Source organism: Martes martes (genome assembly GCF_963455335.1).
Source record: "Martes martes genome assembly, chromosome: 18".
Taxonomy (NCBI): Eukaryota; Metazoa; Chordata; class Mammalia; order Carnivora; family Mustelidae; genus Martes; species Martes martes.
In genome coordinates, this window is record NC_137906.1 from 15,496,853 (window position 1) to 15,550,901 (window position 54,049).

A 54,049-nucleotide genomic window follows, 5' to 3' on the forward strand; every position below is an offset into this window, starting at 1 on the left:
GGTTTTTCAGAGTCCGAGAAAGCACGACCGTGTAATTCCCAGTCGAGACAGTCAGCCTCCTTGGGTGTGTTTTTGTTGTTTATAAAATTAGCCAATCATTGTCACCTAGTGGATCAGATTAGGTGTAATCCATACTAATGTTCAAATTAAGTCATGGAAAGCAATTAACGCCGCAAAAATGGGCTGGTGAAAAATGATAAGGTTGGTCAAATAGTTTCACTGTGCATAATGGTGTTTTTTAAAATGCCCGTCTCCGCGCAGTAATTAAATCATTTACATTTCAAATGGAGTGCACCCACCTCCAACGCTGGTGATTGCACACTCCCTAATTGCACACCTCTCCGGGTAGCGGGGATCTATCAGCCGCTGCTACGGAATGTCTGCTTCCCCGGGAAGCCAGCTGGGCTCAGCGTGCCCCAATGGAAGCGTGCGCCTGGCTCAGAGGGACCAAGAAAAGTGTGCTTTGCCCCGCGTTGTCCCAAATTTGGACCCGTCCCTCCTCCCTCTCGCTCCTCCCTTCTTTCCTCTATAGATAAGTACACAGGATTTCTCAAGCAATCGAATCAAATCGAATGGAATATTCTGCCACAGCACAAGATGCACTTACACTTTCGAGCCCATCATCTGTAACAGGGCCACAGTCAAAAACCTTGGGGCGACATCCACGGGTTCAGCTGATACCCAACTTCTCTTTTAGCCCTTTTAGCTCGAGGGAGGATGCCCACCCGCTTCGCCAGCTGAATACTGACACCCTGGCTCCTTCCCGGGCGTGGCTGTCTATGCAGCAAACTCTTAGATGATGGAGGGGTGAAATGCTGCCTCGGATCTAAGTGGACGTGGCCCTGAACCCATATTCCTAGTCTTCAGAGGAGGGTTATTCAGTGAATCTAGAGCAAACGCTTCGGTCAGGCAGGACCCCATGGGTCTTCTTGCAAAGGGGACTTGGAGTGATGAAGCCAGAAGACTGACCTCCCGTCTCTGCAGCCCAGGGTGGTTTTCAGCCTGGAGCAGGAAGAGTCTGTGGAAGTTAGGAGGATGTGGCAAAACCTTGCTTCTTGGCTTGAGCCGGGGCTGAAACCCCCTGGAAGACCCCAGGCTGCTTGGGTGCCGGCCCTGCCTCATGCTGTCCAAAGGTGGAGGTTCATTTGCTGGCTCCCCGGCTGGGGGTTTCTGCCCTCCTGGGGGCCGCAGGGACATTTGAGCCCCGGAAAAGGGTCGGGCGAGGACAGGATGTAGTCAATGCTGAACTTGATGCCCCTGGGCTCCTCCTTCCCCAAGGCAGCGGGACTGGCAGGGGCCGGGGACTGGCGGCGGGGGGCCGGCTCAGGCGGCCCCGGAGGCCCCTCCGCGGCTCCTGTGCGCGCCTCCCCTGCCCCCTCGCGCTTGGGGCCGCGGCGACGGCGCCTCCGCCGGTAGTTGCCGTTCTCGAAGAGGTCCAGCAGCGACTCACAGCCGCCAGCGAACGTCCAGTAGTTGCCTTTGCCCTTCTCGTGGCCCTCGGTTCGGGGCACCTGCGGGAGAGGGAGGGGCTCCGCGAGGGTCTGGCCCCCCGTGCGCGCCACCCACCCCTCTCCGCCTCTGGGCAAGCGCTGGAGAGGTCCCTGTCCTTCCGGTGCATGGCGTTGGTCATGGAGCAAATTGGAGGCACTCCGATTTGCCGAAAACGAACTTTCCAGCAGCTGTTGCTGCAAAACCTGCCCCCACCCTGAATCAGGGATGCCTTGGTCCCGGAGCCCTCAAGGCCGGGACACTCAGGGGCCTTTCCGGGGAGCAGGGCGGCGGGCTGGGGCTGGGGCTCACCTTGACAAAACAGCTGTTCAGGGACAGGTTGTGGCGGATGGAGTTCTGCCAGGCGCGCTGGTTGGCTCGGTAGTAGGGGAACTTGCGCATGATGAAGTCGTAGATGCCGGACAGGGTGACCCTGCCCGAGGGGCTCTGCTGAATGGCCATGGCGATCAGCGCGATGTAGCTGCAAACAGGGGCGCATGGGGCCATGCGGGGCGGAGGAAGGGATGCCCCGGAGTCTGGAATCCCCTCCAGCCAGGGGCCCCTCTACAAGCGCAGGGCTCCTCCGCCCCCAGAACTCCCTGGTGTGTGGGAGGTGCAGACAGGAAGAGGCTGCTGGGGAGCGTGAACCCTGGAGTCCCCCGCTCCCTCTAGGACCCAGGAAGCTCATCTTCACACTTGGGACTTTGCTGAGGGAACAAGTCTCCTCCTCTGAATGCCCCCACCGCCCCCACCACCTTCCCCGCCACCCCCCTCCCCGAGAAGCAAGCCCTCCCTCCATCCCAGGCCGGCCCTTGAGGAGGAGGGTCGCTGGCGGGGAGGCTCCAACCACGCGCCCCGCGGTCACCTGTAGGCGGGCCGCGTGAGTCGCTTCTCCTCATCGGAGCTGCCAGCTGGGTAGTCGTCCGCGTCGTAATTGAAGCAATTGTAGGGATACTGCGAACTGTCAAACATCTTGGCGCGCCCGGCGCCTGTGGGGGCCGCCGCTGTCGTTGTCGTTGCCGCCGCCTCCGCGCCGCCCGCCAGCCCGCCAGGTCCGTGCGAGGTCCTCCCGGGCGCGGGCCGGCAGCGTCTGCACTGCGGGCTGCTCTACGCCCGAACTGGGAACTTGGGCTTCTGGGGTCCCCCCCCCGCGCCCACCCCGTTCTCTCGCATCCAATCCCAGCGCAGGGGAGGCCCCAGCCACTAGTAAAGCGGCTGAGGGGAGCCAAGCGGGGCTCTTGGTGACCCTCCGACCGCCGCGGACCGAGGGAGGAGGGAATGCCGCTCTGGGTGGTCCGACGGGCGGGACGCCACCCCTGCCTTCCGCTCCCTCCCGGGTGCGCGTTGCCGCGCTCCCTGCGCGGGCCCCAGATTTCGAGGCAGAGCCCCTGGGTATCCCTCCCACCCCCAGCCCCCGAGCCAGAGCTGGGGCTCCTCCTGGGCTCCCTGTCCTGGCGGATGTTTCCTCGGAGCTCGCGGGTCCGTGCGCCCTGGACACGCAGGGAGACACTAGCTTCTCCTGTGCCCTGGATCCCAGAGTGGACCCTAGGGTTGCCAGGCCACATGCAGGGCCAGGACTGTGGCCTCCTCTACCACCAGGCTCAGCCCCACCTCCTGCCCGGGAGCAGCAGGGGCCAGGCCAGAGAGTTTGGAAACATCAAGTGTGCTCCCAGGACAGAGAGCTTGGCGCCCCTCGCACTCAGGGGCTCCCAGAGTGAGCAGACTCCTGAGCCCCTCGTGGGATCTGGAGGAGGCACCCCTCTGTGCAGTGAGAGACAGTGTGGCTGGGTTCCAGGGCCTTGGAGGAAATGCTGGACCCTTTCCCTCTGACCCCGCTCTGGTCCAGTGCCAGAAAATTCTGCTTTCAAAGCACGACCTTTAGGTCAGAAATGAGCTCTGTTCCGCCCAGCCAGTTGGCCTCACGAGAGCTTGATGCCGCCCACTGCCGCTGGTGGAGAAGGGTGGGCGGGCCTGACCTGGTGGCTCCAGGTTCCCCCAGTACCACCTGGGAGGCCAGTTTCTGCTGACAATCCGAAGCCCACTGGGGCTCAAAGACGTTCAGAGGCTCCATGTTGTCCCCTCGGTCAGATGGAATCTACGATTATCTCAAAATGAAAAGGTTAATTAGATGACCCTGCAGCTTGGAGACTCCAGATGCCAGGCTTCAGGAATGAGATTGGAGACAGGCCGTCTGTGCCGAAGAGGGAATCCCATCCCCTCTGCTCCATGGGGGCTTTCTTTGCCAGCTCCTGTTCTTGTCCCCCTCCTTCCCTCCACATCGTTCTGTCCAGCTCCAGCTGCCTTCTCCAAGAGTCTGGGTTCTGAGGCTTGGCCTCCCTAGGAGCTGCATGGTCAGGCAGAAGTAGTGCGAGCAGGTAGGATGGGCTGGAGCCCTGTCCTGGCCAGCGAGGTCAGCTGGCATCAGGGGACCCTGTGCACCTTGAAGCCTCTGGCACACAGATGATGGACAAGCAGGAAACCACATGGCGGCTTCACTCCAACCTTCCACCCCTCGGCAAATGGCTCCGGTGGCCACCCAACCCTGAACCTCACGAGGAGGGAGCCCTGAGCTAGAGTAGCCCAGAGATGCACCTCTCAGGGGAGCCATCACCTCCAGGCCTGGGTCACACCTGACCCATTCAGCACCTTACACATCATGTGAGCTGGCCCAGCCCCTGAAAATGGTCCCTTCCCTTGGAAAGGCCACATACCGGCCCCTGGAGAAGCAGATGACAATAATCCCGGGCCCTGCGCCCCACTGGTGGTGATGATCAGAGCCCAAGACCACTTCCAATGAAGAGCTCTCCTTACCCAAAACTGTGCCCTCCCCCAGGTGTCACTTCTGGGGGCCGATGGAAAACCCTGAATGTCATAACAGCATGATAAGGAGGCGACCTTCCATCCCAACTGCAGCTGGGCTCCTTTGCTGGGGTTGGCATTTGGTCCCAAACCCTGTGATGCACTTTTTGACGCCCCAGGTGGAATCCTGCTTCTGCGTAAAGCCAGTAGACACATTCAACGGGATGGCTGGTTCTGCGGGAGTCTGTGTTTGTGGGTGCAAGCCGATCACCTTCAGAGCCCCTGGGTCTGAGACCTTGTTGGGGCACCAGGTCCCTAGTCGGGTTCTGGCTGATTCCTGGGAGCTTCCTCTGGACCCAGAACCCAGCACGAGGCACCTGCCAGCTGCTTTGAAACCCACAAAGAGGACAAGCAGCCTGTCCGGGCTGACAAGAGCTGCCTGTGGCCAGTGTGGCACGTGGCCAAGGAGGAGGAGATGCTGACGCCAGGCACGGACGGGCAGGAGAGGGCACAGCCCCTGGGAGAGGTCAGCAGGGGCCTTGGCGTCCTGGCAGGGATTGGCGGGGGGTGGCAGCAGGAGACAGTCTGGTCGGGCCACCTGGGCAGGGGAGTGCAGGCCGGGTCCCTCACCCCCTCCGAGGTTTTGGTTGATCCCATCCTGGACTCTCCCAGTGAGGTTGCAGGGTGTGGGCGGGCAAGTGTGTAAAGCATGAAAGGATGGGACCTACACATGGTTCCCTCGGTTCAGTAGGAAGTTCCGGTTGGTCGGTTCGGAAACTAGCCTAACGGATTTTAGTTTCTTAGACTTCTGGAACATTTATCTGACTTACTTTAAAATGAACTTATTAATATGGGGCCTGGCAAGTGAGAAGGAAGGCTTCTCTGATTTTTTAGCCAGAAACATCCTTGAAATACTACTAAACACAGTGGTGTCAGGAGCAAACATAGTCAGCAAGGTTCTGAGATGTTTTTACGTACACTGACTGGTTCACCTCTTGGGACGGTCCCTCGAGTTGGACACGCCTAGTGATTCCAGTGCACGGGGTCTCACCTGTGTGACACCCCCTGTGTGCGGCGGGGTAGAGGATTTGAACCCAGACCCTGCAGGAAGGTGATGGCGACTCCAGGTGTCTGAACGTGTGGCCAGGAGGGTGGGCAGAGACTTGGCACAGGCACCTGCAGGAGATCCCCGGGCCACCAGCCCTCGGGAGGGGTCTCCACACCAGCCCATCGGTGGTTCTCACCTGCCAACCCGAACTGGCCATGCGGTTTCACTCACAGATATCAAAAGGGCAGCAGTGACTCATACGGGTTGGGATGCTTTCCTAAATGGCAAAAAGAAAATTCTGGTCTTGATAAATGCTTAATCTGTTTTTATGTTTGGAGCAGCGGGAAAGAAGATTGGGACAGGGAGGGGACACGGGGGCCTTCAGATACTCTCTGTTATGCCAAGTCACGGCTTGCTCGGACCCTGCTGTGTTGCTTAATTAAAGGTTGTGTCTGTTACAGAAAGTGTATAAAACAGAGAAAGGTATGAAAATAGAAACCACCCGTAATTCAGTCGTTCAGAAGCAGCCTCCGTTCACACGCTGGATATTCAGTTTCGATTTCTGAAAGTGGGAACTGTTCGCAAAATGGCTAACATAGAACATTCTTCAAGAATTTGATTTTTAACCTTACAGAATATTGAACGTATCAGAACTCTTTTATAAGTCATCTTTTAAATGTAAATACTTTCAGGAAACTCCTTATGTGGATAATCATTTGCTAATTTGGGCATATAGATTTATTAATGCCCAGTTTCCTTAAAAATCAAATCGGAACCTTAAAGAGCAGAGGCCTCCAAGGCTTGCTTGTGCTGGGCTGGCATTGGCGGAGCGCGCTGTGTTCCAGACCTTGTGAGAAGTTCTCCAGCTGGGCGAGCATGCAGCAGCTCCCATGGAGGAAAGGTCCTAGTCTTTTCCCACAGTGATTTGGCTGGAGCTCCCTTGGAGCTAGGAGGGGAAATTTGGTTCTTTTACTCCCAAACTTTCCATGAGTGACACATGGGGAGAATAAAGAAGAAATATAAAAATCACATCCATGTCACTTTTCCAAACCAACACCATAGGCATTAGAATAAGCTTCTGATGGCTGTGGCTGAGTGTGCGCTCTTGGCAGCCAAGGTAAATGGAGGCAATTAGTATCTTGGGATTTCTTCTTGGCAAGCAATCATGGCTCTTTTAAAATCAGAAGCAAAACAGGGCATTCACAAATATTTAAACATGCCTTTCCAGAACCCTACACTTTGGTGTGATGAATGGCCAACGAAAGAACAAAGCTAATTATGTAAATCCTGTCCCCGCATGGGGTGGGGAGACTGCCCCCTTGCATTCTGTCCCTGCCTCACACTCACTCCTACCCACGGAGATCCCATGGATCAAGCCACACGACTGAGGCTCACAAGGGCTTGGGACCCTCTATAGCGGGGCCAAAAGCCTAGTAAGAGGAAAGCCTGCTTCTCGAGATGAGGCAGGCCCTGGGCAGCAGGCATATAGCCGAGTGTGCAGTCTGTCTGCACAAACAACATAGGAGAGCAAACTGTCCTGTGTTTTGCTCATTGCAAGGACCTGTGCAGTAGCTCAGTAGAAACAGGAATAGCTAGGATATAGAAATGGAGTCAGGGTGATCTTCTGCTCCTAACAAGTGAGCTTTGAGCAACTGTGAATGGATGGAGATGTTCTTGCAGTTCATTCAAAAGTCTTGACAGGTGCATTTTGTTCTGTGTGCTGCATAACAAGCCACTCCAAACTTAATGGCTTAGGCTAAGAGCAGACATTTATGGTCTGGACGGGCTTTCTGAGGTTGAATTTGGGTGTGGTCCTTGGGCCCTGTGGTGTGGCTCTTGCTTTTCTGGGGCTCTCCTCTAGGTGGTGCAAGTGGATCAATCTTGGGCAGTGTTTCTGGCATCCACCCCGCCTCAGGGGTGGGGTGGGGTGGGGTGGGGTGGGGTGGGGGCCTTTCCTGGCTGATGGTGGCCACAGGACATATCTGGCTGCAGCAGTCAGCCTGGTGAAGAGAAGTTGCCTCTTAGAGCCCTGCGACCCACAGGGATGGCCACACCAGGGGCCTCGGGTGGGCATAGCAACCTAGCCTGATCTGGGCCGAGGCCCCAGTGTGGACCCCACAGGACCCCACCCGGCAGCTGACCCCTTTCACGGCTTCACCCCACTTGACCCTTTAAAACCAGCAGGCCAGGAGCCGTCCTTACCCTGGGAGATAGAGTGGACACTGTTCCCACTTCCCAGGTGGACAGGTCCCAGCCAGCTCTGAACCCTTCCTTCCAAATGCCGAGAAGAGTAAGAAAGTTCCCTCCATGCATATGGGCAGCTCCTCCCCACATGGGGGGCTTTGGGATTCTGCTCTTTTGTCTTCCTTCACTCACCACACCCCACAAGCAGGCAGAGGTTGCTTGCGACCTCCTTTCCTCGCCCTCTTCTGTTAAGGTCCCTCTGGGTGGGGTGCGGGGAGGAGCGGAGTTTTCCTTGGAAACTGGTCAGGATTTGGGATGGATGTGTGGGGGTGGCTCTGTGATCTGGGTGACAGTGGAAGCCGCTGGGGTGAGGCTTTGTGGCTGGACCGCCTGGGAGCCTGCCGAAGGTACCCTCTGCCTGGGCACTTGGCCTCTGAGGCTCTGGCCCCCCAGGTCTGTGCATTCAGGTTCCTCCCAGCTGGCCCGGGGAGCCAGAGGGTGCACCCGGGAGGGCCTGTGGTTTGTGAGGTGCCTTTGTCATCTTTCCCTTGAGCAATGGAGGGTGTCCTTTGTCCTTCGTGCATCTCAGACTTCTGGGGAGGGGCTGGGAAATGAGGGGGTGCCCACCCACCTGCATTGCCCCACTGCACACATGATGCCCCCCGTGGCCTCAGGCAGGGTGCTACCTGCCCCCCTCCCTGCCCCTCGAGTCTCCAGAAGGAGATCCCAGGCCGCCTGAGGGGGGTTTTGTTTGAGTTCTTGCCCACACTTTCCCTAGCCACCTCTGGTGAGATGCTGTCTGGTCTGAGGGCCGGAAGGGTGGGTAAGGGTCCCGGGAGAGCTGACTTGCACCAAGAGGAGTTGCATGGAAAGCCCTCTTTTCTCCTGTTTTCGGGACCTGCTCCCTCCGCTCTGGCCTCTCTGCACCCCACGAGCTTTCACTGGAGCCCCGGGGGGAAGGGTGGTCTGAGTGTTGGGTCTGAGTTCTCTCCCACAGCCGTGGGTGCTCCGAGGAATGGTTTGGTTTGATTTGACTCCAGGTCCCAGAGACAGGTTCCGACATGAATCTGGGTGACCGCTACGTGCTTGCTTACGACACTCTTCCTGGCCAGCCCCGTCACTGGCCTCCCCGTGCTTTCCTCCTCCTACCTTTGCTCAGGCAGCTCCAAAAGACCTGGGAGTCCTGTGCTGGGACCCGAGGGAAAAGCCCAGATGTGGATGTCCCACTGTGCCACGGGCGCTGCTTCAGAGCTCCCTCATGGGGCCGCGGACACACGGGCGTCTCTTCTCTCACTGTCCGGACTGGCCGGACTCTGAAGACCAGGTGCCAGGCTGGCTCCTGGTGAGGTCTCCTGCCTGTCCCCACGTGGCCCGCCCCATGTGGCCTGCCCCTGCATGTGCCGGGGGCCATCTGCAGGGGTGCTTCCTCCTCCTACAAGGACGTCAGCTCTGGGGGACTGCCCCCCCCCGACCACATTCAACTTGAATTGCCTCCTTGAAGGTCCGTCTGCGAATGCTGGCACGTTGGAGGTCGGCCTCCACCCAGGAACTCAGGAGACCTGTCTTTGCATGTGGCCCTGCCCCGGGTTTCCATCTCCTCTGTCCCTTTGCCATCCCTGTTATTTGGAGCTGCACATGGGAGTTGGCTGTGTGTCCCCCTCACCACCCTGCAAACCTCCAGGGTCCATCGAGGTCACCAGCAAGCCCCCTGGCCTTCCTCTAGCAGCCACCCAGCGAGCACCATTGGACCCGTGGCACATGGACCGGGGGCCTGGGGGTGGGGACAGCAGCCCTGGCCTCAGAGTCCCTCTGTTCTCTAGGGGCGGCCTGGGAGGAGGCTGGGGGGTGCGCTCTCCCGGCAGCAGAACTGGCTGCTTCCGATCGATCGATCAATCATGAGACGTCGTCAGGCTCCAGACACTTACCTCCTCCCCGTGCGGCAGGGACAGGGGCCCAGCAGGAGGCTTGGGGGGTGGCGGTGGGTGAGGCCATAGGTGTGCAGGTACAGCCACAGGCAGGAAGGGGCAGGGACACCTGATCCATTGGTGTCACCAGGGGAATGCTGGGTGGGAAGCCAGTGCCAGGTGGGTTACTGATGGGGGGCTGCCTTTGGGGTTCACTTTATCATCCCCCCATTGACTTCCTCTGTAGTCTGAGGTCCTTTGTGGTTCTGCTGTGGGCTGTACCCTGAGCAGAGCCCCAGGTGGGGTCCAGGAGGGGAGGCCTCAGCCTGGCAGCCAATGGCTTGGCCATTCTGGAAACCTAAACTGACTTTTGTGCTGCATGTCAGCCCCTCCCTGAGCCTCCATGTCCCCACCTGTGAAATGAGGAGAAGAAGATCAACCTTGCTGTCTTGCCTTAGAGACCAGGAATAATTCGTGGTGGCAGCTTTGCATGCGGCCAGGTGCAGAGAAACAAGTCATCCTGGGGTACCAGAGGGGCTGGGAGCCCCGGAGGTGGCCAGGGCTCTAACACCCAGGGCTCGCCGCTCCGTGGGACTCTCTGGGGTTTATGTCAGTGCTCAGTGGTGTCCTTCCCTTGGAACCCCTGGAGCTGGCCTGTCACGGTGCCCTGTGCTCCCACTGAGCCCCTGCAGGCAACAATCTCGGGGAGCCCCCAGGCAGGGCTCCCAGGAGGGTTCAGGCCCTGTGGCCTACAGGGCCAGACTTCTCCTGGCTCCGCTGGGCACACCTGGGCTGTGTAGACGTGCTTCTGCAGTGAAGACACTGGCCCGTGTCTTCAGGGACCCCCTGCCCAGCTTGGTCAGCTACACCAGGAGTGGGACAGGGGGCTTCCCCCACCTCCTGCCTCCCAGCCACAGCCCCTTGGACCTTGGAAGGTGAGCCCGGCTCTGCCCTCTTCCAGGCCTGACCTATGTGGAGGGAGGTTGGGTGGCCGCTGAGCTCAGGGCGTGAGGGGCCCAGACTCCAGCATACATTTGCTCTATTTTTATTGCACTTTTACCACATTGCAAACTATTCCACAAAAATGTTGCAAAATTCAGCCCGTTGCCCAGGCCCTTGAAGGAGCCCGTGTGATGTCTTTGCACCAATGATCAAAGCGAAGTCAGGAGACGAGCAGCACCCTGGGCCGCCGAGGGAGGTCCCAGGCGCTGCCAGGTGGCTCTGAGAAACGGAAGACTGTGGTCACTGACGTCACTCTGAAACTGGGAGTCTGCCTGCCGACCGGCCTGTGGTGCCATCAGGAGCCCCGCCGTGCACCGGGCCGAGACCGTGAGCCGTCTGGCCGCGGGCCTCCCAGGAGGGAGGACAGGTGGGAGTCTGTTTCAAGTTAGGTCCAGAGTGGGAGCACACCTGGCAGGAGAGGCCGGCCCCAGGGGGCGAGGCCCCCACATGTGCATTTGGTGGGTGGTCTGGGGTCTGCAGGGTGTCGCTCTATTTATATACATAGACACCAAGTATAAATACAAAACAGTCAGTAAAGGCTTCCTTCCCATACAGAAGGGTGGGTGGCCCCCGCCGCCAGGCCGCCTTGTCCATGAGCACAGAGCGCCCCCTCCCCAGCCTTCTCCGGTCTCAAAGTGGACACGGTGAGTCCCATCGGGCCTGCGGTGCCTGACCCCAGGAGCGGTCCATCTGTTCCCGCAGTCACCGAATCACAGCGTGGACACGCGTGTCCCTCCTCCACGGCAGGCCGGCGGCTCTCGGTCACTACCTGCCGGGGGGCACTCTGTGCTCGGCATCCAGGTCGTCCTCCAGCACGCTGTGCGGCCCATCCTTCTCCACGCAGTCCCCAATGGCCCGCAGCACGATGCGCAGCCGCCGGTCCAGCGCCTCCAGGTGTGGCCGGTACAGGACGGGGGCCACGCGGTCCTTGCGCAGGGACTCCGCCATCAGCAGGCTCAGCCGGTACTCCTCCTTGGCCAGGAGCTGCAGCCGAAGGTAGGTGGACTTCCTGACCCTGCCGGGGAGAGACAGGTCAGGCCCCAGCCTTTGGGGCCTGGGCACAGAGGACGCGGGCACCAAGCCAGGAACAGTCCCAGGCGGGTCCCTGCCTGATCCAGCCACTGCCTCCCGGAGGCGCCGCGGTAAGGGTCCTGCCTGGCAGAGCAGGTGGCCACAGGAGGCCTGTCAGTGCCTGCAGGGACCCGACACTCCAGGCAGATGCAGGGCAGGGAAGATGACCCATGCATCCGGGAGACTGAGCCCAGCTCAACCCCACACACCTTCCCCGGGCAGGGAGCTCCTGGTTCTGCCCCATGGCCTGGTTCCCCACCCGTAAAGGGAAGAGGTGCCGGGAGGGGAGCCCCACAGAGGGTGGCAGTGAGGGGCACGGAGTGCTGGGGGGTGCAGGACGCCAGTCTGAGCCCCAGTGTCTTTATCTGTGACGGGGGCCAACATGGCTGGCCTGAGACGTGCGCCGGGAAGGGCTGGGGATGCCACAGCTCGGGCTCCGGGTGCTGGGCTGCACGCTGCTGGGCTGTGGGAGTGGGGCTTGGGGGCCTCTGCCCAATCTGTGGCTGGGCTGGGGGCTGGGGGGTGCAGAGTGGGGCGCCATACCTGCAGCACTGCTGTAAAGGCACCAGAATGGACAGCTCGTCATGGGAATACTTCCCAAACCTGCCGAGGAAGCACAGAATTGTTGGGGACACGACACGCAGGATACCCGTGTGCAGAGCCTGCAACAGGGCACTCCATGGGGGACCCCAGCCCTGCAGCGGGCAGTGCCCTGTGTACCCTACTGGAGAGCCATAGCCATGGAGACGGGGCAGTGTGTCCCCCCCAAGACACTGCTGTCCCCAAGTCCCGGCTTTGTGTCCACAGCGCCCTAGCTAACTGTCCCCATTACCCAGGACTATACCCCAGAATCCCCAGCTGTCCCCAGCCCCCTGGGTGAGTGTCCCCAGCACCCCCAGTGGACTGTCCTCAGTACTGTGTCCCCAGCACCCCCAGGTGAGTGTCCCAGCACAGCCGGCTGAGTGTCCCCAGTGCCCCCAGTTGAGTGTACCCAGTATCCCAGCACTGTGTCCCCAGCGCCCCCGGCTGTCTCCACCACCCCAGCACTGTGTCCCCAGCAACCCGGGCTGAGTGTTCCCCACACCCCCAGTTGATTGTACCCATCACCCCAGCACTATGCACCCAGCACCCCCAGCTTACTATCCCTAGCATCCCTGCTGAGTGTCCCTAGCACTGTGTCCCCAGCAGACTTTCCCATCACCCTGGCTGAGTGTCCCAGCACCCCGGCACTGTAACTAGCACCCCTGGCTGAGTGTTCCCAGCACCCGCTGGCTGTCACCAGCACTGTGTTCCCAGCTCCCACAGCTGACTGTCCCAAACACCCCCCGCACTGTATCCCTAGCACCCCGGCTAAGTGTCCCAATACCTCTGGCACTGTGCCCCAGCACTCCTGGCTGAGTGCCCCCATCACCATCTGGCAGAGTATCCCCAGCACTGTGTCCCTAGCACCCCCGGCTGACTCTCTCTAGCACCCCTGAGTGTCCCCAGCACCCCCTGCTTAGTGCCCCCAACATCCCAGCACTGTGTCCCCAGCGCCCCCAGCTGGCCGACCCCAGCACCCCTGGCTGACTCTCCCCAGTGCCCCCGGCTGTCTCTACCACCCTGGCACTGTGTCCCGCACCCCCGGCTGACTGTCCCTACTATCCCTGGATGAGTGTCCCCAGGATCCCAGCACTGCGTCCCCAGGGCCCCCGGCTGTCTCTACCACCCTGGCACTGTGTCCCACACCCCCGGCTGACTGTCCCTACTATCCCTGGATGAGTGTCCCCAGCATCCCTGGCTGAGTGTCCCCAGGATCCCAGCACTGCGTCCCCAGGGCCCCCAGCTGTCTCTACCACCCTGGCACTGTGTCCCGCACCCCCGGCTGACTGTCCCTACTATCCCTGGCTGAGTGTCCCTAGCATCCCTGGCTGACTCTCCCCAGTGACCCTGGCTGTGTGTCCCCAGCATCCCTGGCTGAGTGTCCCCAGGATCCCAGCACTGTGTCCCCAGTGCCCCCGGCTGTCTACCACCCCGCCCATGTCCCCAGCACCCACAGCTGAGTGTCCCCTGCATCCCCGGCTGACTGTCTGCATCACCCCAGCACCGTGTCCTCAGTGCCCCTGCCCAACTGTCCCCAGTGCCCCGGGCTGAGTGGCCCCAGCACCCCCAGCTGACTGTCCCTAGCACCCCTGGCTAAGTGTCCCCAGCACCCCAGAACTATATGCCCAGCACCCTTGGCTGACTGTCCCCAGCATTTTGACCCCAGTGTCCCCAGCTGACTGTCCCCAGAACCCAGCACTAGATCCCCAGCACCCCTAGCTGAGTGTCCCCAGCATCCCTGGCTGACTGTCCCCAGCGCCCCCAGCTGGGTATTCCCAGGATCCCAGCACTGTATCCCCAGCGCCCCCGGCTATCTCCACCACCCTGGCACTGTGTCCCGTGTTCCCTGCACCCCTGGCTGACTGTCCGCATCACCCCAGCACCGTGTCCTCAGTGCCCCTGGCTGAGTGGCCCCAGTACCCCAGAACTATATGCCCAGCACCCTGGGCTGACTGTCCCCAACCCACCAGCACTTTGACCCCAGTGCCTCCAGCTGACTGTCCCTAGCACCAAGTACTAGGTCCCCAGTGCCCTCAGCTGACTGTCACCAGCACTGTGTTCCCAGCGCCCACAGCTGACTCTCCCCAGCAGCCCTGGCACTGTGCCCCAGCATCCCCGGCTGAGTGTCCCCAGCATCCCTGGCTGAGTCTTCCCCCACACCCCCAGCTGACTGTCCCCAGCATCCCTGGCTGAGTCTCCCCCACACCCCCAGCTGACTGTCCCCAGCACCCCAGCACTGTGTCCCCAGTGCCCCTGGCTGACTGTCCCAAGCACCCCCTCGCAGAGTGTCCCTAGCACTATGTCCCCAGCACCCCGGCTGACTCCAGCACCCCAGCACTGTGCTCCAGCACTCTTGAATGTCCCCAGCATGCTGGCACTGTGCCCCATATCCCCCAGCTGAGTGTCCCCAGCATCCCAGCACTATGTCCCTGGTGCCACGGCTAAGTGTCCCAGCACCCCCGGCACTGTAACCTAGCACCCCGGCTGAGTGTCCCCAGCACCCAGCACTAGGTCCCCAGCACACTCACCTGTCACCAGCACTGTGTTCCCAGCACCCGCAGCTGACTGTCCCCATCACCCCTGGCTGAGTGTCCCTAGGACACTTGGCTGACTGTCCCCAGCACCCCCGGGTTAGGGTTCCAACACCCCCAGCACTGTGTCCCTAGTGCCCCCAGCTGAGTGACCCCAACACCTTGGCACTGTAACCTAGCACCCCTGGCTGAGTGTCCCTAGCATCCCGGCACTGTGTCCCCATTGCCCCAGGCTGACTATCCTCAGCACTGTGGCTAAATGCCCCAACACCCCCGGTACTGTGCCCAGCACTTCCAGCTGAGTATCCCCAGCACCCTGGCACTGTAACCTAGCACCTCTGGCTGAGTGTCCCCAGCACCCTCACCAGACTGTCACCAGCACTGTGTTCCCAGAACCCACAGATGATTGTCCCCATCACCCCTGGCACTGAGTCCCCAGCACTGTGTCCCCAGCACCCCTGCACTGTAACCTAGCACCCCCAGCTGAGTGACCCCAGCACCCCCCTGCTGTCACCAGCACTGTGTCCCCGGCACCCCTGGTGGATGTCCCCAGCACTGTGTCCCTAGTGACCCCAGTTGTCCCCAGCACTGTGTCCTGAGCACCCCTGGCTGAGTGGCCCCAGAGCCCCAGCTGACTATTCCTAGCATCCTTGAGTGTCCCCAGCACCCCAGAACTATGTCCCCAGTGCCACTGGCTGAGTGGCCCCAGACCCCTGGCTATCCCTAGCATCCCTGGCTGAGTGTCCCCAGGACACCAGCACTAGATCCCCAGTGCACCCGGCTGACTGTTCCTAGCACCCCTGCTGAGTGTCCCCAGTACCCCAGAACTATGTCCCCAGCACTGTTCAGGCTCCCACAGCTGACTGTCCCCAGCCCCCCAGCACTAGATCCCCAGCACCCCTGGATGACTGTTCCCATCACCCTGGCATTGTCTCTTCAGCACCCTAGCACTATGTCCTCAGTGCCCCTGGCTGAGTGTCCCCAGCACCCAGCCCTGTGTCTCCAGTGCCACTGGCTGACTGTCCTCAGCACCCAGCACTGTGTCCTAGGGTCCCTGGCTGACTGTCCCCAGCCCCCCTGGCACTGTGCCCTAGCACCCATGGCTTATTGCCCCCAGCACCCCCAGCTGACTCTCCCTAGCACACCTGGCTGAGTGTCCCCAACACCCCAACACTGTCCCCAGCGCCCCTGGCTGAGTATCCCCAGCAATCCAGCACCCCAGCACTGTGTCCCCAGCACCCCTGCTGTATCTACCACCCTGGCAGTGAGTCCGCAGCACCCCTGGCTGACTCTCCCCAGGGCCTCCGGTTGAGTTTCCTCAGTGTCCCAGCACTGTGTCCCCACTGCACCCAGCTGAGTGGCTCTAGCACCTCAGCACTGTAACCTAGCACCCCTGGCTGACTGTCACCAGTATGGTGTTCCCAGCACCCCTGGGTGAGTGCCCCCAGTATGCCCAGTGGAGTGTCCCCAGCACTATGTCCCCAGTGCCCCTGGCACTGTGCCCCAGCACTCTGGGTTGACTGTCCCCCAGACCCCCCCCCCACTGAGTGTCCCCTACTGAGTGTCCCTAGTACCCAGGAACTATATCCCCAGTGCCCCCTGCTGACTATCACCAGCAGTGTGTTCCCAGCTCCCACAACTGACTGTCCCCAGCACCCCAGCACTGTGTCCCCCGCACCCCTGGCTGACTGTCCCCATCACCCCAGCACTATGTCCCCAGCACCCTGGCACTGTGCCCCCAGGATCCCTGGCTGAGTGTCCCCTGTACCCCCAGCTGACTGTCCCCAGCACCCCAGCACTGTATCCCCAGTGCCCCTGGCTGATTGTCCCAAGCACCCCTGGCTTAATGTCCCCAACATCCCAGCACTGTGTCCACAGTGCCCCTGGCTGACTGTTCTCATCACCCCAGCACTGTGTTCCAGCATCCCCAGCTGAGTGTCCCAACACCCCAGAACTGTGCCCCAGTACCACTGGCTGAGTGTCCCCAGCATCCCAGCACTGTGTCCCCAGTACCCCTGGCTGACTATTCCCATCACTCCAGCACTATGCCCCAGCATCCCCAGCTGAGTGTCCCCAGCACCCCAGCATTGTGTCTCCAGCACTCCCAGCTGACTCTCCCTAGCACACCAACACTAGGTCCCCAGCACCCCGGCTGAGTGTCACCAGCATTCCGGCACTGTGTCCCTAGCACCTGGGCTGTGTGGTCTTGTCTCTGCTGTGCCCAGCACCAGACGCAGGTCCTGGGATGGGGCATGTCCCTGAAAGTACCCTAGTGTTCTGGCTGCTATACTGGGGTCTGAGGCAGGCTAAGTGGAGAAGGCGCCCCCAGGATCCGGCTACGGTACTGTCCTTGGCAGTTGGGTGTCTGCAGCCCCCACGCCCAACTGTCCAGGTGCCCGGTACCAACTTGTCCAAGCACCAGCACTAGTAACCATTTGGGAAAGGCAGGTCCCTGTACGCATATCCACCCGGCAGACGGCTCTCCTCGGTGGCCCAGGACAGCCCAGGGCCCAGCCTGTAGTGGCCACAGGTCCTCTTTGTGGGGCAGGGAGGGCCACACGTCCCGGCTAGCCAATCCCATGTGACTATGTGAGGGGCAAAGTGCACCTCACGGCCTTTCTGGGCAAGCAGACTATCTGGGCCTCAGTTTCTCCAGGGCAACATGAGAACATCGCAGGACCCAGCACACAGGGGTGACCCTGGGGACCAGGAGGAATAACACTACCGATGCTTCCTGCCGACAAGAGCTGGAGGCCCAGGGCCAGCACCCTGCATCACACACACAGCATCTGTGGGGGAAGGCCACCATCTCCCACTCAGAGCCTGGTCCTCCTGGGTCTGAAGGAGTAAGAACACGGCTCACCCTCTTCCATTGTCCAAGTGGATAATAAACGTCTCATTCCCAAACTTCTCAAAAGTCTCGTAGTGATGGCGGTCCATGTTTCCTGTGGAGAGAAGCAAGCTGAAAACTCAGGGGTGGACTCCCCACCTCTGAGCCTGGAGCCCAAGGGACAGAGCAAAGCAGGGGCTTGGCTGCTGCAGGGTCATACACAGGGTGGGTGCTCCCAGTGCAAGCCCGGGCTGCCGACTTACCCATGAGGAAGTCAAAAATGGTCATGTCCATGATGTCCAGGACACGGTGGCTGCTGTCATAGGGGGGCGTCTGCTTCACCTCCTCACAGTAGTCGGGATCCACTTCCCACCTGCAGGGGAGCCCATGTGAGAAGGTCATTTTCCTCCTCTGGGTGGGCAGGGAGGCCCAGACCAGCTCAGCACAGCGGGATTATTGCAGCGAGGACTTGGGGTGGAGAGAGGCGTCACCACAGAGCAGGGCTACCAGCTGAGGCCGCATTAACAGGAGCAGGGTGTTGGGAAGTGATCAAGCCATGTCTGGAGGCTGCCGTTCACCCCAGATGCCAGGGTTCTGGAGGGTTAGGACCTGGACACCACACCCCAGAGACCCCTTCATAGCTATCTCTTCACGGACAAGAAGGGCACGGAGCGAATGCAGAGTTCCAGTTCTGAGAGGCTGTGTTTCCAGCCTGCACTGGGCGGACCAGCACCACGTGGGGGATGCGTCTGGTTCCCAGAATTAGGCCGCCCTTCCTGCCATCTATGCATCGGGGGCGGTGTCGCCCACACTGGGGGCAGGCAGAGCTGCGCGTGCCCCCCTTTCCTGACACTCCCTCCAGCCTGAGGCCAGCAGCAGGCCCGAGGCCCGTCTGAGCACAGTGGGCAGAAGCCTCTGAGACCCCGGTGATGCCAGCAGAAGGATGGGTCCCTGCATGGCAGGGCCCGCCCCGCACTCACTCTGCCTTCTTCCGCTTGTGGTACGAGCGCCTCCAGGGGTTCCGCCACGTCTTCCTCTTGGCCAGGGACAGGTCAGGCAGGAAGGCCGCCAGTGAGCCCTCAATCTGGTCCGGCTTCCCGCACAGGGCGTGCTCCGTGGAGCAGTAGTAGGAGCACTCCCCGTAGAAGCAGATGTTGTTGGCTGGGGACACACAGGCACACAGGTGAGGGGGGCAATGCCCTATTGCCAGCCCCGTCCACGGTCTGTCCCAAGAGGCACGTTCATGCTGTCTGTCCTACAACCCCCTGTCCACACCATCTGTCCCATGGGCCATGTCCACACCGTCTGCCCCACGGGCCCTCATCCACACCATCCGTCCCATGGGCCCCCGTCCACAACGTCCGTCCAACAGGCCAGGCCCCTGTCCACACCGTCTGCCCGATGGGCCCCCCTCCACACCATCCATCCAACAGGTTGGGCCCCAGTCCACACTGTCTGTCCCACAGGTCCCCGTCCACACAGTCCATCCTGGGCTGAACCCCCATCCACACCGTCCATCCTGGGCTAGACTGCCGTCCACACCATCTGTCCCATAGGCCCCTGTCTGCCCCACAGGCCACATCCATGCCATCTGTCCCATGGGCCCCCGTCCACACCATCTGTCCCACAGGCATCTGTCCCACAGGCCCCCGTCCACACCGTCCACCCTACAGGCCATGTCCACACCATCCATCCCAAGGGCCCCCCTCCACACCATCCATCCTGGGCTGGGCCCCTGTCCACACTGTTGGTCCCACAGGCCCCCGTCCGCACCATCCATCCCGGGCCATACGCCTGTCCACACTGTCCATTCCATGGTCCCCCTCCATACCATTCATCCCACGGGCCCCTGTCTACACAGTCCATTCGGAGCCAAACTCCCATCCGTACCATCCATCCTAGGCTAGACCTCTCTCCATACCATCTGTCCCACAGGCTCCAGTCCACACTGTCTGTCCCACGGGCCACATCCACACTGTCCATCCCATGGGCCCCCGTCCACAGCATCCGTCCCATGGGCCATGTCCACACCATCTGTCCCACGGACATCCGTTCCACAGGCGTCCATCCATGGGCTCCCGTCCACACCGTCCACCCCATGGGCCACGTCCAACCATCCACCCCACAGGCCCCCCTCCACACCGTCCATCCGGGCCAGACCTCCATCCACACCGTCCGCCCAACGGGCCCCTGTCCACACCATCTGCCTGACAGACTGGGCCCGTCCACACTGTCTGCCTGACAGGCCGGGCCCCCATCCATATTGTCTACCCAACGGGCCCCCATTCACACCATCTGTGCAATGGGCCCCCGTCCACACTGTCCATCTGATGGGCCCTGGTCTACACCATCTGTCCAATGGGCCTCTATCCACACCATCCATGCTGGGCTGGGCCCCCATCCACACTGTCTGCCCAATGGCCTGGGCCCCTGTCCACACTGTCCACCCAATGGGCTGGGCCCCCGTCTACACTATCTGTCCGATAGGCCCCTGTCCACACCATCCACCCAATGGGCCAGGCCCTGTCCACACCGTCCACTGACCAGCCAGGCTCACTGACTTTCTCCCACCGGATCTCACAAATCAGTGCTGCCTATGGTACGAACGCTGAGGCCCAGAGAGGGGGGCTGACCTGCCCGAGGCCACACAGCTGGGGGAGCTGGCACTAGGATCTCGGATTGGCACCTACCAAAATTCTAGAGTCCATGCTCGTGGCTTAAAAGAGGCATTCTCCCCATGAAAAAAGTACAACGCTCCTGGCAGGAGAGAACGCTTGCCAGTCTCAGCTCTGACAAGGGTCTAGCACACAGCCCACACGAAGAACTCCTACGACCCACTAAGATAAATAGCCCCACTTGTAAATGGGCCAAGGAGTTCCGCAGATTTTCCCCCAAAGAAACTACAGAAACGGCCAACACGGACATGAGAAAGAGGCTCCCCGTCTTGGGACCACAGTGAGACCCCGTTTCCTACGCCCCCAGCCAGTTTCAGTCGGAAGAACAGACACTAAGGGGTATCACTGAGGGCGTGGGGACACGGGAGCTGCTTCAGTGCCACTGGGCTGGACACCGTGTGGATGCTGTGGAAGCCGGGCTGGTGGCCTGTCTGAAAGCTGGCGTGGAAGGACCCACGACAGAGCAATGCCGCCCTCGAGGGAAGTGAGCACGCGTGCATGCAGCACCCGGCACTGAGGGCCTGGCGGCTCTGTTCCCACGGGCCGGGGAGTGCACAGAACCCGCATGTCCCCCCGGGGCTGTCCCTCCATAGAACGGGGTGCACTGTTCACCCAGGAGGAAGCCTCCACCAGGGACAAACCATGCGAACGTGACACTCGGTGACAGAAGCCACACGCTGTCGCATTGTGTGTGTGAAACGTCCAGACAGGCAAAGGCACACAGAAACCCTGGGGGCTCAGGGATGGGGGGGCGGGAGGGGTTATGGCAAACAGGGGTGAACAGAACATTCTGGAGTGGGTGCTGACGTGGCACGTCACGAATGCACTAGAAGCCACAGAACTGCACCCTCCAAAATGATGAACTTCATAAAAAAATAAAGCAGAGCAAATGTAACTCAATTTAACCACGTGGTATGGGCACGTTACTTAAAAAAAAACAAGAATAAAATTCCTTGGTTGTTTAGTTGCTGCAAAAAGAGGGTGAACGTTACGGTACGGGACTCAGATCGCAGGGAGCGTAGGTCATTTATGAAGCGTGCATCTCTTGCCCAGTTTGCTGATTTGTTGCCAGACGCCTGGCCAGGTGTCCCCTACTGGTCCAGGACGCCATGGCACTGGTGTGCACACAGTGGTAAGGTTCACGTCCTGGTGGTCAGTGACTGTGTGTTTGCGGTGGGTGGGGGAGCCCTCAAGAGCCTGGAGTGTGTAGGGACACGGCAGTCAGAATGGCGGGCACCACACTCAGGCCCCTTCCCAGCGGTGCAAACGGCCAGCTTCCCAGATGAGGGGTCTTCTTTTTGGACCATGCAGGGTCTCTGTGTTTGGTGAGCAGCCATCTGGAGGACACGGGAAGGCAGCCCAGGGGCTCCTACCGTGTTGCCTGCGCACAGTGAGCCCCCGCCTGCATCACCGACCTCTCTGCCTCCCTGGGACCTCGCGATCCCAGAACCAGAGCAGCAGGACAACGTGGGACGGACCTGTCTACGAGCTCGCCTGTGTTGACACATTTGTTCACGTCCCACTGACGCACCATAAGCCTCAGGCCAGGCAGCGGCTCCTCATTCAGGAGGGAAACCTTTATCTGATCCCCTGGGCTGGAGCCCTGGGCTCTGCCATCTAAGGGCAGAAGCTGCTATGAGACGGGTTAACGCTTGGAGAGAAAGGCACATCGTGAGGGCACAGTGTCCTCACCGGAGAGCCAAGCCTTGTTCTAAAGGAACGGCCAGGGCAGGGGCCCCCAGGGCTTCCCAGGGGTACGACCTTGGTGTGGGGCTTCCCCTCCTCGTGCCTCAGTGTCCCCACCTGATGATCGAGGGCCCCAGCAGCACATGCTCATGGGCCGAGTGTTGAATATGGTGACCGGGTGGACGCCAGTCTAGCAAGCGAGTCAGAAGCTGGCGCAGGGGGGCGGTCATTGGCTCAGCCCTGCACTTAGGCAGAAGTGGGCAAGCAGGAGGAAGGAGTATGAGCCCCTTTTCATCTCGTGACGACAGTTGAGGCGGTCGGCTGGGAAAACCTGCCTTCCCTGCACCCCAAGGCCAGCTCCTCCAACACCTGAGACCTCGGGGGAAGACGGGCCATGGAAGGACCCAGCAAGCAGGTGACTCTGCACCAGAACCCTCCACCCGTGAGGCCTGAGGGTCAAGCCGTCTCCACCTCACACATGCCCATCTAGCTCCCGGCCGGCGCCAAGCTCCCCTGCCGGCTGCTGGCACGTCCCCCTTTCCTGACTGACCCCAGACAGAACCACTCGGGCCCCTGGAGGTGGAGGGGATGTCCACCGCCGATTAACGTCTCCAACATGCACCTGGCTCTCGAGCAAAGCTCTGTGGCAATGTGGCAATGGAGGGTTCTAGAAGGGCAGGCAAAGCACCAAGGCTACCAGTGAGTCTGAACAGACTTCGTTTTCTAGAACGGGGTCAAAGCTCGCTCCTGCCACTCTGCTGCTTTAGAGAAAACCACGCATCCCCGCGATTGCCGTGTGGCACCTGGGAACATGACAGCTACGGTGCATGGAATGGCACACCACTGGAGTGGGACAGGCCCGTGCCGTCACCTGCTCAGACTGAGAACCAGCTCCGTGGTTTATGTCTAAAAAGGAATCCACGAGCCTTCAGCCGCCCCTGTGGGACATCAGTCGTGGGGTTCTGGACGCTGCCAGGTGCACAGCCCCTTTCTGCGAGCCCCCAGCGAGGCTGCCACGTGCCCAGGCGAGCACCTCCGGACCCGAGGCAGGTCCTCAAGGGGAGCTCCCTCTGCACCAAGAAAGCAAGATAGAGAAGCTTCTTGGTTTGTTTGTCTTTCTTGACACTCAGACTCCAGCTCCTCCCCTCACTGAGTCCCCTGTGTCCGGGGCCCATCGGCAGATGACGGGATAAGCCAACACGGTGTGTCCGTCCACAACAACAGGACTCCGACGAGCACGCGGGACACCATGCAACGACAGGGGGGACTCTCAACATGGTGCCGTCGGGCACCGGGAGACAAAGTTACACCCGTGTGCCACCCCCACTTGTGCACAACTGTAGGAAAGGCCAAGTAGCCCTCAGAGACAGGGAACAGACCGCATCGTTGGGGAGACGGGGCAGGACAGGACCGGGGAGGATGGACCAGTGCACGGCTTCTCTGCTCATCGAAACTCACGGAACTCTGCCCTTGGCTACTAGTGACGGCGTGTCAGTCATGCCTCTATAGAATCACGCAGAAGTGGGGACGAGGAGACAGTCTTCCCCCGCACTCCTGCCTAGGAATCGAATGAGGAACCCTCTAGCAGGTACGTGGTAGAGCCTGGTATGCAGCCGGCGCTCACTAACGCGCGTGTCCCTTTGCTGTGGTAGCATGGCCCAGAGCCTGCCCGCCGTGGGATGACACAGTGCCCAGGGCGCCCTGTGTGTGGGACCTCCGGGTGGGTCCCATCCGTGGGGTCTGGGGGCCACCCACACGGAATGGGCTCGTTTCTGGCTGCGGGGACGCTCTCCGGCCTGAGTGGCCACAGGCACGACGTGCTCTTGGCAGCTACAAGCGGGCCCTACACCAGTCCCTCAGTGAGCCTCCGAACTGGTCCAAGATAGAGCCGGAGAGCGGCCGTCTCCTGTGGAAGGACGCCGGTGACGGGTAACCCGGGGGTGGGTGTGGGGACATGGTCACGTTTTATCTTAACTTCTGAACACTGAGCAACATCTCCAGAAAGCGTGCGCTAGAACCTGCAGAAATGGCTGACAAGGAGTGGCGACGCGGCCCGGGGTCCTGTGGCGTGGCCCAGCCCCCAGGGGGGCACCCCGCGCGGGGTCAGGACGCGGGCTGGATCTCACAAGAATTCTTCCCAGTCTCTCTCTCTCCACCTTGGAAAGGGAAGCCGGCTGGTGGTGACGTGCGTGGGAGCCTGGCGAGGGGCAGCTGACCTGGGGAGACGAAGAAGGTCCGCCACAGCTTCTTGTCCCTCGTCACATCCCGGATCTCCTTCGTCATGTTGACCATCCTGCCGGCCACGGGCGGGACCCGGCGGAAGTCCAGGATCCTGGCGGGAAAGGGACGGGAGAGAGGGTCTCACCTCCGTGCCCCGGCCAGCTCCAGGCTGGTGCGGAATGAAAAGCCCTTTCTCTGCGTTCCGAGGTGGGGTCCCCCACCCCCTTGGCTCTGGAACTGACCCTGGAGCCAGGCCCATGACCGCCCCTGGAGGGTGCACAGCCCTGGGCAGGCAGGGGGGCCGCTGAGAGGCTCATGACACGGCCACCCACCACCCCCTGCCCAGCTCCCCAGCAGTGAGAGGCGGTGTGGACACCGAAAGGGCATTCACATGCGGCCTGGGAGGGCTGTCCTAGGAGACGGGTGATGGGGGGGAGCAGGTGCGAGACTCATGTCCCCTGGTCTCACGTGGCCCCAGGGCTTACAACCCGAAACACCCTGCCTTAAAACTCCCAGCACTCGTACTCTTCCCCTCTCTCCCTGCCTGCCCAGGTCACTGGCTGCTCTGGGTCCTCCCCTGCCCAGCACTGCCTTGGTGTGGGGCGCACAGCATGACTGTCTGGGTTAGGCCATCACAGGGCAGACCCTACCTCTGTGCTGCAGGGGAATGGTTACCAGCACGGCCTGCCTCAGTTTCTACTCTGCACGATGGGGTAATGACAGCACCCTCCCAGCGGGGTGTTGGGGGGATGGCCCCCCCACATACGGCGCTCAGACCCAGGGCGCAGGCAGGAGGTCTTACCTGTCCAGGTGGAAGGCAGCGATCTCTGCGTTGTGCCTCTCATAGTCCGAGAAATAAAAGAAGTCAGGAGGTGTCTCCTGCTCCCTCGTTTGCCTAGAGAAAACGGGACGAAACAAAAGGTTGATCACTGTCAAAACCCTCCAGCAGGCGGGTTCTGGTGGCTTGTGCCGGCCAGCGAAAACAGGCTGTCATGCTTCCAAGAGTGCGGCGAGCCCCCGGTCCAAGTCATCCTTGAAGACCAACTTGTATAAATGCACAACTACGTAAGTCAGCCTAAAAAAGCAATAAACGTTGAAACGTCATCACCTCCCGCTTACTTTACGACACCCTACTGAGTGCTCTTGGGGCCGCCGACAGCTTTTGCCTCTGCAGGTGCCAACAGCATAGAGTGAGGGGACGCGTGTCCCCCACACCAGCTTGAAATCAGCCAGTGAGGAAGTGGCTGTACCCCGGGATGGGGATGGGCCAACTCTTCCGGCCAGGCTTTCCCTTAGGGAGGAACGGGCTACTGAACACTGCACAGCCCCCCACCCACCAGCTCCCCACCGCCAGCCAGACGCAGGCTCTCCAGGAAGGCGGAGGCTGAAGGTAGCCCCTGGCTCCCGAGCCCCGGGAGCAGGGGCAGCCAGGAACCACCCCACACAGAATGAGCAGACTTTCCTGGGGCGTGAGCTAGGGGCCAGGTTCAGGCTACACAGATGCTCCCTCGGCCCACCCTCAGCCATCTAGCAGCCCACCTGCCCAGACAGCGCCCCCCTGCGAGGGTGCGAGGGAGGCTCTCTTGGGGCCACTTCTGAGCCTACAGGAGGTGATCCATTTTCCAAAGTTCCATCAGGGCCCCCGCTGGTTAGGACCACAGTCAGCTCCCTCTGCCCCTTCCCCTTCCCCTGAGCTTGAGGGAGCACCATCTCTCCTGTCTCCTGCTCTCCCACACCCACTGCCTTTGCTCAACTGTTCTACCTTCCTGGAACCGTCTTCCCTGCGTGTCTCCCAGTGGCTAAGTCAGCATTCCCAACTGGGTGTCCCATCTGCCCAGGGACCTGTAGCACAAAAGGAGTCCTCAGAGAGGTTGGAGTTTGGGTAACATGCATACTGGAGCACCCTCTGGAGCCTCAACAGTGCCCAGTAGCACCGTAAAGGCCTTGACAAGGCCTGCAGCTATATACTGACTACAGTAACCCATTTTGTTCGAACCACATTATCACACTAAACTTTCGAGAACTGCTGGTTGGCCCCATTTCCGGCTCCTGCTCAAAGGCAAACTCCTTCCCACTACTTTTCCTGATGCCACAGCAAAGATGTCCAGGCTCATCCTGGACCCTCCTGGACTGGCAAGCAGACAGGAAGGCTCTGTCTAGAGCAACGCTGTGCTCCAGCCCACGATGGCCCACCACAAACCCAGAGCCCAGCCTCCGCTGCTGCCCCACACCCCTGCAGCATGTTGGGGGCGGGGGCCGTGAGCACAGCCGTGTCTCCTCAGGCTGGCTCTGTGTGCAGCCCTGGCACAGCCCACGACCTCCCCACCTCCAGGTCTCCCTCTCAGAAGACAAAGGAATTCTAGGACCCCCTTGAGTCTGACATCTATGCCCCACAGTGAGCTGCAGACAGCCCCTCCCCCAGGATTAACACGTGGCCCTCTGCCCTGGCCACCGGACAGGACTCTCTGGAAGGGGTAACATCATTCTGTAAACACAGGTACTTAGCAGACACCTGGGCAGCAGGGACCCATGGCCACAGCTAGTGCTGGACCTCAGCAATCCGGGAACGTGCAAAATCGTGTCAGGGCAAACATGCCCCCAGCACAAAATCCAGGTGTGTTCTGTGCCCCTGCCTGCACCTGTGAGGGCAATGTCCACAGGAGGCACCTTCCAGGCTGGGCCAGGGATGGAGCTCAGCCTCGACCTGGTAAGGATTTACCAAATGCCAGGGACCCTCCCCGCTCTGCAAACACAGGATGGGGACAACCAAGGGCCTCACATGGGATGCAGCCCACAAGATGGGGGCTTGAATGATGCCCACTCAGGCCCTGTGACTGGCCTTGCTGGGCAGCACAGACCTCCCCACCTTGTGGGCCAGCTGTCCTCACCCTGTCCGGGGGCTGAGCCTGCTTCTTGATGCGGCCTCTGTCCCCGGCCCCTGCCCGGCGCTGTCCAAGCATGTTCCGTGGGGACGGGCATGTTCTCCATCTCACATGCAGCCACAGGGGACTTGAAATGTGCCCAAGTGTGTGCTCCGTTCTGACTGAATGCAAAGAGGCTGGCCTGGCTCTGGCCGCTGTCCTGGGCAGGCGGCTCGAGCAGATGAGGCCTCTCTAGTGCCTCTGTCCCTCTGTATGTGTCTGTCTTCATCTGAGTAGGATGCTGGGCCCAGATCCTTCTCTGCTTGGCCTCTCCAGGGCCATGTGCATGCACCTGACCCCGGGGGTTCCCTGGCCGGATGTGGCTCTGCCTGCTCTGCAGGTAGGGCATTCCTCCCTCCACCTTCTCAGCCAGGTCAATCTGTGGCCACCGCCTCCAGGAAGGCCCTCTGGAATAGTTCTGTCCTTTCAGAGGCCTCTCCCTACCTGTGCCTGGGTGGCCCCACAGGGCACCGGGCATCCACATCCCCAGTCCCCCAGCTGCCCCACAGAAGAGGCATGTCCCCAGGCCCAGCGCTATACCCTAATGGGGGAGTGGGAACAGCTGCTTCTCGGGGCTCTGTGGGTGGAGGTCCACTGCCAGCTGTCAGCGTGGGGACACGCACACTAGTAACTGGGGTCCTCAGGCCCAGCCGGGCACACACCAGTAGGGCCCCCAGAGCCTTATCCTCATAGGTGGGCCACTGAGACCCAGGGAGCGGCGGGCTCAGTGATGACGCTGAGGATCACTGTGGGTGGGGCCTGCCGCAGGCCACATGCGCACACGTGCACACACACGTGCACACACACGTGCGGGCCCCCCTCACCTGCGCAGGCCGTTAGAAGGGTCTCAGAGAGAAGCAGGACCCCGTCCACTGCCTTTTCTCCGGCACAGCCAGCCTCCCATGAAGAAGCCTCTGGGGGCGGGAATCCATCTTTCCGTTTCCTTGTGGGGGAAGAGACTCCAGGCTCAAGCCAGAGGAACAGGACTGGCCCATCCTACCGCCCCCTGCCCCCCTCCCAGCCTAGAGGCAGGCGGGCCTTTGGGGGCAGCCCCACCGCGCACTGTGGCCGCACCTTGGCTCCTGGGTGCTCAGCCCCACGGCCTCTTGGCCAGATCAGCCTGCCAAGGGCTGCGGGCCCAAGCGAGAGCCGGGGGCCCCTGCAGGAGGGAAGCAGAGGGAGCAGCCCTGAGGTGGTGGGGGTGGGGGAAGCCGGCAGCCCCAGGGTGCTGGCCAGGCTCACCCCAACACACGCCTCATCTCCCCATCTCCTTGGTGCCTACTCCCTACGCCGACTATTGCCACCAGACACCTCCCGGCCCCCTCCTCAGCTCTGCCCTCCTCTCTCCTCACCCCTGCCGCCTCCAGCATCAACAAACCTCTCCCAGACCCAGCAGCCAGGACTTCTCCACCTCGGCACCTTTGCCTGTGCGGGGCTCTGCACCTGGACTTGCTTCCCCCATGCTCCCCAAGATCGGCCTCAGCCCCCGAGGGCTCTCCCCGGGCAGCCCGGCAGGGCTTCCCCGGCTGGGGCCTTCTGCTGAAGAACAGGGCACTGCTACCTTAGATTACTGTCTGCAGGGCCTGGGGCAGGAGTGCCCGGTCCCGTGCCTGCTTCAGCACAGGCGGACGATAAACAAAGGAACGGGCAGAGGAAGGACAGGGAATGGGCACAAATCGGTCTGCGGCCCCGAGCTCTCCCCACCCCCACGTCTTCAGTTTCTACCCTCATCACGATCATCACCACCACCAGCACCACGTGCAGTGGTGTTAGCCATGAGGCTAACGAGGGAGCACTTCTCTTTGCCAACTCGGGCTTTTGCTTCCTTCTCCCTCCCGCCAGCCCACCCCTCTGATCAGGTCACACACCTGGAAAGCAGGTGGCTCTGGGCCCTGCCGCTCTGGGAAGAGCCAAGCCCAGAGGCTCTGTGACCAGGTTCCAGAACAGTTCCTGGCGCCCTCACGTCTCCCACCTCAGGGCTTTCCAGCGACCTCTGCGCCCCAGCTGTTCACACCAGGAGCAGCTCTGTCCCCCGCCCCGAGGCCACACACAGGCCTCGGCTTGGCCCTCTTAGCTTCCCAATGCCCCTCCCCAGAACGACTTGGAAGGGTGGAGAAGTGGAGATGAAGTGCTCTTTGTGCGCTCAGTGCCCGTCTCCACTCCTGGAGGCTCCGAGGTGCTCCCGGGGCCTCTGTGTTCTCTGGGCACGCCTCCAGATGTGTGACACATCTGTGAGTGGTTTTAATGCTCCTTCAGGCTGTGAGCAACTTGGGAAGGGGCCCCGCTTAACCAGTGCTGGTAAGGGTGGAGCAGGGAGCTCAGGAGACACCTGAAGGGGAGGGTCGGCTCCCGCGTGGGCCTCCCCGCTGGCTTGTTGCAGACACGGTGCCTATGGGCCAGAGCAAAGGGCTAGGTCGGCACCATGCGGACCCGGCTCCCCAAGGCCACCGGGGGTGCTGAGGGGCTGTGCTCAGCCCCGACCCTCAGCTTCCCCAGCCTGGGAGGGGGTTCCGTACTCTGGGCGTGGCCAGCGGACCCCGCTCCTGTCCTCAGAGTGGTCAGGACTCCCACACACCGGGGAGCTTGAAGTAGGAACAATGGCCAGAAGAGGCCCGGGACGGGCAGGTGAGGCGCTCAGGGAGGACGAGGCTGGCTCCCTGCTCGTCTTCCTGCTGAGCGTCCATGCCCAGATGAACAAGGGGAGCGGAAATCCGCCAGCTCTGCACCCCCGGCGACAGAGGGAGGCGCGCGGGTTCCACCCAGCTGGTTGCCACCTGCATGGTCGGGTGCCGAGCCATCAGCAGAACTCCTGCAGGGAGCCCCTACCAGCCAGAGAGGAGACCTTGGGGGGTCTGAGAGCTGGGGGCATGGGGCAGGGGGCACGGGGACTCTTCTCAGGCCCGGGCCACGGAGCAGTGGACAGCATGGGGGCATCTGTGCGGAGCGGGGACCGGGAGGAGATGGGACATGGTGCCCTCGGTGGCGAGGTCCGCCCGCTTCCTGCCACATCCCGGGCGGTGCTGGAGAGCTGAAGGGGCTGCGGCCGACTGGCCTTTTAGGGAAAACCCTTTGGAAAAGTACTGAGCTCGCTGCACGGGGCGGGAGACTGCACTCAGCTGAACCCAGTTACCCGGCAGCCTCTCCTTCCTCCAGGTGTCGCGGAGGAAGCCAGCCGCAGTGCAGGGCAGATGAAGGGCGTGGCCTGCCTGGGGCACTGGGCTTCTTCCTGGGGTGTGGGGCATGGAAATGTGGAAAGAAGATGCTATCAGACACCCCGGGGTTGGCTGGGCACCCAGAGCGTGTGCCTGCCCTGGCGAGGGGTGGGGAGACCCGGCTGAGGACGAGTGTTTCCTAGAACACTGGGTACCTGGGAGCACAGAGCCAGCAAGTTGCCGTCCTTTCCTGCGGACTGAGAGGGCCGGGGTGGGGCGGGCGGCAGCCTCTCCAACGGGCCCAGGGGCAGGAGGAGCCTCCCCGTCTGGTCACCCTTCTGGGGGTCACTGCCCCCACACACGGAGCAGTCAGAACCTGGGAGCCATCCCCCCACCCTGATAGCTGCTGAGGTCAGAGTGAGCCCCCCCTACCCCCACTCCGCCCGAGCCTTGGGCAGGCCTGAGCAGCGGGGAAATGGAAAAGTGTACACTCACTTTCCTTGGAAAACAGCGGCTGAGGAATCAGGCACAAACCACAGCCAAGCGCACGGTTTCAGGGAAAAGCTTGGCAGCAGCGACGGAGGGTCAGGGCGGAAAGACGGGCGGAGCCTGGTGAATTCAGGAGGCCTGGATCCCAGGAAGGTTTCGGTCCTGCTCTCTAGGAAGTTCCCGAAACCTCACACCTCCAGCAGGGCAGACGAGCCGGGCAGACGAGCGCACTGGGCCCCACGGGCCGTGAGAAAGCAGGCAGTGGAGGCAGCTCCCAAGGGTACTCAGAGCACCCTACACCAGGCCTGCTAAACCTGGCAAGGGACTGCTCAGGGCCAGTTTTGAGGGCCTCCCACACTCCCACGTTCCTTCTCTCCCTGTCTCTAGAGCTGACCACACCCAAACTCCGTCCCTTTGCTGGGAAGGAAGCACCATAAAGCTGATCATGCATTTTTATACTTGAGTGAGAATGACTGCTATGTTGGACTCTCCCAGGAAATCTCTGGTCTGAATTTCCTTAAAGGGCAGAAGGAATTTTGCAGATGGAATTACGTCCAGGATCTAGAGATGGGGAGACAATCCTGTACCATCTAGGGTGGGGGCTGGGGTAATGTCATCTGGAGGGTCCTTATAAGAAGGAAGCAGAGGGAGGTCTAATGGCTGAAGAGGCCACAACAGTGGCTTCGAAGAGAGGCTCTGGGAGACACTCCGTTTCCTCCCCTCCTCCAGCTTCAAGAGGCTGCCTGCCTTCCTTTGCAAGGAAACACACAGTCTCCCAGAGCCTCCAGAAGGAACACAGCTGGCAGATCCCGTTGAGGTTTGTGACCTCCAAGCCTGCAGGAGGACCGATCACGTGGCTTCACGCCCCTGCATTTGCGGTAACCTGCCGCAGAAGCACAGGGAACTGATACGGAACCTTTGGCAGCCCCGAAGCAGCAGGAAGCACACGGGATTTAGCAACCTCGGAACGGTTATGAAATCTGGTCCGTTTCCTCAGATCTGGTCATGCCATCCCTGCGACATTTCTGAGACTTTAAGGAACTGACGCAGAACATTTGGGGAGAAGGTGCCTCTGTTTTCCCAGAAGCTAAAGAGAGGCGGAATCCAGTAAGTAGCATGCGAGTCCCCCCAGGCTCCCATTCCTGTCCCCATTTTAATGACAAGAAAGTCTGAGGTCAGCAAAGGGAAAAAGGCAGGTGCAGAATCACACAGGTAGAAATGGCCGGTGCTGGGTTCTTTCTTCAGGGACCCCCCCCGCCCCCCCCCCCCGCCGCCAAGGTCAGACACGGCTCTGGCTCCAGGTACTGGGACTGCCCCAGGGGCCCGGAGCCAGTCGGTGCCTGGCTCCCTTGGGGACTTGGGGAGGCTGTGTGCAGGCTTGGAGGTCTGGCTGCAGGAACAGTCCCCCAGGCCCCAGAAAGGTCCTGGCTCCCAAGAGCTGTGACTTCCACACCCAAGTTCGTCCTCAACACAGCAGAACCCCTCCCTTCCTCCTTTACAAGCATGCTCCCCACCCCCGCCCAGTTCCCCCGTCACTATTAACATCTCAGTGTTCTTTAAGTTGTGGGAAAACAGAAAGCTTGGGCTTGGTTAAAAATAGAGTAAATTGGCAGCTTTTTACCGAAGCCTGCGGGGGAGGCAAAGCCAACCGTATCCAGCTCCTACTATGAGCTAAGCTGTGTGTGCGGAGTCACTCCCTCCACCTTCATGACAGCCTGCAAAGTGTCCCCGTCCCCCCCCCCCCCAGATCCCAGCCAGTCAGAGAGGTCTCAGCGTGCAAGCGGGAGGCCTGGTTCAGGCTGTGCACTTGGGTCCACGGGCCTGAATCAGCCCCATGGCGCCCCAGAAAGGCTCTGACATGGGAGGCTGTGTGGGGTGTGGGCTGGACCCCATTCTCTCCACTGACGCTTGAGAACAGCTGGTGGAGAGGGGTCTGCCTGTCCTGCGTGCCCTCTCCAGGCTGGCCGGAAGCAGGTGCGCCCACAGCCCCCTCGGAGCAGCGTGGCAGGGGAGGCAGCTCAGGGGAGATGCCTCGGGGAGCAGCGAGGACCCGTGGTCCTTCCCCCCCGCTGCTGCCGCCGCCACCGCCACACCTCCGGGCTGACAGAGAGGGAAGGAGGTGTGCAGTCCCAGGAGGGGTGGGGGGCTGAACGCTGGCCCAGTCAGTGGGTGCCACACGGCAAGCACGAGGACTGAGACCAGGCAAACGTAGAGCCAGAACAGAAGCAACAGCCAACTGTCGGGTCGGAGTCTGGGGGAGGGGCCCCTGGGGGACTGCTCGGGGCACAGATAGCTGTCACACAGCTGTTTCAGGCATCTTAGGCAGAGCTAGGGGCCCCCTGAGATCCCTGCAGATGGGAAACTGAGGCCCAGACAGAGGAGGGCCACACCTAAACTTTGTGTGTATCAGGGAACAGCACTGCCCGCCAAACCCTGCAGGACAGAAGGGAACACCCTGGAGGAGCTCCCAGGAAGCCCATATGCAGGTGTCCGGGCAAGCACCCTCAACGGGAAACACGTGTGTCCGTGCTAGCGCACACGGCAGTCGGCCATGGCTTGCGTGTGCCAGGCCCCCTGCTCACCAGGGCTCCCCACCAACACCCTCCCCAGATGAGGACCTAGTGTGGCTGCTTGGGTGACCCCCAGCCCCCAGGGACCTCCTGCCTAAGGGGATCCCATCCAGAGCATGTCCACAAGCACGACCCACCAGTGTCTCCTCCCTGATCACCAGGAACAACGTGGCTCACATCACTCCTGCTCACCCTAAGGGCACCCCACGGCACCCCAACGCACCCAGGATCACGATTTCCCCCCCACCTGCTGCCATCCAAGTCCCACTTCTCACCATCTGTCCACTGTGATGAGAGTTGGCAGAACTTGAGGGAGCCTGTGTTGGTGCCCCAGGCCCTTTGCATGTAACTGTTGTCCCTGGAATGCTCTGGCCATTGACTGTCTACTCTAAGGGACAGACTCGGCCCCACTCATAGGCTGAGGCAGGAGCTGGCCAGCTGCGGGTGTTGGGACAAATCAGCCCGTCACCCAACTGTGTACGGAGCTTTATCGGGGCAGTCCCATCACCACCTCCCTGCTCCCCTCTTACAAGGACACACGAGGCTGCATTCAGGCGCCAGCTGGCTAACCCAGGTTCCCGGGACCAGGGTCCGATATCCTGGGGGCCCCAGTTCCCATTTCCAGGGATAACCTCGGGGAGGCAAAGCACCAGACAAGGTGAACGCTTTCCCTTTTCCTCCTGAACACAGCAGATCCCTGACTCACCAAATGAAGGCACAGAAGCAAAAATTAGCCTTTCCATCCTGGGTAATTTTCCCATCACTCACACAGCAGAAAACAACCACCTTGCCATCAAGGAGATATATTAAGCTGTTTAATATCAGGTTTTCGGCTGGCGGATGTTCTAGAAGGGGAGAGAGAGAGGCCTGTCCCTGGCAGCTACTTTAGCATGACCTTTCAGCCCTAAGGCCCACTGAGTATTTCCTGCTAATTCTGGCCCCGTGTGGGTGTGGGGGGTCTGTCTGTTTAGTAAAACATGCTCATCGTATTCAGATCCTCTGGCACATGTTCATCCATCCAGACTCTCTGGATCTGACCCATGTTGTTGGAGCTGCAGCAGCCTCTGTGGGGCTCTGTGGCAGCAAAGGGGGGCACGGCCACTCCCCATATCAGTGCTCACCACACCCGTGGCACATGCATGCCAGAGAAACTTTGAGAGTGAGGGCCACAGAAAGGCCTAGAAGAGTGGGGAGGCCCTGGTAGAGTCGTCACGGGGCTGGGAGACCCTGTGTAACACATGCTGAGCAGAAGACACACTCACATGCCCTCAGCCCTGGAAAGCACACCTGTTCCACAGGAATCTGGAGGTGTGAAGCTTACAGTAAGAACCTAGGCCAGTCGTGAAGACACGGGGTGCACCGGCCTCTGCAGGGCCTGTTGGAAACTGCTGCCGCCGCCCGTGAACACCATCCCTGCTGCTCTCTTGGCAGCGTTACCAGTACCGCTGGTACTGGTAGCCCACACAGGTCATCCCACTGGGGGATGTGAGCATCGAGCAACCCGGAAGCAGCCCTTCTGCCTCAGCTCCCCTGTGAGAGGCTGCAGCCTCCCAACGGTCTCCCCTCAACAGTGGGACCAAAACCACAAAGAAGCCCAAGGAAGCTGGAAAGTTCCACGAAGAGCCCATGTCCGTCCCAGGCCTCGTCTCCTTCCAGAATGTTCCACGAGGAACCCACACCCAGCCCTAGGTTGCATACCCTCCAGTTGTGTGGACCCCGCCCCAATCATCCCTCCTAAGGAGGGCTGGTTGACCACACTCCTGCATCCAGCCCTCCAAGCCCATCGCAGCTCCCTTTTCTCTACCAGTTCTCCTGGAGGAGATGGGAACCTCCTTTTCTTCATGGACAAAGGGAAGGAGGTGCCTGTGCTCACGGACCCCTGACAGCAGCAGGAATGGCTTCACCACACCCTGGCGTGGGGCATCTGCCCCAGATCCCCGCAGTCCTGGGCTTCCAACCTGTCCTGCTCTCCTTCCTCTTGCCTGTGTGAATGACATTCTCAGCCCTACCTGCTCCAGACTCCAGGCAGCCCCAATCCCAGACAGGATCCTCAGGGAAGACCCTGGCAGGACGTCTGTCCCAAGGAAAGGGAGCAAGAGTCCCAGAAACACCCTGGACCCCAAATCATACCTTCAGTCACAAGTTACACACTAGCAGTTGTATTCTGTGTGGCCTCCAAGGCATTTGGGATGCTTCTCAATTAGTTACCACCATTTTTGAAATTTGAAAGTTAAGCAGAAAAAGAGAGCCATTATTATGAAAAGAGAGCTTATCCTGAAAATTGCATATCAGGACAGATGGCCAAGATCTGGTGAACACAGGCAGCTGCCCCTTCCGGTGGAGTCCGTGCCTGGCCGATTGCCGCCCCCCACCAACCCCCGCCAGCAGACTCACACAACTTGCATGGTCCTTGTGGGCACTCGACAGTGCAACCCATACTTTAAATGCAATGAACTCCCTCTAGCCAGCGCACAAATGGCTTTGTTGGGGCTCCCAGGAGACGGTGGAGCAACCTGGGCCCCAGTGGGATACCTAAGCCCTGGCATCATCAGGATGGTCATCAAGAACATGGATGCTGGGCACCTGGGTGGCTCAGTGGGTACTCTGCCTTCGGCTCAGGTCATGATCTCAGGGTCCTGGGATCGAGCCCCGCATCGGGCTCTCTGCTCAGCAGGGAGCCTGCTTCCCTCTCTTTCTCTCTCTTTGTCTACTAGTAACCTCTCTGTCAAATAAATAAATAAAATCTTAAAAAAAAAAAAGAACATGGATGCTCCTCGTGAATTTTCTTGGGGCAGCCTGGCTTTCAAATACCCCTTCTCCACCAGGAACAGATTTTCATGTGCCACTGAGGGCCTTAATTATTTTGGTAGTATGGTCTCTATTTTATGCAACAGGAAACTACAGTTGGTGGGGGGGCGGTGGTCAATCCAGCTCCTGCTAGTTTTATTAAAAAAAGCTTTACTGACAGATAGCCATTGTTTGGCTGCTTCTGGGCTTGGATAGCAGACCCAAGGAGCTAAGACACAGACCATATGGCCTATAAGACTTAAAATACCTGTCGGCGAGCCTTTTATAGAGAAAGTCGCCTGATCCCTGAGCAATGCAGGAGAGGCCAAAGTCACCTTCTTTAGGAGCATTCTTTGGTGTCTATATTTGGGTTCCTTGTTTATAATACTAAAGCTCACCGGGGTAGGATGAAGGTGGGGATCTGATGAAGGTGGGGAGGGGGAGGACTGGGGACACCAGGGAGAGGAGGTGGGGAGGGGGAGGACTGGGGACACCAGGGAGAGGAGGGGCTGAGGGGGCCGGACCCCTGGGTTGCTCACTTGCCTGGATGGGGAGAAAGCCCAGAGCAGTCCCCCACAGTTCAGTCCACAACACCTCTGCGAGGAAGCGCCGCATTTTCCGCCAGAAACCTGGTGCCGCTCCCTCCAGCACAGACCCGTCTGGGCACCCGGCACCCCCATCCCAACTGGCCCCCAGCACTTACTTCATGGGTTTGAACAGCGCCTGCCCATAATTCTGGAATGTCATGATGAGTTTGAGCTGCGTGCCCCCCGACTTCATGGCTGCAAGGGAGAGGCAAAGAGACACGGGGTCACTTGCTACACTCAGACTCCCCCCTCTGTGGGCAAGTGAGACCAGTTCCCACTCTGGTCCCACGGCCCCACCTGGGCCTCTGGGTGTGGCTGAGGGCCCCCATGCTGCCTGGGAAGTTTGGGATTTCCTGCAATGATGCGGATACACACTCCCACCCGACATCAGGTGCTGGGGCAGAATCTCTCAGACGGTCTGAGCCACAGCCAGAGGGCGGCTTCCGGGAAGGATGGCCAAGTACATGTGCCCGCCAGCAACACCTCCCCCGCCCAGACACCTGCATGACCTACTCACCCACCTGCCCTCCCCCAACTGCTTGCCCAGTCTGAGTTTCTGGGGTTCTACAGGAAGCCTGAGCGGGGTTAGTCTGAGGAGACCGAAGACCCCACTCATCACAGGGGGCTCCACCTGGATGCTATTGGGGGGTGGACGGCTCCAGAAGCATCATGGTGGCTTCTCACCTGCCACACCAGCTCAGAGGCTAAAGAATTCCTGAAAATGCCTGCTCTTCCCCAGACTGTGGCTCTCCTTTATGCTGATGGAGCTGAAGGAAGGAGCACACTCGAGGGTTTCCATGAGCTGTGGCGTGAGAGGCTGAGCCTGGCCTGTGGCCCCCTCAGGAGCTGAGCGGCCCACCCACCCCATCTCCGCGTGGTGAGGGTCCCAGACCATGGGAAATGGGCCACACGGCCTGTGGCCTCCACGCCAGGCACCAGCTGTGCCACTGTTGCCAGAGGAACAAGGGACAGGCAAGGTATCCCCACCAGAGTCTGCGCCCGTGTGGCAGGACAGACTGTAAAGTGTACACATGGAGATGACCTCAGGCTTCCGTGCAAGAGGGCAGCAGGCTTGAGGGGCCCTCGGAAAGGCCTCTCTGGGGAGGTGACACTTACGCTGCTCTCAGCGAGGAGGGAGGCTGGCCCGAACACACAGGATTTAAAGAAGGAGGGAGCCAGGCGCATTCACAGCCTGGAGGAAGCTCGTGAGGTCCACCCGGCCCAGTGGGTAGGAAGGAAGTGGGCTAGGGGCCTGGGAGCACAGCAGCTCTCAGGGGGGTCCTTCCCACAGGGAGGGAGTGGTCGGCGCTGGGCAGCAGAACGGCCAGGAACCAGGCCCATGCCATCCCCCACCGCAGAGGCGGCTGGCTGCAAGGATGGAAGGCGGAAGCCGGGGGAAGCAGGCTAAGGCAGCCAGAGCGGACACCAGTGGCTTGGATGGCAGAGATGGGGGAAATGGAAAAATTAAAGAAATACCAGGGGGTCCAAGGAACCATGTGGGAGTAGGGGTGTGGAGGGAAGAGGGGAACCTAGGTTGACTCTGGGACTCCAGCTGGAGCAGTGATGGATGGGGAGGAACGTGCACGGAGGTAAGATCGAGGCCAGGAGAGTAGTGATGAGTGAGGGGTGCCATGCTGGGAGAGCCACACTGGGGGGATGCCTGCCCAGCCCCCTTCATGGCGCCGTGGTGAATGTCAAAACACATAAGGACAATGCATGACTTGATCTGTCAGTTCTACAGGTGGACCATATGCAGCACAAGGAGGTGGGGTTGGGGGGACAATCACATTTACCTCGAGGGGCTGCTACCGCCAGCAAGCGGGTAATGCTCGTGAAGCATCTAGAATGGGGCATGGGGCAGGGCCCATGGCCTGTTCAAGACTGTCACGGGAGTGTGAAGGAGGACCAGGCGTCCTGAGCTCCCTGAGCATCTTGGGTGGCTCTCGTGGCCTCTGGGAGGGCCAAGGCCCAGCCCTACTCCTGGGCTCCAGCCACTTGCTCATTCCTTCCTCTGCAATGTCTGTGGCCAGGACAGCCTGGCTGCCTTGGACGCGCCCTGGTCTTGGGGTCCAGCAGGTGGAGCTGAGGGCACCGTTGCCCCAGACCAGTGTGTGACTTGGGTCTGTGGGAGGCTCTTGCAGCCTCAGAAAACAACCCCTCCCCCGACAAATTCCACTTCGCTCCAGAACATTGGAAATAAGGTAAAAATGCGCAGCCCTGGGGGCAGAAGCACAATGCACGGGGAATCCCACGGAGGGAATGCTACGTAGCCCTCATAACGGTATCAGAGACTCTTGAACGATGTGGCAAACTGCTCATTATCTTATTATTAAGCAGAGCAGCTTAGGAAGCGTGTGTGCTGTGTGAGTTGCCTTTTCTGGAAGGTGTGTATGTAAGCGCGTGGGAAAATCTGGACACCCAGGTAAGAAGCCCCAGCCCAGTGCTCGCCCCCTGACAGGCAGAACCACAGAGGGTTCTAATTTCCTTTTTTCCCTTATCTGTGCTTTCTAAATTTCAACAATGAACATTTATTACGTTTTTTAATAAGATGAAAACAGAAGTGATCATTAAGAAAATTAGTGGCCTGATTAAGCCCCATTCGATGTCCCCATTTCCATATAATAACTGGGGTCACACATGTGCTGTCGGGGACAGCACACCAGCTCTCTCCAGGGCCTGCAATCCTGGTTTTCTTGAATAATAAATTATTATGCAAATCTGGTCGGTTGAGTCATTCTTGTTCTGGAAGCAGATCTCAGTGCCCTGCTGACCTGTGTTTTCTGCTGCATTACCAGTTCCTCTCCACGGACCAAGCAAGTAACTAGAAATTAATGGGCCTTAGCATCTCCGGGTGACTAAGGACTGTGGAAAGACCAGGCTTTTGCTAGCTGCCCTGGACACCACCTTTTTCTTGTCTGGGGACATGTGCCTTCCCACACGGGGCCACTATTCACTCTGCCAAGCTGGGGCTGACAGCTGAGAGACACCTGGAATTCCACTTGAAAATCAGGTACGGGCAAAACCCACATGCAAATGGCCAGCAGTCATGGTGAAGGCCAAGTGTTCCTCTGGGATGGGTGGGAGGCAAATGCCCCCACAGGCCTGTGCTTGGAGTGAGTGTCCTGGCTCTGCTGTCGCCAATGGGCCTGAGGAAGGGGTCAAGGCCAAGGGCCCCGGTGGCAGAGCCTGGACACTAACCAGCCCTTGAGAAGGAGGGTGTGAGTTTGGGGTTTCTTCCTGAAGCCAGACTTGAGAAATCTGGCCTGCACCCGTGTAGGGGAGAGAGGCCGTGGGAGCAGAGGCCAACTTCAGGGAGAAGCCAGGTGGGCAGCAGGGGCCCCGTGCGAAAACCGGTGGACGTCCCCTCACCTGATTGGGTCTCCATGTTTCTCAGGGGACAGAGGCCTGTCGAAACCTGGCCAACCTCCGCCCTGGGGGGGCACCTGACTGAGCAGTGAGCCCACTGTGGGCTCGTGGACGGGCTAAGGCCTCCAGTGGCCATGTCCCCAGAAGACCCTCACCCCAAACAAGCCCCATCAGCCACCTTCTCTCCATCTCCTCGGCCCCACCCAAATCTGGGCCTCACTGTCCTCAAATCACTAGCACCCCCAAGGGGCACCCAACTGGGGGTCTGGCTCCCTCAAGCCCCACGGAGGGCGCCTATTGTATACGCTCCCCCCTCCCCTGCTTGTCTCCTGCAGGCACATCCCACCATCCAGACCACGGATGTCAGCTCTGTCTATCCTGCTGTCCCTCCAGAGCTGTATCCGCCAGCTACTCGTTCATGTATGGCGTCAATTAGCACGGACTACTGATCATTAATGACACACACCAGTAGTTATACACACTCACACACACTAACAGAACAAATATGCTAATGTTTGCATATTTGTATGCCATGAGCACTAAGACACCTGGACACCGGGGGGTTTGCTGTCTCTCCCCAGAACATAGCTCCCCTCGGAAGACCCAGAATGGGAACTGCATTTCTTAGGGTCCCCCTAGGAAGGTTCGAGTAAACCAAGCACCAAGAGCAGCCCCAGGAGGAGAGAGACAGACCCAAGAGGAAAAGGGGTGCCATCCTGGCCGGGGACCCCGATGGCACCACACCAAGGAGGTGTGAGCACTGGGAGACACGGGACGCTGGGCTCTGTCCTTATCTCATCCCGCATCGCACACCTCGGTGCTGGCAGGGACAAGTCACTTGGGTCACTCAGCAACTGGTTTCCCGTGGAAGCCAGGGTCAGCACCATCAGGCTCCCTGTTTCTATCAGGAACCCCCAACCCATGTTTTGGTGAGCCACCTCCTGACTTTTAAAGGAAAGAAATCTGCTTAAGAGACTGGTGGCCCACGCAAACACACCCACGTGTAAGGCACTGCCCATGGGGGCTTCTGTCACCTCCTCTGAGAAGTGCGAGCCATGCCTGTCCTCAGGGATCATGGCCAGGCAAGTGGTCCAAATTTTTTCACAGCCCTGCCTTGTCTTAAGGCCCAGGATGGTTCGATCTGAGGGACGTGATGCCAGGAGCCCTTAGGTTAGCCGTGGTCTTCCTTGCCCACCCCAGACGCCTTCCCCCAACCACGGTGTTCTAGAGCCCTGGGTGCCACGCAGAGCCCCTTCTCCTGTCCCTGGGCATCGAGGGACGTGGGCCCTCAGAGAGCAGCACGGTGCGTGTCCATCTGTCCATCATCGGGGGACACCCCGGGGCTGGCCTTCAGGGGACTGCTACGAGCCAGGGACTGGAGGAGACTCTGAAGGCTGGGGTCCCCCTGCTCGGCCTGCTGTGAGACCTTGTCAGGCCTCCACCAGACGTCAGTCCCTCACATGCACGCCCGGGGTGCTGGAGAAGTAACTGCACCGCCCCCCACCCCCCGCCACCCCCAAGACTGCTGTGTGGCCAGCTCTTGGAGACAGCTCACTTTTATCATGATAATTAAACTGACTTAACGGAGAAAAGACAGCACTGCCCCAGCGGGCCTCCAGCACCCTCCCTGGAGCTAGAAGGAACACCATGGGAACACACGCGGCCGAGCCCAGCTGTTGTCTGCTGGAGATGGAGAAAGCATGTGCCCGGGACCCTTGACTGGGCTTTTGTTCCTGATCTTGGACCAGACGGCCGGAGGGAAAACTGAGAAGGGGCCCGGGTATTTGCCACCTTCTGCCTGCTTTGCCTGCTGTCTTCCCTCGGGTCCGTCTAGGGTGGTCTGTGTCCTTCCTCCCAGAGGACCTAGTGCCTCCGGCAAACTGAGCATTTTCAGTTGTTGGCCCCCCCGGCGAGAGAGCCAGGACCTGGAGACTGGGACCCACGGCCACCACCCGGGGTGGGAGGGGGACTGTGAGCCCTCTGGGGCTGGAACTGCCTTCCCGAGGAGCCGGCCTCTGACCAGTTAGGGCGGCCCCGGGGCTCTCAGGCAGCTGCCCGCCCTGGGCTGCCCCAGCCCCAGCCTCTGTCCCCGGGAGCTCGTGACCGTCAGTCCTGGATGCTAGCTAGATGGGTGAGCGCCCAGGACTCGGGTCCTGGGGAGTGCAGCTCCTTTGTTCAGGCCCTGCCACAGCTGTGTCCCAACCCGGGGGGGAACAAGGGTGGCGTCACTCAGCCAGAGGCCGTCCGAGCCCTCTCCGTGTCGGTGTGATTTCTTTTCCCTTTTCAGCAATCCCTGCCACAGAGCAGTTAATTGTGTCATTTATCCTTTGCACCCGTAATTGTGCACGAGAGCTATTTAATGATCCCCGGCCGGAGCCGAAGGCGCCGCGTGCCTGATCTCAGGCTGAACAGAGGTAGATAACGTTCCGAGCCTGTTTAAAGGCAGTGAACGGCCATTACTGAGCAGCCAGGAGCCCGGCTATAAATAAACCCGCCGGCAGTGGCTGCCCTACCGGAGGCCACACGGGCTTCGCCACGCGGATCCAGTGGCTCTGAACGGGGAGAGTGAGCGGGACTCTTCCAGCAGGAAGCTCTGGGAACCTTGCACGCGCCGTTCCCCATCCCAACGGTGTTTCTGGGCTCGCCTCTCCTAGCGACCACGGCAGCCGGACCGGGAGGGGACAGAGACCTGAGCTGGGAGCAGGGCCTCCCTTTCCAAACCGGCCCGGCCAGCTCCGCTAAGCCAAGGGCCCACCAGGGGCTGTTGTCTCCAGCAGGGGCTTGGGTCAAACATCTGACTGGATGCGGAGGCAGACACAGCCTGGAAAGCAAGCATCGTGAAGGGATGCCTGCAGCCCGGCCCAGCCCCTCCCCTGATGCTCCCTGTGGACCAGGGCCTCTTCACAAGCGCGAACTCACCGGGGAGCTCACCGAAGCAGCAGGGAGAGCGGGGTCAAGCCCTCCACAGGCTCGTCCGCACAGGCTGCTGCGGTCAAGGAGGCCCTGGCCCGCCCCTGAAACCCTCCACCCTCCCCGCACACCGACACCTACTGGCAGGGATGCTCCTTGGGCTCTGTTTTCACCTTTCAAACAGCTGGAGGTTATTTGTTCCCTAAGTGCTACAGTGAACTTGGCCAGGCTTGGGAATCCCCGCAGCCCCGTGTCCACCCCAGACCCTGCCCTTGAGTGGGGACCCGGCATGCACAGGGTGCAAAGAGCTAGTTACTACTTATAAGCTTGGTCACGGGCACCATGTTATCAGAACAAATGCAAGGTACCCGAGCAGCCACAAGCCCACTTGACAGACAGGGAAACTGAGGCAGAGAGGGGTGCCACGGACAGCCGTGGAGCGGGATCTTTTAACATTGTACTTCCCAAAAATCCATTTCTAAATTTTCAAACGTTGCTCTCGTTTTCCCAGAAAGCTCAGCCCTCCCGGCCGCCTGGCATGACAAACGCCTACACTCTGTTTAAGCCCCGGTCAGACGTCTTTTCTTAGACAAGGGGCTCCATACCCCTCCTAGAGCCACGTGAATCATGTTCAAGGCATTTAGTCTTCCTTACCGCGTCTCCGTTTCCTGTGCCCCCAGCCCAGGCCTCTCAGGTCAGCAGGGCCTAATCTTACTGAGGCCAATTCACGCTCAACCCACGACCCAGAAAGGGGCCTCAAGGGCAGGGGGTGTCCGAGGAAAGCTGCTGAACTGGTGAATGAGTCGGTCAAGTCCCTGGATACTTCTCTAATGGCCCTGTCTACTCTCAGGAGTGACGGGGGCACCCCGGCCGTGGCTGTCCAAGGGACAATCTCTGTCGTGCACACGGACTGCTTCCCAGCACCCCCAGAAGGCTGTGGCGTCTGCAGGGAGGGCAGGAGGGAGGCTGGCCTTCACACGGGGAGGGCCGGGGACAGCTGGGCTCAGGGGAGCTGCTCAGACCCCTCCTGTGCATCAGCTAAGAGAGGATACCCCGGCTTTTCCCTGCGTGCTCCCCTTCACGAAGGGGGGCGATCACATGCTAGAGAGAAGCCACATAGCCAGGCAGGTGCCCCAGAGACAGCTCAGTACTGGGCAGAAAGAGCCAAAAATAGTGCGGAGAGACGTCTGGAAAACCCACTTGCCAGCTGCACTCCCCTGTCTTAGCGAGTGGACAGAGCCCCGGGACATGGGGACCCGTGTGGCATCGGTGTTGTTTAGAGGAACACCAAGGAGATGGAGTCTGACTGCCTGCTCCACAGCACGGGAGGGGAGGGGACCTGCCCTCACGTTACCCCGACTGGCCTCCCTCCACCCCACTCCCGGCTGTGTGTCCCCAGGCCAGCTCCCTGCAAAGCCCCCAGGACTGTTCTTTCCACGCCAGGCCCTCCCTGCCTCCTCGAGCCACCGGTGACTAATGCGGACCTTCACAGGCAATCGCCTACAGGCCCAGGAACAATGGCACCGAACCTCCACGCTCCGAAACCACTGGGGACACATTTCCCTGAAATCCGTAATTGGATGCCTTTTTTCTGTCCAGTTCAGCAGGTCTCAAAGTGCTCAGCAACGTGGCCTCTGAATTACTAAGCGAATGGGCCTCCACCGGAGACAGAGCTGAGCCCTGGTCCCCGCCTGTGCTCAGGAAGTGGCAGGAGCAGCTGGTGGAGCTCTGCCCTGTCTCCCTGCTGTGCTGAGGGAGTGGCCCTGACCTCCAGGGGCATGAGCCCCCTTTTCACCCCTGGGGGGAGACCTGTCCTCCGGAAATTGCCTCTCCTCGGGTGGGTAAGCAGAACGCAGCAGGAAGGGCTGTGCGGCACCTGTCCCTCCCTCACTAGCCTAGCGAGGGCAGCAGTAGCCCCTGGACCACGAATGGCATCGAGGGTGTCCCTCCCCTCCCTTCAAGGCCCTGCAGGCGTGTCCCCCTAGAAGGCTGCCCGTATCAGTCACCCCAGAGATAATGTTCCATCAAGGTGCAACGGCTTCCCAGCTGCCCTGCAAAGGACAGCCAGCCCCCAGCACCCCTGACGCCCTTGGGAAGCTCGGGGAGGGCACCTACCAACACTGGTTATCTTCTGAGCACCGAGGTCGCGCAGGAGGGCTTCGATGGCTGGGTTATGCCTGGAGTAGAGTTCATACCGGTTAATGCCGATGTGGAACTTGAGCCAGTTGGGGTAGGAGTCCACGGCCGCCTCCCCCGTAGGCAAGAAGTCTTCATTTTCAGTGCCTTCACGTGGCCTACAGAACATGCAGAGGACCCGGAATCAGCGGGGAAAGAGGTTCTAACTGTGGATCCAGACAAACGTGGCTGTGTTCACAGATGCCTCTGCCCAAACAGGACCTTGCGAACGTCCCTACTTTTTCTGCGGCTGTTGTTCTACTAACTAATAACATATCTAAACCGTAATTCTCACTTACCGTCAGGAGACGTCCAGACAGCTATAACTAAAATCAAGACCGAGCCCAGAGCGTCTGTGCCAGGCCCTACCGCGTCTGCCCTGGGGTCACGAAACAGCCCAACAACTGTGACGTCAGCTTGGGGTGTGAGAGGCTGTCAGTTCTTCCTGGGGACAGATGAGCGAGCCATCTTTGACCACGAACCGTGTGCACGCCGGAGACACACCCCGCCTGTCAGAAACCTTCCCCGGGCGCTCTGTTTTGCTTCCAACAACCAAGGGGAGAAATGATGCAAGAAGCTAAATTTGATTTTAACGAGAGCAGTCTTGGGTGGGGAGCAAGGAAAGAGGCAGGCACTCGCTCCAGCTGAGACCCAAAGTCAGGACCTGCTGCCCACATGGCCCGTCCTGACATCTCTGGAGGCAACGGGCCCATCTGGGGGAAGACAGAGCCTATTTGCTGCTGGGCCAGACGGAAAGTGGAACTTGTCTTAGCTCCAACCTACCTGCAGACGAGACCCTTCTGGCCCCAAGTCCTCTCCCACAGGGGCCACATCCTGGGCCCCCAGTCCTGGGCTCTGTCTCTCCTGTGAGGAGGCCGGAGCCTGGGCCACTGCTCCGATTCTCAAGTTTCTGAGCATTTCCTTGAACCTGGCCAGCACACAAAGCTCAGAGGCCACCAAACACCTTGATGTATTTAGACAGAAAAGCCTGGGCCTGGTCAAATTTCAGGGTAGAAAGAATTTTTATGTGACGGCCTTCCCCCTGTGTGGCCTGGGTGATACCTACCTGCAGGCAGGTATTTATTTGTTCTGGCCTCGCTGCTAGTTAATATTTCACTCCGGGCTGCAGCATGGGCTCATGCTGGTCTGTGTGGCTGAGGAGGGCCCAAGGGGAAGGGTTTAAGTCAGGACAGTTTAAAGAGATGCTCCTGGGAATGTTTCTCCTCTTTTATGAAGATGTCACCCAACACAGCTGGCAGGGTTCCAAGGGCAGCTACTCTGGGCACCCCGGTTGGGAGAACCCTTTTGTTATGCCTCATTGGGGCCAGCACGCCCCTCTGCTAATTTTGTTCTCAGCCACCGGCTTACAAGGCTCATTAAGCTTCTGCAGACTCTCCTGACGTGTCCACCAGAGTAATGTCCCCTAGCATCTGAAAGCTTGGCGGCCAGCAGCTCCCCAGGGTAAGGTTAGGGGCAGGCCCTCCCATTCACTCCCTTGCCAGCTTGTGCATGCACAGCCTGACTTAGTTTCAGGAGCCAGGGACCGGGACCCCACAGGCCACCCTGCCCTCCAGCAGAGTTAGCACCGACCCTCCCTGGACTCTGCAGGGAGCAGCTCCCAAACCACCCAGCAGCCCTTCTCAAGGAGGCAGTCATTCTGGAGACAAAGGCACTACCCGAGCAAGAGGCAGCATGCTCTCCTGCCCCACAAACCTCCCCTTGCTGGAGAGGGGTCCTGGGGTGGGGGTTGAGGACTCTGCCAGGGGGGGTTCCTTCCCCCTGGGGGTTCCCGAGCCCCTGGGCCTCTTTAAACAAGGCTGGGATACGCAAGGCCATCCTGGGAAGGCGAGCACAGGTTGACGGCTGCTTGAGGGTTTGGGGCCTGCCAGCACCCACCCTGAGCTGCCCTCCGCCTCACTCACCAGTCAGGATTCTCTGCTGCAGCCTTGGGGTTGAACCTGATGTCGCTGTTCACATTGAAGAGGACGTCGTCCTCCGTTAGCGGTGGGACCGACACCTGGTAGAGTGGGTGTTCAAACAGCCGGGCCAGGAGAGAGCTGTCCCCGCTGGGGCCAGGGGGCGGCGCCGACCGACGGGGTCCGGGATCTCGGAGCAGCGGCCGGTGCGCGGGATCGCGGGGCCGGGGACCGCCGGGATTCTGCCCCTGCAAGTCGCCTTCGGCGGGTTCGGCTGCCGCGGGCAGTTTCTCCAGCGAGTGCGATGTGAGATTGGAGGAAGGGTCGGAGCTAAAGTCCTGCAGGATCCGCAGCGTGTGTTTGTTGGGCCAGCCCGCGTCGCCGGCTGCGGAGGAGGCGGCCGGGGGCTCCCCGGGGCGGCCCCGCGCCTTGGCCCAGGCAGGCGCCGCCGCCTCGACCGCGGGTTGCGCGCACGAGCAGCCGGGCTCCCCCGAGGGCCGCACGGCACGCCGCTCCAGTTTGGGCAGCAAGTCCAGCACGATGTGCAGCGCGCAGGCCACTAGGAACACCATCAGGATGAGCACGCGGAACCTGCGCACCAGGATCATCTTCATGGCCGCGCCGGAGAGCGCGGCCTGGGACTCCGGGCGCCCTCCCAGAGCGCGCTCTGCCCGTGCCCCAGCTAGCCCCGGCTTGGCACGAACGCAGTGCCGAGGCACAGGTCAAGGTCCATCTGGCGTCGGACAGCTACCAGCTCCAGGGGTGTCCCCCCGCCCACACCACGTGTAGGGCGCCCACCACCAAAGAGCCCGCTCGCCCGGCCATCTCCGGCCGTTCCCTCTCGCCTCTCCGGAGTGGCCGCGCCCTCAGCGGCCGGGCCCAGAGGCCCTGGTCCGCGGAGCTGGGTGCGCAGCCGGGTGAGGCCCCGCGCACTCAGCGGCCGGCTTGGGGTCTCTGCGCTCATCCGGCGCGCAGGGGCCTGACGCCGCGGCCCATCTAGGCCAGGGAGCGGCGGCCTGTGGGTGGCGGTGGAGATGGCGCGGTGCAGTCCCCTCCGCGGCTCTGTGGGCCACGCCAGGCGCCGGGCCGGCCAGGCGGAGAAGGGGCGGCTCCTTCGGGCAAGGCTCTTTTCTCTCACGCTGCGGTCCGGAGGCTGGGACCTGGAGGGGGAGCAGGGCGCAGAGCCTCGGGGATAAGGAGGTGGTGGGCACGGGGCTGGGGGGCGCTCGGAGCGGCCGGGGAGGTCCCCGGGCAGGTGCAGCGGCCGTCCCCGGAGCGCAGTGCCCGTGCGGCCGAGCCTCTCGGCGCCCCGCGCCCCGGCCGGCAGATATCCGAGAGCGCGGAGCCGCCCCCCGCGTCAGCGCCCGCAGATTGGCGGAGACGCAGCCCCGCGAGTCACCGCCAGGCCTGAGCCGACTCCGCTCCCTCTCCTTTCTCCTCCCCTCGGCCGCGCCCCGCGTTGCCTCTGCAGCTCCCGGCCCGCTAAGGAGAGGGCGCTTTCTTCCCTTGGTGGCCGGGAGAAGACCGAGAGACCCGAGAGACAAAGGCCGGAGAGCTCGGGCACGGCGAGCCGGCTCCCGCAGGACGGGGAGAGCGCGCGGACGCTGTCGAGGGGGCCTCTCCGGCCAGGCCGCAGGACGCAGGACCTCCGCCCGCCCGGGGCCGGCCGCCGCCAGCTGCAGCCTCTGGGCTCCTCCCCAGATGAGCGGAGGGCCGGAGCCCAGGCCAAGTCCCTCCCCGGAGCCGCTGGGCGTCTGCGCCGCCGGATGAGCTCCTTGCCGGGCGGCGACCTTCTGCCCCCCGCCCCGGGAGGCCCCCCGCGCGCGCCCCGCACCCGGCGTGGGGGAGGAGGGGACGACCGGGCGCCGCCGCGCCGCGGGAGAGACGAGAGGAGTTCGGTATTTCGCCCAAACAGCAAATCCGGAGGGGATTCCGGAGGGGATGCCGGAGCGGCTCCTGCTCCCGGCTGGGGCCCCACCCCACCAAGGGGACACGCCTGCGCCTTGACTCTGGTGGCGCGGGCGCCCCCGCGCTAGGATTCGCTTGGCACCGAGAGGTACCTGGTGTTTGCGGAGGCCGCACCTCGCTGGCCTGTGTGTGTGTGTGTCTCATTTGCTTGGCTAGGTGCCAAAATCAGCCACCCAGGCCTAGGGGCGTGGCACTTCTACGTGGCCTCTTCTGGGCCCCCAGCCCCCAGTAGAGAATATTAATGTGAACGTCAGTCTAAAGTCCTGGTGAGGAGGGTAGGTGACCCTGGCCAGCGAAGGCAGTCCAAACATATCCACGGCCCAGCAAACAGGCTGTCTGTCTGCCCCATGCCCTGGAGGCCTGGCCAACGTTCAGCCTCTCTGGCAGGACTGAGTGGGGGAGCCTGGGAGTGAACCCCTGCTTTCCTGTCCACTTGCTGTGCTGCCCTCTCTGGACGCCAGTTTCCTCTTACCTGCATTCAGGGTGCTTCACCCCTGGGACTCATGGACTCTCTGTGTCTGGCCCCGGCCCTACTCTGAATGCAGTAGGCACCCACCAGATGCTGGTGACGGAGAGGTGTCCCAGCGCAGCTGGCCAGAGAAGTAAAGCTCTCAGAAGCCATTTGAATTAAGTGGAAAGGTCACTGGGCCCCATCTGGAGCTGAAGGTAGAGCTGGAGGTGGGGGGGGGGGGGCAGGGAGGGAAGGCGGATCTGACCTGGCAAGAGCTCCTCCTCCCTCGCACACTGCACCATTTGTGTGCAGAAGAGGTAAGTTTGGGCAAGGTTACCTGGACAGGCCAAGGAGATGATGTCCAAGCTGAGACGGAAGTTGGTGAAAGAGCCCCTCCCCCTTACACTGGGAGAGCAGAGCCGTGAGCCCCACAATGTGTCCCCTGGCCTTGGGGTTCTGCAGCCTCTGGCCCCCTCAGCCCTCCCCTGGACCGTGGCCTCAGGGTGGCCGTGGGGAGGCCTGACCCCATGAATCATGGACAGCATGTAGGGGGCCTCCCGGGGTCTCCTGCCCAACCCCCACCCCCATGGATTCTTAGGAGAGCTGAGGTGTTAGTTGGACTTCTGTTCACCACTGGATGGCTCCCTTGCCTAGTTCTTGGTTCACCTTAACTATCACCTTGAAGAGGCATTGTCTTGCTAACCAGATGGTTTCAATGTCCCACTACTCTGTTTTCCTAGCAACACCCACCACTACCTGAAAGTAACATTTTCTGTTCTTGTCTATGGCTGGTCTCCCCTAAAATGCACGGGCCTCACTATGTAGGAGCCTCCCAGCATGCCTTGCTCACAGCTCTGTCCTGGAGCAGAGCAGGTGCTCAGGGCCCCTGGGTTCTCTGAGGACGCCCCAGCAGGATTGTGGTCCCCAGGGTGCCATCTGAGGCAATCTGCTAGGGAGGGAGGTGGTGTCCCAGAGGACTGTGGAGGGAGGGGTTTTCCAGGCAGAGAGTTGGGGCAAGCAGCCTGGGCCCTGGATATAGATGTAAGGCCTTCGGGTACTTTGTGGCTGGTCCCTGGGGACAGGCAGCACGGGGAGATGCCTCTTGCTCTGAAGTGCTTAGGATAACCCAGAAGTCTGCCAGTCACTCCTCGGTCCTGGTTAAAGCACAAAGGAGGCGAGCCTCCCACCCTGAACCTCCCCTGGGTGTGCGAAGCCCCCAGCTGGGCTGGCTGAGGAGGTGCCCTGAATACAGGGCTCCTTTAGGAGAGCAGAGGTGAGGCCGGGGAAGAGTGCCAGTGTGGGAGATGCACAGTGCTGTCTGTGGAGTGAGGGACGGGGGAACCAGAACAATGGTCGTGTGTGATGTGGGACCCCCACCACGAGGACACTTTGGGGTTGGTGTAACGGGTGAGGAAGCAGAGCTGCTGGGGAAAGACTGTCTGGGAGCTGCAGGCCCAGCAGCAGAGGATGGCTGGTTTTCCTGCCCAAATGGCTGGAGAACATTCCAGAAGGGCCCAGGAGGGAGGCCCAGAGGGACCCACCCACAAGGTCCTGGCACCGACATGTCTCAGTCCCTTCGATGTTTTCCTAAGGATTACTCATCCAGGACCCAGCAGGGAGGCTTGTGGGGCTGTTGACCACTGGCCAGTCTTGGCCACAGGCTATTCTGGGAGCTGGGGGCAGGCAGGCAGCAGGGAGAAGGTCATGGTCTTCACCCGGGACCCGTGTCCAGGTGTCATGGGGTGTGCGGTTCTAACTCTTGTGCACTGGCACCAGGCAACGTGGAACTGGACTTGGTGGGCAGGGGGGGACAGGCTCATGGGCCTGGGCAGCGGAATTTACACAGGGAAGGCCCATCACCGGGAGAAATGCCCCCGCAGGAGACGGTGAGCTGACACCAGCGTCCTCTGTACTGGCTTTGAGCGACTCTTGGGGTGGCTTGGAGCAGGGGGACAAGGCGGGGCCTCTGGCTCATTCATTCCCCAGCCACCAGGCCATCGCCTGAGGGGTCTTTGGAAAAGAGAGCTTCTTTGTTCTAATTTAAAGCAACAGGTCAAGAAGCCAAAAATGAACAAATAAAACCATAAAAAAGCTTGACTTTTTACTTTGGAGATTCTGGGTTGTTCAAATATGTGATTTATATTCTAGCATACATGAAATAGCCACAAAAACTGACCATCCGTTGACCATAAGGAAAACGTTAAGAAACTGCAAAGGCAAATGTCTACCGTCTGTTCACGGTGTGTGTGCATGGACACACAGACAGAGAAACGCAGGTACACACGACCTGTGGTCCCTTCATTGAACACAACGCAGTTTAACAGAAACAAGAGCTAAGCTTTAAAAATATTTCTACCTGGAGATTAAGACCACAAATAAAAACTTGTATGTATCATTTGGGGGGTCATGAAGGAAACCAGAAGGGAAATTACACACTCTTTAAAAATGAAAGCAAATGGGTGCCTGGGTGGCTCAGTGGGTTAAGCCTCTGCCTTCAGCTCAGGTGATGATCTCAGGGTCCTGGGATCGAGTCCCATATCGGGTTCTCTGCTCAGCAGGGAGCCTGCTTCCTTCTCTCTCTCTCTCTCTCTGGCTGCCTCTCTGCCTACTTGTGATCTCTCTCGTCAAATAAATAAATACAATCTTTTAAAAAAATGAAAGCAAGTGAGAACAGCACCCCTTAAAACCAAGGGGTGCTCAGAGGGAGGTTGGGGTGATGACCGCACTCACTAGAACACAGGAACGACCACATGTACGTGAACTGAGTTTTCGGTCCAAGAAACTAGAAGAGCAATTTTAAAAACTCCAGATAAAGGAGGGATGAATTAACTCGGAGCAAACCAAAAGCAAGTGCATTAGAAAGGGAGCAGGGCTGGAGGTGGTTAAGAAGATGGAAAGGAGCCAGTGAGTTGTGAGGCCAGAGTGAGGGACGGGAGGGGACGCAGACGAGAGCCCTGGAGAGAGGTGCGGGGTTGGGTGGAGGTCCCTGAGGAGATGGTGCCTCGATGCCAGCTTGATGATGCAAACAGAAGAGGTGTTTTTAAAGAAAAGTTCAAATGGAGGTCTAGAAAACAGGGCTAGACACATCATCGTAGAAGTTGAAGAACGGTCAAGTATTTATCCCTAAACACAGAAGTGTTTGCCGGACCTTCATCAGACATTTGAAGAACAGAGACTTGGCATGTTACAGAGCTGGCTCCCGAGTGGAGGAAAAGGGTGGAAAGTCATCGGCCACTTCGGACACTGATGTCCCCAGATAAGGCCATTCCACATCTAAGCAGGGAGCACGCCACTCCATTTGCTTCATAGAGGAAGGAGAGAATCCTCTGATTGTTTGACAGGTGCTGAAAATCCACTTTGTAAAATTCAGCCCTTGTCCGTGTTAACATACACGGCAAACCACGAGGGGTAGGAAATTGCCTCTCTGCGACGGGGGCGCCCATGGACCCTGTTGCTCCAACCACTCACCAGAGGCTTGTTACAAACACTCCACTCAGGGAGGAAGCGCTTCTGAAACACACATGCAGCCATGTCCCCGTGGCTTGGGGCTTCCGGGCCCCCTTTCCCCCAACTTCCCCGGCTCCAGCCCTAATATCCCAACCACTGAGCAGATCCCAGCCCCCTCCGACCCCCACTGCTCCTTCTCTGATGCCCTCGCTGTGCAGTCTGATAACCCGGCTCCTATGCCTGGAGATGAGAGCTCAGACCCAGAACCCCTGTCTCCACATGCCCCCGTGTCTCCTCCAGTCCCGCTGAAAGTCATTGGTGCACTCCCACTCCACGTCCACAGGACAAACGCCCAGCTGGCTTTCTCCATCCAGATGACTGACGAAAATCTCAAACCCAGCATGCCCAAGACCAGAATCTGCCTGCCGCCCCCCCCACCCCCTACTACCCCAGTACCCCTCCTGGTCAAATCTTTGCCTGGGCCGAGAAATCTTGGAATTATCCTGGACATAAATCCTGCTAATGCAGTTTTCCAAAACTCGTCCTTACCACCGCTGCTGCTGATTGAAGCCGGTGTCAATCGCCTGGATTGTTGGGATAACCTCTTCCCTGGTTTCCTGGCTTCCGTCCTTGTCCTGCCCTCCCACTCCCACTGCGTGCTGCACAGGACATCGGAGTGATCCTACTAAGACAGAGAGAATAGGTCAGTTTTCCACCAAAAGCCCTTCAGTTACTCTCCATCCAAAGCACTGCCCACGGCCTGCAAGGCCATCCAGGATCTGCTTCCACCCCACTCTCTGACTCATCTTGTACTTCCCTCTCTTCTCTTTCCTAGGCAAGCAGGTACCTACCCCAGGACCTTTGCATGTGCTGTTGAAGGACTCTGCCCAGATGTCTGTGGGCTTGTTCTCTCATTTCTTTTAGATCTTCACACCCTCGTTTGCCGCCCTTCACCCTGCTAACAGAACTGCCCTCAGCAGACTCACTTGGGGTCAGTGAAGCAAAAAGCAGCTATAATTCCTAATCACAGGGCAAAAGCAGCATCAGGGGACCAGTCGGAGACTGCGACTCAAGGTCACATGCAGGCGGCAGCCCAGAGCTTTTAGCCCAGCTCCTTGGAAGAGAACAACTTCGAGTCCCAGAAGATCCTCATGGTGTGTCACCCTTTGGTCATGGGAGCCATGCTTAGTGACCAGTAGGACACTAGTGGGGAATGCGTGATCCTGTGCAGAATCCCAGAATTCACATTGTCAGACCCTGAAGATGGGAAGGAAGGAGGACGTGTTTGAC

The 54,049-nt window shown here is 60.2% G+C and overlaps 2 protein-coding genes across 2 annotated transcripts; both read right to left on the minus strand.

Moving 5' to 3' along the window:
• Window positions 1-1,118: 1,118 nt before the first annotated feature.
• Window positions 1,119-2,460, minus strand: FOXL3 (forkhead box L3; the record flags this gene model as incomplete). The annotated part of the gene is made up of 3 exons (XM_080830431.1): window positions 1,119-1,511; window positions 1,801-1,969; window positions 2,354-2,460. The coding sequence occupies 3 exons, from the start codon at window positions 2,458-2,460 to the stop codon at window positions 1,119-1,121; spliced, it is 669 nt and encodes a 222-aa protein (XP_080686557.1).
• An 8,481-nt stretch (window positions 2,461-10,941) lies between these two features.
• Window positions 10,942-48,029, minus strand: FAM20C (FAM20C golgi associated secretory pathway kinase). Its single transcript, XM_080829834.1, has 10 exons — window positions 46,900-48,029; window positions 44,918-45,096; window positions 36,643-36,721; window positions 24,823-24,915; window positions 24,017-24,132; window positions 18,420-18,600; window positions 17,703-17,812; window positions 17,473-17,554; window positions 12,040-12,099; window positions 10,942-11,440 (listed from the first exon to the last, which is right to left on the minus strand). Exons 1-10 carry the CDS (start codon window positions 47,505-47,507, stop codon window positions 11,191-11,193), a joined length of 1,758 nt encoding a protein of 585 aa, XP_080685960.1. The 5' UTR covers window positions 47,508-48,029; the 3' UTR covers window positions 10,942-11,190.
• Window positions 48,030-54,049: the final 6,020 nt, after the last annotated feature.

Coding starts and splice junctions, on each gene's coding strand:
- FAM20C (XM_080829834.1), bottom strand. CDS start 47,507: ATGAAGATGATCCTGGTGCGCAGGTTCCGCGTGCTCATCCTGATGGTG. Junction 12,100..17,472: donor CACTTGGACAATGGAAGAGG/GTGAGCCGTGTT, acceptor CTTCCTCGGCAG/GTTTGGGAAGTATTCCCATG. Junction 11,441..12,039: donor CCTTTACAGCAGTGCTGCAG/GTATGGCGCCCC, acceptor TCTCCCCGGCAG/GGTCAGGAAGTCCACCTACC.